Genomic DNA, 61,223 nt, shown 5'->3' on the forward strand with positions numbered 1-61,223 from the left:
TTCTGAATCGGCGTAACTACCTAATTTGCATATTCTACGCGGAAGTCTAGGGAAGCGCCCCTAGCGGTCAGCGTAAATATGCAGCCTAAGATATGACGGTGTAAGACACTTACACCAGTCGGATCTTAGGGAAATCTATGCGTAACTGATTCTATGAATCGGGCGCATAGACACGACGGCCCGCACTCAGAGATACGACGGCGTATCAGGAGATACGCCGTCGTATCTCGTTTCTGAATCCGGGCCTATGTAACTATTTTGGTTTTCTGTAGATGGCTTTGGTTTCTCCATTGATTTATCAGCCCTAATGCTAATAAAGTTGAGGTTACAGCTAGAACACCCAATTATGTTAACAAAGAATCGATCGGGGTAGATGCACAACTGAATTATCAATCTTCGTGAAGATGTCTTATTGAGGGGAAGGCTATATATATTGATTGTAAAAAAAATTCCCCAAGAGATTGTCCGTAACGTTATCTGCAGGAGACTTCTCAGCTCTTTAAAGACAGTGGGCCGGATTCAGAAAGAAGATACGACGGCGTATCTCCTGATACGCCGTCGTATCTCTGAGTCCGGCTGTCGTATCTATGCGCCTGATTCATAGAATCAGGTTACGCATAGATATGCCTAAGATCCGACAGGTGTAAGTGACTTACACCGTCGGATCTTAGGCTGCAATTCCAGGCCGGCCGCTAGGTGGCGATTCAGAAACGAACAACCGCCTGGCGCTTTTTTTTTACGTCGTCTGCGTTCGGCTTTTTCTGGCGGAAAGTTACCCCTGCTATAGGAGGGGTAAGTGCGGCGTATCCTATGTTAAGTATGGCCGTCGTTCCCGCGCCGAGTTTTGAATTTTTTACATCGTTTGCGTAAGTCGGTCGCGAATACGGTCGGACGTAATTTACGTTAACGTCGAAACCAATGACGTCCTTGCGACGTCATTTGGAGCAATGCACACTGGGAAAATTTGCGGGTGGCGCATGCGATGTTCGATCGGCGCGGGTGGTGAAGCGCCTGATTTAAATTTTAGACGCCCCCTAGCCACGGAATTTGAATTCCGCCGGGGGATTTACGATACGCTGACGCAACTTTAGAGGCAAGTGCTGGCACTCCGCGTGCGTTAGCATGCCAGCAACAATTCTAGCACTAGATCTCCTCTGTAAATCTAAACTGGTAACCTGTAAAAAATTTCAAAGCGTTGCCTATGGAGATTTTTAAGTACTGAAGTTTGGCGCCATTCCATGAGTGTGCGCAATTTTAAAGCGTGACATGTTAGGTATCTATTTACTCGGTGTAACATCATCTTTCATATTTTACAAAAAAATTGGGCTTACTTTACTGTTTTGTTATTTTTTTAATTCATGAAACAATTTTTTTCCAAAAAAAAGGCGTTTGAAAAATTATTGCGCAAATGGCGTGCAAGATAAAACGTTTCAATGACCGTCGTTTTATTCCCTAGGGTGTCTGCTAAAAAAACATATATAATGTTTGGGGGTTCTGTGTAATTTTCTAGCAAAAAAAATATGATTTGTACATATAGGAAAGAAGTGCCAGAATAGGCCCGGTATGGAAGTGGTTAAGCAAAACTTGGACATGAGGCCCCACTCATGCCTATAATGGGAAAAAGTATTACATTTCTAGTTACGTTTTCAAGGTAGGCGAAGTGTGTGCAGCAACAAAAAATAATTTATTTTAATTTTTTGCTTTCCCTGATTTGATGTACAAAATCAAACGAACGTGTTCTAGATGTCTTCAAAGGTCAGATGAGGCCTTGTTTAAAAAAGGGCTTAAAACTTCTTATACTGGTAGCTGGCATAAAAGAAACCAGGAAAATATATTATTTTTGGTATTATTTTTTATTATTGGAAAGATACACACAAATTATATAGAGGTGATCAAAGGTTATATTGGATCTGTAGTGGGTGGGGAATTTTTTTGAAGGTGGTGGTGGGTATAATGGCTGTAAACTCTTTATACAGAGTTTTACTTACCCCCCGTTTTACTTACCTGAGCCCGTTTACCTGCACGGCTTGTCCCCGGTGTCCTCTTCTCCACAGAGTCTCGGCGTTGATTGGATAGATTGATAGCAGCGCAGTCATTGGCTCCCGCTGCTGTCAATCAAATCCAATGATGCGGCCACTGGGGGCGGGACCGAGACAAACACTCTGGGGCAGATCCACATACATCTGCGCCGGGCGCAGCATATGTAAGATACGCTACGCCACTGTAACTTACTTTGCCTTTGTTTGAATCCTCAATGAATTTGCGCCGTAAGTTACGGCGGCGTAGTGTATCTCTCGCGGCGTAAGGGCGCGGAATTCAAATTCGGCAGGTAGGGGGCGTGTTTCATTTAAATGAAGCACGTCCCCACGCCGAACGAACTGCGCATGCGCCGTCCGTAAAAACTCCCAGGGTGCATTGCTCCAAATGACGTCGCAAGGACGTCATTGTTTTCACGGACGACTTACGCAAACTACGTAAAATTTTCAAAATTATACGCGGGAACGACGGCCATACTTAACATTGAGTACGCCACCATATAGCAGCTTTAACTATACACCGGAAAAAGCCGAACGGAAACGACGTAAAAAAATGCGACGGCCGCTCGTACGTTTGTGGATCGTCGGAAATAGCTAATTTGCATACTCGACGCGATTGCATCTAAGATCCGGCGGCGTACTAAGGCGTACGCCTGTCGGATCTAACCCAGATGCTGTCGTATCTTGTTTTGTGGATACCAAAACAAAGATACGACGCGCAAAATTTGAAATTACGCTGCGTATCAAGAGATACGCCGGCGTTATTTCTTTGAGGATCTGCCCCTCTGTGTCTATGGATGCAGAATGTATGAGACGGGTGCTCGCCTGCAAGGTAACCCCCTTGGGAGAGAGTTTCCTGAGTGGGTTAGATATTGTGGGGAGGAGCTGAGAGAGCCGCCGTGGGACCCCAGAAGAGGACGATCGGGGCCGCACTGCAAAACGAACTGCACAGTGAAGGTAAGTATGACATATTTTTTATATTTAAAAAAAATTAAGGTTTGTTGGCCCGAAACACGTTGATGTTTTACAGTTCTTATACAGGTTTTTGCAATAAACGATAACCAATGTTGGATGCCATTCCAAGTGCTGACTTCTCTTGTAACATGTGTTAACTGAGGCTTCGGCACCCTGTAAGTTTGAGCACTGGGTGAAGCTGGGCTGTCAGAAGGTGAAAGCATCTACACACCTGTATCCATCAGCATTATGGATGCCCTCAAAGGGCCAGTGGTATCTGTAAGATTATATAAATGGATATGTTCTTTATCATATTAAAACATTTTCTCCTGCATTCAATTATTACTAGCTATTGTAATAACTTGGCACCGACGGCATGCAAATATGCGGCCTCTAAGCGGGTGGCTCTTGGCGCAGAGCGGCCTCATATTTACGTAGCACATTGCAAACACAGCTGCCGGCACAGTTACCTGGCGGCTAACGGAAAGCTCCCGATCATCATCATACTTACCTGGCAGGGAAGACACCATGATCATTAAGGTGGTTCTCCCAGGGCAGGCTCGGCCATTGCACTCTGGCCGTGCTGATCGTGGTGTCTTCCCTGCCGCTTCACGGTCTTTTGGCTAGGATCAAGTGTAGTATCTGTTCTTATCAGTTGTCAGCGGAGAGCTGAAGCACCTACTACATGGGGAGGGTGGATGCAATCCAATGACGTCATTGCACCTGGAAGGATGGTTTCAGCAGTGACTACGCCGTGCTGCCCGACAGTTACTGGGGGGTCGGCCCATGGTCGAGTCTGATCCATCTGGAAGGGTGCTCCTGGTGAGGATGGGTGCTGCGCTTGGTCTTGGTCTTTTTGCCGAGTTCTAGTCTGGCCTTCTGGCTGGCTGGTGTAAGTGCTATCTCTGTCACCGATCCGGTAGGAGGAGCTGGTACTGCCCTGAGAGTAGACGGGGTAAGGCCATGCAAATCCGCCGGGTTGACGGAGGGTCTGGAGGGGCTAGTATTGGTGGAGGCTACTAACTGGAGCGGCAGTTCTCCCCAAGAAAGCCTTGAAGGGCTCTCTATCTGGCAGGGGTGGAGGGCTGCACTGGCCGGTCGGGGGGTTGGATATGGAATGAAAAGCCTATGGTGCATGTGCCCCTGGAGTGGCAGTCCAGGGGTATCTGAGAATCACTGTGTGTGAGTGACATTTTGATTTAAGGATACCATGGTCACTGCACCAGCTACACGCTTTTTTTAGCACCTGCCTTCTGGGCCGGGCCTTTTGGCTAGGACCGGAGGAATTTCATATTCCTGGCCGGAGGGCCTGTTCATTGTACACCACAATGACCACTTCTTTCACTCTCCTCTCCACTATCCCTTCCCCCACTTTATTTTATTTATTGCCTATGTTTGTCACCTTTTTGTCTTTTTTTGTTGTGCACGTTTTGTGTCACTGTGTGATTAGTAGGGTGCGGGTCCTCGGGCCAGCCCTGAACGTCTTGGGAGTGGGTGGACATGGCCTTCTGGCTTAGTCTGCCTGCTCTCATGGGGTCTCCCTTCGGGGGAGCCCCACCTAGTACTGGGAGGGTTCTGTTTCGGCAGTCCCTCCCAGGAAGTTGAGTCCGTGTTGGCTTCGGTTGCTCGGACCACAGTACCTCAGTCCCCGTCTGGAGCCTAACGCCCCGGGGGATCAGGGTTTGGGTCCCTCTTCACAGGAGGACCACTTGACGTTGCACCCGTCTGCACGTTTTTGTGAACACTCTATGTGTGTGCACATTTTTTCTGCACCGGGTGGAGTTTTTTGAGTGTGTTACACACGCCATAGGCTTTAAAAAAAAACTCCCGATCATGTGAGAGCCAATCACAGCGGTCATATGATCATAAACCCCTGCCCCACCTCCTGGGATCTGAAACTCCTTAATGGGCTGGGAGGCATCGGCGCCAAGGACTTAAGACAACTGTGAAGGGCAGGTACAGACCAGCATGGCGCCCACTGGAAATCCAATAATATAATATTCAAAACTGAAGAGTGTTTAGACTCCCAAATGTCCCACTGTACAGAAAAACAAGGGATTCTAACATGTATAGAATGAAACATATAAGAGTCAATACAGTTCAGGATTTGAGAGAAAGGGATGTTAGTCGATTTGCAATTGACCAAAAAGTTGCAATACAAAAAATATGTATCAACTTCTCCGTAAGACACACTAGAAAAGGGGACAAACAAAAGACAATTAGTAAATTCTTTATTTTTTAAAACAATTTATTTACATAAATCATTCCACAGGTGCATGCGGCAATCTGTATTATACTTGAAAGAAGATATTCCAGGACCACCTTTACATCAGCAACCCAGGGATGTAAGCAATGCAGAAGAAAAATTATTTATCAAAATCAATCATTTACTGAAACAAGATGCTCAAAAAGTCTGGCGGGGCTACCAAGGACTGAGGGGTTAGTTGGAAAATTAATGGTTAATGTTACTACCCTGCACTGATACCCCTCTTTTCTGACAACTTTTGTCCGCAGCGCTGGTTTCTAAGGCCCCATGCACACGAGACGCTGCTAAACTCGAGTTCAGAGGCATTTGGGCATTTTTTTCAACTGCTCCTGAACACATTTAATGTTATCCTATGTGTCCATGCACACAATCACGTTTTTTGGCGTTTCAAAGCAGTTGGGTTCAGGGCCGTTTTTCCAAACCCAAAATTTTGGGTTCAGAAGCATTCAGCTTTTGCGTTTTAGACGCAAATCGCGGCAAAACGCGGTACCGGCGTTTTGCCGCGATTTCGTCTATAGGCGTTTTTAAAGGTGACCTATTTTTTTATATTGGAAATCTCAAAAATGATGGCAAATGATGAAAAACCATAAAAAAAACCATAAAAAATGTAATTGCTTGTATTGCATTGTGGACAATCCACAACTTGTGGCAGGTGACGTGGCCAGTGGACAATCCACAACTTGTGGCAGGTGACATGGCCAGGTGACGTGGCAAGTGGACAACCCACAACTTGTGGTAGGTGACGTGGCCAGGTGATGTGGCAGGTGACGTGGCCAGGTCACGTGGCCAGTGGACAATCCACAACTTGTGGCAGGTAACATGGCCAGGTGACGTGGCAAGTGTACAATCCACAACTTGTGGTAGGTGATGTGGCCAGGTGACGTGGCAGGTGACGTAGCCAAGTGACATGGCAAGTGGACAATCCACAACTTGTGGCAGGTAACGTGGCCAGGTGACATGGCAGGTGACGTGGCTTGGTGACGTGGCTAGTGGACAATCCACAACTTGTGGCAGGTGACGTGGCCAGTGGACAATCCACAACTTGTGGCAGGTGACGTGGCCAGGTGATGTGGCAGGTGACGTGGCCAGGTGACATGGCAAGTGGACAATCCACAACTTGCGGCAGGTGACGTGGCCAGTGGACAATCCACAACTTGTGGCAGGTGGGGTGACGTGGCAGGTGATGTGGCCAGGTGACGTGGCAGGTGACGTAGCCAAGTGACATGGCAAGTGGACAATCCACAACTTGTGGCAGGTAACGTGGCCAGGTGACATGGCAGGTGACGTGGTTTGGTGACGTGGCCAGTGGACAATCCACAACTTGTGGCAGGTGACGTGGCCAGTGGACAATCCACAACTTGTGGCAGGTAGGGTGGCCAGGTGACATGGCAGATGACGTGGCAAGTGGACAATACACAACTTGAGGCAGGTGACGTGGCAAGTGGACAATCCACAACTTGTTGTAGGTGACGTGGCCAGGTGATGTGGCAGGTGACGTGGCCAGGTGACGTGGCCAGTGGAAAATCCACAACTTGTGGCAGGTGATGTGGCCAGTTGACGTGGCAGGTGGCGTGGCCAGTGGACAATCCACAACTTGTGGCAGGTGATGTGGCCAGGTGATGTGGCAGGTGACGTGGCCAGGTGACATGGCAAGTGGACAATCCACAACTTGCGGCAGGTGACGTGGCCAGTGGACAATCCACAACTTGTGGCAGGTGACGTGGCCAGGTGATGTGGCAGGTGACGTGGCCAGGTGACATGGCAAGTGGACAATCCACAACTTGCGGCAGGTGACGTGGCCAGTGGACAATCCACAACTTGTGGCAGGTGGGGTGACGTGGCCAGGTGACGTGGCAGGTGATGTGGCCAGGTGACGTGGCAGGTGACGTAGCCAAGTGACATGGCAAGTGGACAATCCACAACTTGTGGCAGGTAACGTGGCCAGGTGACATGGCAGGTGACGTGGTTTGGTGACGTGGCCAGTGGACAATCCACAACTTGTGGCAGGTGACGTGGCCAGTGGACAATCCACAACTTGTGGCAGGTAGGGTGGCCAGGTGACATGGCAGATGACGTGGCAAGTGGACAATACACAACTTGAGGCAGGTGACGTGGCCAGGTGATGTGGCAGGTGACGTGGCCAGGTGACGTGGCCAGTGGAAAATCCACAACTTGTGGCAGGTGACGTGGCCAGTTGACGTGGCAGGTGGCGTGGCCAGTGGACAATCCACAACTTGTGGCAGGTGATGTGGCCAGGTGACGTGGCAGGTGACATAGCCAGGTGACATGGCAAGTGGACAATCCACAACTTGTGGCCAGGTGACATGGCAGGTGACGTGGCTAGGTGACGTGGCCAGTGGACAATCCACAACTTGTGGCAGGTGATGTGGCCAGGTGATTTGGCAAGTGCATAATCCACTTGTGGCAGGTGACGTGGCAAGTGGACAATCCACAACTTGTGGCAGGTGTCGTGGTCAGGTGATGTGGCAAGTGGACAATCCACAACTTGTGGCAGGTGACGTGGCCAGTTGATGTGGCAGGTGATGTGGCCAGTGGACAATCCACAACTTGTGGCAGGTGACGTGGCCAGGTGACGTGGCCAGGTGACATGGCAAGTGGACAATCCACAACTTGTGGCAGGTGACGTGGCCAGGTGACATGGCAGGTGACGTGGCCAGGTGACGTGGCCAGTGGACAATCCACAACTTGTGGCAGGTGACGTGGCCAGTTGACGTGGCAGGTGACGTGGCCAGTGGACAATCCACAACTTGTGGCAGGTGACGTGGCCAGGTGATGTGGCAGGTGACGTGGCCAGGTGACATGGCAAGTGGACAATCCACAACTTGCGGCAGGTGACGTGGCCAGGTGACGTGGCAGGTGACGTGGCCAGTGGACAATCCACAACTTGTGGCAGGTGACGTGGCCAGGTGATGTGGCAGGTGACATGGCAAGTGGACAATCCACAACTTGCGGCAGGTGATGTGGCCAGTGGACAATCCACAACTTGTGGCAGGTGGGTGGCCAGGTGACATGGCAGATGACGTGGCAAGTGGACAATACACAACTTGAGGCAGGTGACGTGGCCAGGTGATGTGGCAGGTGATGTGGCCAGGTGACGTGGCCAGTGGACAATCCACAACTTGTGGCAGGTGACGTGGCCAGTTGACGTGGCAGGTGGCCAGTGGACAATCCACAACTTGTGGCAGGTGACGTGGCCAGGTGACATAGCCAGGTGACGTGGCCAGTGGACAATCCACAGCTTGTGGCAGGTGGTAGGGCCAGGTGACGTGGCAAGTGGACAATTCACAACTTGGCAGGTGACGTGGCCAGTTGATGTGGCAGGTGACGTGGCCAGTGGACAATCCACAACTTGTGGCAGGTGATGTGGCCAGGTGACGTGGCAGGTGACGCGGCCATGTGACATGGCAAGTGGACAATCCACAACTTGTGGCAGGTGACGTGGCCAGGTGACGTGGCAGGTGGCGTGGCCAGTGGACAATCCACAACTTGTGGCAGGTGACGTGGCCAGGTGACGTGGCAGGTGACATAGCCAGGTGACGTGGCCAGTGGACAATCCACAACTTGTGGCAAGCGGCGTGGCCAGGTGACGTGGCAAGTGGACAATTCACAACTTGGCAGGTGACGTGGCAGGTGACGTGGCCAGTGGACAATCCACAACTTGTGGCAGGTGACGTGGCCAGTTGACGTGGCAGGTGGCGTGGCCAGTGGACAATCCACCACTTGTGGCAGGTGACGTGGCCAGGTGACGTGGCCAGGTGACATGGCCAGGTGACGTGGCAGGTGACATAGCCAGGTGACGTGGCCAGTGGACAATCCACAACTTGTGGCAGGTGGCGTGGCCAGGTGATGTGGGAAGTGGACAATTCACAACTTGGCAGGTGACGTGGCCAGTTGATGTGGCAGGTGACGTGGCCAGTGGACAATCCACAACTTGTGGCAGGTGACGTGGCAGGTGATGTGGCCAGGTGACGTGGCCAGGTGACATGGCAAGTGACACGCTAAATACACGTACACTGCTGCTCTCTCAGCTGCTGTGGTCTCACAAAATAGCTGAAATGGTTAAATAATATTGTTTTTTGAGCTTAGGGAGGGTCTTATGATGTTTCTTAACCAAATGCTTATAAACGCAAACGCGGTAAAACGCAGCGAAATTCGCGGCAAAAACGCCGGTTTTTGCGTTTGAAAACTTGTGTTTAGATGAGTTTGCATTTGCTTCTCGTGTGCATGGGGCCTAAGGCTCCATGCACACGAGAAGCAAATGCAAACACATGTAAACTCAAGTTTTCAAAGGCAAAAAACGGCATTTAAAATGCCTGTTTTTGCCGCGAATTTTGCAGCGTTTTGTGGCGTTTTACCGTGTTTAGCAGCGTTTTACCGCGTTTGCGGCTATCAGCGTTTATAACAAAGACATTGTAGACCCTCCCAAAGCTTTGAAACGCAAAAACGTTTGCGGCACAACCCAAAATGTTGCTTCTGAATAAACGAGCCTAAACCCAACTGCTTTAAAACGCAAAAAAAAAACGTGAATGTGTGCATGGACACATAGGATAACATTAAATGTGTTCAGGGGCAGTTGAAAAAATGCCCAAATGCCTCTGAACTCGAGTTTACCAGCGTCTCGTGTGCATGGGGCCTAATAGTGTACTGACAGCTCTACTGCTACCTGTTCTTGATTTAGACATACTTTATGTTAAAGCGGGAGTTCACCCATTTCTAAATTTTTTTTTTTTCTTCCCCTAGATTCCTGCTCGTTCGGTCTAGGGGAATCGGCTATTTGTATTAAAATAGGTGCAGTACTTACCCGTTTTCGAGCTGCATCTTCTTCCGTCGCTTCCGGGTATGGTCTTCGGGAGCGGGCGTTCCTTCTTGATTGACATTCTTCCGAGAGGCTTCCGACGGTCGCATCCATCGCGTCACTCGTAGCCGAAAGAAGCCGAACGTCGGTGCGGCTCTATACTGCGCCTGCGCACCGACGTTCGGCTTCTTTCGGAAAATCGTGACGCGATGGATGCGACCGTCGGAAGCCTCTCGGAAACCTGTCAATCAAGAAGGAACGCCCATTCCCGAAGCCCATACCCGGAAGCGACGGAGAGGATGCATCTCGTAAACGGGTAAGTACTGCACATATTTTAAAATAAATAGCCGATTCCCCTAGTAATAACGAGCAGGAATCTAAGGGGGAAAAGTGCCCTCTAAGGGTGAACCCCCGCTTTAAGATCATAAACAGTAGGGAGGTCACCGGAAGCCCCACCAAAATGTTATACCTGCTAAATCATCTCATCCCCACACACTTAAGTGGTTATAAAGGCTTCTTTCTGCTGCTCCCCACAGCCCCCCAATACTCACCTAAGCTCCCTCTCGATTCAGCAATGTGCACTACAGCCTTGGTCTCGGGAATCACTCTCCTCATTGGAGAGTCAATTAGGAGAGAGCGGGCCCAAATCGCGGCTCTGTGCGTGTTATGTAGTACTCCATCTTTCCATCGCACACGTTCCTGGAGAAAGCTCTATAGAGTTTTGGGTTCTGCAGCAACCACCAGTTGGGGACAATCATAAAGCCACAATAAGGATATTTGCCAGCACACCATGGCTCATCAGGTTGAGTCCAAACAGTCCTTTACTGAAGCATGATCACATCACAAAAAGTTAGTGCAACATTTCAGAGTCATGCAGGACCCCTTCATTAAGCATGTGTGTTATGGACGCAAAGAGCAGGGCTCAAGAGCGAGCATGCACCAGTGCCCCTATAGAAAGCAGCTTGCTGATGGGGGCACTGGTCAAGGGGGAGGAGCCAGGAGCACTGGCGTGGGACCAGAGAAGAGAATCGCTTCACTGCCATTTTCTCTTGGTGAAGATGGCGGCACCCACATCTGAAGCTGATTGATGAATCGGCTCTGGGTGTCGACATCACTGAATCCCTGGACAGGTAAGTGTCCTTACGTTAAAAGTCAGCAGCTACAGTATTTGTAGTTGCTGACTTTTTATTTTTTTGCCCAGACTGGAGCTCCTCTTTAACATTCCTCTATAGCCACCTAACACCCAACCAGCATCTCCCCCCACCACCGCATCCCCATTTACTTACATCCCTACCTTTCTAAATTGCATTTCTCCACAGCCCAAATGTCCTAACCCTAATGCCGCGTACACACGGTCGTTTTTCGGCATGAAAAAAAATGACATTTTTAAAAACGTCATTTAAAATCATTGTGTGTGGGCTTCACATCGTTTTTCGGCTTCTGAAAAACTTCAAAAAAAATATTCGAACATGCTGCATTTTTTAATGTCGTTTTTCGGGTTGTAAAAAATGATCGTGTGTGTGGGCTAAAACGACGATTTAAACCCGCGCATGCCCAGAAGCGAGTTATGAGACGGGAGCGCTCGTTTTGGTAAAACTACCGTTCATAATGGAGTAAGCACATTCATCACGCTGTAACAGACAAAAAAGCGCGAATCGTCTTTTACTAACAAGGAATCCGCTAAAAGCAGCCCAAAGGCGAATAGAACTTCCCCTTCAGAGTGCCGTCGTACGTGTTGTACATCACCGCGCTTTGTTCATCATTTTTCAAAAACGATGGTGTGTGGGCAACATCGTTTTTAATGATGAAGTTGGAAAAACGTTGTTTTTTGGACATGCTGAAAAACGTTGTTTTTTTAATGCCGAAAAAACGACCGTGTGTACGCGGCATAAGTTCTTACACAAGCAATAACCCTTTCATGCCTATGCCTATGTATGACATTTGGTGTTTACAAGTTAAAATCCATATTTTTGGCTAGAAAATTACTTAGAACCCCCAAACATTATATATATATTTTTAGCAGAGAATCTAGAGAATAAAATGGCGATTGTTGCAATATTTTATGTCATACGGTATTTGTGCGGCGGTGTTTTAAACACAACTTTTTGGGAAAAATTTACTTTCATGAATTTTAAAAAAATGAAAAAGTAAAATTAGCCCAATTTTTTTGCATAATGTGAAAGATGATGTTATGCCGAGTAAATAGATACCAAGCATGACACGCTTTATAATTGCACGCACTCGTGGAATGGCGACAAACTACGGTAACTAAAAATCTCCATAGGAGACGCTTTAAACTTTTTTTACGGTTACCAGGTTAGAGTTACAGAGTAGGCCTAGTGCTATAATTATTGCTCTCGCTCTTACGATCGCGGCGATACCTCACATGTGTTATTTGAACACCGTTTTCATATGCGGGCGCGACTTCCGTATGCGCTTTCTTTGCTGCGCAAGCTCGCGGGGAGGGGGGCGCTTTAAAAAAAAATTTTTTTTGTTTTCTTATTTATTTATTTATTTTTTCTAATATTACATTTTTTTTTTTTTTTTTTTTTACATTTTGATCACTTTTATTGCTGTCACAAGGAATGTAAACATCCCTTGTGACAGCAATAGGTCGTGACAGGTACTCTTTATGGAGGGATCGGGGTCTAAAAGACCTCCGAGCCCTCCTTTGCACTTCAAAGTATTCAGATCGCCGAAAACGGCGATTCTGAATACTGTGTACTTTTTTAAATCCGGCGCCATTGGCAGCCGAGAAACCCGGAAGTGACGTCATGACGCCGCTTCCGTGGTTTCAATGCGCACACTGAATCAAAGCCGTTTACGGCTTTGTTTCAGAGCGCGCCGAGACGCTGGAGGCGCCGGATCGTGGATCGGGTCTCCCGGTGGGACGGGAGGCCCGGTCAGAGCGGCGAGAGGCGGCGGGAGGGGGGGGGTGTCCCCTCCCGCTCCTCCGGCATAACAACCGAGCGGCTTTTAGCCACATCGGTTGTTATGTTTGGAAAGCCGATCGCCCGCTCTAAACAACGGTACCGGGATGATGCCTGCGGCTGCAGGCATCATCCCGGTACAACCCCTGAAAGCCGAGGACGCATATATGCGTACGCTCGGCGTGAAAGGGATAATGTCCAAGCCAAGTATGGCTACACTTTTTCACAAAAACCATCAAGTGAGAGAGAATCAACCTTACGTGAAATACCTTATTTTTCATTTATTTTTTAACCACTTAAGCCCCGGACCATAATGCTGCCTAAAGACCCAAGGTGTTTTTACAGTTCGGGACTGCGTCGTTTTAACAGACAATTGCGCGGTCGTGCGACGTGGCTCCCAAACAAAATTGGCGTCCTTTTTTCCCCACAAATAGAACTTTATTTTGGTGGTATTTGATCACCTCTGCGGTTTTTATTTTTTGCGCTATAAAAAAAAATAGAGCGACAATTTTGAAAAAAATGCAATATTTTTTACTTTTTGCTATAATAAATATCCCCAAAAACATATATAAAAAATGTTTTTTCCCTCAGTTTAGGCCGATACGTATTCTTCTACCTATTTTTGGTAAAAAAAATTGCAATAAGCGTTTATCGATTGGTTTGCGCAAAATTTATAGCGTTTACAAAATAGGGGATAGTTTTATTGCATTTTTATAAATTTTTTTTTTTTTTACTACTAATGGCGGCGATCAGCGATTTTTTTCGTGACTGCGACATTATGGCGGACACTTCGGACAATTTTGACACATTTTTGGGCCCATTGTCATTTTCACAGCAAAAAATGCATTTAAATTGCATTGTTTATTGTGAAAATGACAGTTGCAGTTTGGGAGTTAACCACAGGGGGCGCTGTAGGAGTTAGTGTTCCCTTAGTGTGTGTTTACAACTGTAGGGGGGTGTGGCTGTAGGAATGACGTCATCGATCGAGTCTCCCCTATAAAGGGATCACTCGATCGATGCAGCGCCATAGTGAAGCACGGGGAAGCCGTGTTTACATACCGCTCTCCCCGTTCTTCAGCTCCGGGGAGCGATCGCGACGGAGCGGCTATAAACAAATAGCCGTGCCGTCGTCCCGGATCGCTCCCCGAGGGGACCTGACCGCCGCAAGTCGCGGGGGGGGTCCCGATCGGACCCCCCACCCACGTCATCGCCGCTCCAGCCAATGACAGCGCTGGAGCGACGATACCCGGAAGACACGCCGGAGCAAGATGACATCTCGCTCGGCGTGGACCAGGTAAGTGTTCTTCACCTCGAAGGGACAGAACACATGAAGTGGAGAGAGAGTTGCTGCTCACCCCGGTAAATGCAATAGATACATTTTCCCAATTGTTTTTTTTTTGGCAAGCTCAGGTAGAAAAAAATTATTTCAATGTAGTAAAAAATATAGTATTTATTCACATATATAAAAGTTCCTTTATCAAAAGGGTTGGACAAAAATGGGTTGCATGATAGAAAATGGGTTGCGGCATAACAAAGAGACATGATTTACATGTATTGTATTGAACAGTACACAACATTACATTTATACGGCTGATAAGATATGTTGCAGTATAAACTGTTCCTAACACGTTTCGACCCTACTGGTCTTCTTCAGAGGTTTTTAATGTTGTGACTGGAAGGGAACATATATAGATTAAACATCTCATAATCTTTCATTTAAATTTTTTTAAAAAGTGTAGTAAGTAACCCTTTAAAACCACCCACCATTACATTCATATAGAAAAACCTTTAAATAAAGGAGAGAGGGGTAGAAAAAGGGAAAGAAGGGGACATGATAATATACCTATACAGTATAAGGAAGTATTTAAATTTATTATTTACCATTGGAGGAAATGTAAAAAAGGTCTCGATGTGGTAGCTCAATATTGATAGGGGTGTCCGATGGTCCCTCCAGGGCTGGTCCAATCCCCGGATATCATACACATGCGTCCACACCGGGGAACCCCATTTTAAACAGGGGGTCACCCCTTAAAAATGGAACCAGTGTGGAATGGACCGACAAGGGGGGAGGGGGAGGGAAACACAATGGAGAAAGGGAAAGGGATGACCTGCAACAACGCTATTTGGCCGCTAGCGGGGCGGTTCTACCCGAGAAAGGGTTAAAAACCACCGCAAAGCCCCTTTGTAGAGGCGCTTTGCTGGCGGTATAGCCACAGTGCCCCATTGATTTCAATGGGCAGGAGCAGTGGATAAGCGTTATACACCGCTACATAGATGCTGCTAGCAGGATTTTTTTTACTGTTCTGCTAGCGCACCGCTCCAGGGGCTTTCACACTGGAGAAACAGCAGAAGCCCGTAATCTCCACTGCTCATTAACACTAAAAAACGTCCATGTGTGCATGGATACATAGGCTAACATAGAGTGCAGTATATGGGCTTTTAAAAAAAACACCAAATAAAATGCAGTTTAGTGTAAACTGAGTGTGACTTTTAAAGTGCAATACTGCAAATAAACACAAGATGGCAGTCAAAACTCATATTCTCATGCGTATAACTCCTTAAAGTTGTTGTAAACACTTTACAACCACTTTATGCTACAGGTAAGCCTATATTAAAGTGGAAGTAAACCCACCTATCATTTTCAGGCAAGGAAGCTGCCATCTTGGCCTATGTTTAATCTTCAACTGCCATGAAGCTGCACATGTGATCAGTTATGACACCAGCCATTGGATGGTTTGACAGTTTGGTTGAGAGCACAACCAATGTGACAGTTAGCAATCCCGGCATGCCGGAAATGCAACTGCTTTTTGAAATTGTTAAATCGATGGGTTTACTTCCGCTTTAAGGCTTACCTGTAGCTACCCAGGATATCTCCTAAACCTGCACAGTCCCCTGCATGTGCGATGTGATCTGGGGCAAACTGAAGCAATGGCACCTATGTGCCGCCATTGCTTCAGTCAGTGTGCCGTTACTGGCGGAGTGATGTCATCGTGGCTCCGGCCAATCACAGCACCAAAGCCTGCGATACCCTGAAGTCACTCCGGGAGAGATGTTTCCGGCAGGAGAGGGGTACGAGGACAGCTGCGGGGGCTTCGAAGTAAGGTAATTCATAATGAGCTAGTATGCTATCTCATTATGCCTTTGTCTTGCAGTTTTTTTATATATATATATTGGGGTAGATTCAGGTACCTTTGCGCAGTTTTTACGGAGGCGCAGGGCAACGTTTTTGCCCTGCGCCCCCGCAAATTTTCTGCGCTACCCGCGATCCACGGAGCAGTAGCTCTGTAAATTGCGTGGGCGCTCCGGCAAAATGCCCGGCGTAAGCGCGCACAACTTAAATGATCCCGTAGGGGGCGGGAATCATTTAAATTAGGCGCGTTCCCGCGCCGATCGTAGAGCGCATGCTCCGTCGGGAAACTTTCCCGACGTGCATTGCGGCAAATGACGTCGCAAGGACGTCATTTGCTTCAAAGTGAACGTGAATGGCGTCCAGCGCCATTCACGATTCACTTACGCAAACTACGTAAAGTTCAAATTTCGCAACGCGGGAACGACGGGTATACGTAACATTGGCTGCCCCTGCTAATAGCAGGGGCAGCCTTACGCAAAAACCGCCGTACGCAAACGACGTAAACTGCGTATGCAGGGCTCGCGTAACGTTGTGAATCGGCGTTAGTATGCAATTTGCATACTATACGCTGAGCACAACGGGAACGCCAACTAGCGGCCATCGCAAGAATGCAGCCTAAGATATGCGGGCATAAGAGCCTTATGCCACGCATATCTTAGGCTGCAGTCGGCGTAACGAGGTTCCTGAATCAGGAGCATTTGTTACGCCGGCGCAAGTAAGCAATTGCGCTGCGTAACTATGGTTACGCAGGCGCAATTGCTCTCTGAATCCGGGCCAGGGTTTATAACCACTTTAATTTACAGAACATGCCTACAACTTTGCTTCACAATAAAAAGAAAAAAATCTTCAGACAACAAAATAACAGAAAAAGTCAATGTGCATAATTATTTACCCCCCTAAAGTCAACACTTTGTAGAGCCACCTTTTGCGGCTATCACAGCTCCAAGTCGCTTTGGATAAGTCTCTATGAGCTTGCCACGTTTTACCACTGGGATTTTTTCCCATTCCTCCTTGCAAAACTGCTCTAGCTCCTTCAAGTTGGATGGTTTGCGCTTGTGAACAGCAATCTTTAAGTCTGACCACAGATTTTTCTATTGGATTGTGGTCTGGGTCTTGACTAGGCCATTCCAACATATTTATGTTTCCCCTTAAACCACTCAAGTGTTGCTTTAGCAGTGTGTTTGGGGTCATTGTCCTACTGGAAGGTGAACCTCCGTCCTAGCCTCAGATCACACACAGAGTGGTACAGGTTTTGCTCGAGAATATCCCTGTATTTAGCACCATCCATCTTTCCCTAAATTCTGACCAGTTTCCCAGTCCCGATTGCTAAAAAACATCCCCACAGCATGATGCTGCCACCACCATGTTTCACAGTGGTTCTTTGGGTGATGTGATGTGTTGGGTTTGCACCAGTCATAGCATTTTCTTTGATGGCCAAAAAGTAAAATTTTAGTCTCATCAGACCAGAGAACCTTCCTCCATACATTTTGGGAGTCTCCCACGTGCCTTTTCCCAAACTCAAAACGTGCCATTTTTTGCTGAAAGTAATGGATTTCTTCTGGCCACTATATGGAGCGTACAGCTTATCGTCGTCCTATGTACAGATACTCCAGTCTCTGCTGTAGAACTCTGCAGCTCCTCCAGGGTTACCTTTGGTCTCTGTGCTGCCTCTCTGATTAATGCCCTCCTTGCCCGGTCCATGAGTTTTGGTGTGCGGCTGTCTCTTGAAAGGTTGGCTGTTGTGCCATGTTCTTTCCATTTGGTTATGATAGATTTGATGGTGCCCCTAGGGATCATCAAAGATTTGGATATTTTTTTATAACCTATCCCTGACTTGTACTTCTCAACAACATTGTGCCTTACTTGTTTGGAGAGTTCCATGGTCTTCATGGCATTGTTTGGTTAGTGGTGCCTCTTGTTTAGGTGTTGCAGCCTTTGGGGCCTTCCAAAAAGGTGTGTATATGTAATGACAGATCATTTGACACTTAGATTGCACACAGGTGGACATAATTTCACTAATTCTGTGACTTTTGAAGGTAATTGGTTGCACCAGAGCTTTTTATGGGCTTCGCAACAAAGGGGGTGAATACATACTGTGACAGGAAGTCAGGTAAATCTGTGGGTGTTGTCACAGACGGGAGATACATTTCTGCCTTGTTTAGACAATACACCAATTGTCATTAGGCGTCGGCTGCAGAAGTAGCCAGAAAAGGTTTAAGGGCGTTGGAAAACTTCAGCTTTTCAGAATGAGGCAATTAAGGCCTCTATAAGTAATCCAGAGGATTACCACTGAATTGCTGCATCCTGAGGCTTTGTGAGTAAGGAGGGCAGTAGCTGAAAGTCTTCTGAGGAGGTGAGGTGGTGATTGATTTTTCTGTGTGATAAAAATCAAAAAGAGACTTTTGTTTTTCTGCTGTATGACCAGCAGTGTCTGCTTGGCAGTAGGCTGTGCCAGACTCCTAGATAGATTCCTGTGTGGAAGGTAGACGCCCCAAGTGGCCAGGGTTTATTTTATGTTTGATATTGTTTATGCTGTTTGGATGCTTGCACTTGTTTCCAGCAAGATGGAAGAATAAACCAAAATCTTTGTTTTTGACCGTCGTCGACAGCCTTTCTGTATAATGTGTGTAGTGAACCCATCCAGGGGGTCACATACCCGCTACCGAGCTAACCCCTTACAATACGCACATGCCAATTATCAGTTTTCTATTTCTGAAAATTAGTTTTATGTATACATTTTTCTAATTTTACTACACCAACTTAGACTATTGTGTTCTGATCCATCACATATAATTCAGATAAAAAAAAAAACATTGAACTAAAGGCTATAATGTAACAAAATAGGTAAAAAGCCAAGGGGGTGAATACTTTTGCAAGGCACTGTATGTGGTACCCCCATACTCCACATATGCTTATAGCATGTTTGAACAATATATAATTTTAACTTTGTGTATTTTCAACTTGTGGCAAAATATAAACTATTCTATGGCAGGGGTGGCCAGCGGAGCCATCTGATGTGGCCCACGGCCACCTGCTCTGGAAAGGCGGGTTAGCAAGCCCAGATCGCAGGTTTCCGACCCGCCATACCGCAGCATCAGTGTTCTAAATGAAGATGGTGGTAGAGAAAGAAAGCGGCTGTGAAGCAGAGCCCCATAAGCCGATGCTTCCTCTACAGCACCGGCTTTTGCCACAGATGGAGTCTATGGCAAAGTTCAGCTAACCCGCAGGATAGACACAGGTGCACCAAACTGCACCCGCGGTGTGGGTAAACCACAATACATCAGTGTGAAAGCAGACTTAGACCCTTTTCACACGATCAGCCCGACCAAATAGGGCCCTCAATTCACCTCTAGAGAGCGACAGATGTCCGTTTATGCCCGCCTACATCCAATTCGAAAGACGGAAGGGAATTCGTCACCTTCCATCTGGGCGGATTGGAGGGCCTATAGAGTAGCCGTGACCAGCTCCACTCATTTTGGGCTGCGACTGGTTACCAAGTTGCTTAAAGTGGAGGTTCACCCTCAAAAAAAAATCTGACATCACATGGAGTCGAGCCATCCTACCGACAGAATGCCGGTGTTTTTTTTCTCAGCACATACCTCGTTATCACGATTTTCACCCCCCCGGGACTGGGCGTTCCCAAGCACTGCCTATGATTGACAGGCTTCCGAACGGCGCATACTGCGCGTCACAGGTTGCCGACAGAACCCGAACGTCGGTGTGCAGGCGCCGTATAGAGCCGCACCGACGTTCGGGTTTTTCCGGCAACCTGTGACGCACAGTATGCGCCGTTCGGAAGCCTGTCAATCACAGGCAGTGCTTGGGAACACCCAGTCCTGCGGGATTGCCGGGGGGTGAAAATCATCATAACGAGGTATGTGCTGAGAAAAAAAAAACACCGGCATTCTGTCGGTAGGATGGCTCGACTCCATGTGAGGTCAGAATTTTTTTTGAGGGTGAACCTCCACTTTAAGTGGTCCTCTTTCTTCAAAAGATTGGGCACCCCTGTTCTACGGACTCAACATGCCTCTCAGCAAATAGCTTGGGGTGTCTACTTTCCAAAATGGGGTCATTGGGGTTTTACCATTTGTGCATTTCAGGGCCTCTGAAACTGTGATAGGTAGTGAGGAAGTTAAAGGGTTAGTAAAGGTTCTTTTTTTTTTTAAATAACAAACATGTCATACTTACCTCCAGTGTGCAGTTCGTTTTGCACAGAGTGGCCCCGATCCTCCTTCTGGGGACCCTCGGCAGCTGTCTCGGCTCCTCCCCACAAGAGCTAACCCCCTTCTGGGAAGAGCTCTCCCAAGGGGGTTAGCTTGCAGACGCGCTCCCGTGTGATACAGTGGCGGCCATAGCCGCCAAGTGTATCACTCTGCCCCGCCCCCCGGCGTCATTGATTTGATTGACAGCAGCAGGAGCCAATGGCTGCGCTGCTATCAATCATCCAATGAAGAGCCAAGAATACCGGGCCGAGAAGCCAGCGCATTCACGACGTGGAACTTTGGAGGGGTCAGGGGGGCTTGTAAGCATCGGATATTTTTATACCTTAATGCATAGGATGCACTAAGGTGAAAAAACGGGAAGCGTTACAACCCCTTTAAGTCAAAAATGTATGCCCTTAGAAAGCCTGAAGGTGATTGGTTTTCGGGGTCCTGTACGCAGTTAGACCAGTGTTTCTCAACTCCAGTCCTCAAGGCGCACCAACAGGTCATGTTTTCAGGATTTCCCTCAGATGAAATGGCTGTGGTAATTACTAAGGCAGTGAAACTGATTAAATCCCCTGTGCAAAATAATGGAAAGCCTGAAAACATGACTTGTTGGGGCGCCTTGAAGACTGGAGTTGAGAAACACTGGGTTAGACTACCAAAAAGGTCTCACACATGTGGTATGCCCATACTCAGGGGAAGCAGCAGAATGTATTTTGGGGTGTAATTTCACATAAACATATGGCATCTTTTAGCAATATAGCATTCAGAGACAAGCATCACAGGCGGTAAAGCCCCATGCCAGTCGTGGGCATGCAGCACAGCGAATGTTGATGTGGTGTGTCAGTCTGACATGCCACATCTCCGATCTGGGTAAAGAGTCTCTGACAGAGACTCTTTAACCACTTGAGACCCGTAGGACGTCCTGGACTCTGTGCGGTGATATCTGAATGATGGGTGCAGCTGCAGGCATCATTCAGATATCGCCGTCTTCAGCCGGCGATTCTGTGCACCAGAAGAACGATCAAAGCGGCGGTTCCGCCGCTCGATCGTTCTTCTAGGCAGCGGGAGGGGACGTCCCCCCCCCCTCCCGCCGCCATCCGGTGCTTCTCCGGGCTCTCCCGTGCCATCGGGGGCCCGGAGAGCGAATCGGCCGGCGCTTGTTGGTGAACCATAGAGATGACTGGTGACCAGACGGTCACAGTCATCTCTATGACCGTCGGAGGACAAGGCGTGACGTTATGACGTCACGCCCGGTACCCGGAAGTAAACAAAGATGCAATCGCGGCTGTCGGCATGTAATCTGTGATTTTTTTTTCATCGATTTCATGCTTGTAAGCCTGTAGGAGAGATGTGGGGTCTTATTGACCCCACATCTCTCCATAAAGAGGACCTGTCACAGTGATTCCTATTACAAGGGATGTATACATTCCTTGTAATAGGAATAAAAATGATCAAAAAAAAAAAAAATGACAAAAAAAAAAAAAATGAAGTAAAAAATAAATAAATAAATGAATCAAAAAAAAATTTTAAAACGCCCCTGTCCCGGTCACTCGCGTGCAGAAGCGAACGCGCATGCAAGTCCCGCCCACATATGTAAACAACGTTCAAACCACACATGTGAGGTATCATCGCGTGCGTTAGAGCGTGTGCAACAATTCTAGCACTAGACCTCCTCTGTAACTCAAAAATAGTAACCTGTAAAAAAAATTAAAGCGTCGCCTATGGAGATTTTTAAGTACCGAAGTTTGGCGCCATTCCATGAGTGTGCGCAATTTTAAAGCGTGACATGTTAGGTATCTATTTACTCGGCGTAACATCGTCTTTCACGTTATACAAAAAAATTGGGCTAACTTTACTGTTTTGTTATTTTTTAATTCATGAAACAGTTTTTTTCCCTAAAAAAAGGCGTTTGAAAAATGATTGCGCAAATACCGTGCGAGAAAAAAAGTTGCAATGACCGCCATTTTATTCCCTAGGGTGTCTGCTAAAAAAAAATATATAATGTTTGGGGGTTCTGATTAATTTTCTAGCAAAAAAATTGTGATTTTTACATGAAGGAGAGAAGTGCCAAAATAGGCCCGGTAACGAAGTGGTTAAACATGATCAGCTGTGTCCAATCACAGTTCATCAGAGTGTAACCCTTTCTTCGGCTGCTGGCAGGGGTTAAAAGCGCCCCAAGCAGCGTTTTAGGGCCCTTTCACACGGGGCGGATCAGTAATGATCCGCCTCTGTGTGTCCGTAAGCTCAGCGGGGATCGCTCCATATATATCCCCGCTGAGCCGGCGGCTGACAGGGCGGTCCCCGCACACTGTGCAGGGACCGCCCTGTCTTTTCTCCGCTCTCCCCTATGGGGGATCGGATGAACACGGACCGCGTGTCCGTGTTCATCCGATCCGCAGACGGAAGAAAAAATAGGACATTCTTCCGTCTGCAAAATCGGAGGCGGGTGATTACGGGTGTCAGCGGATGTTTATCCGCTGACACCCGCAATCACATAGGGACCAATGCATGTCCATTTTTCATCCGCAAACAGATGGATGAAAAAGCGGACATACGGATGAAAGGGCCCTTACAGACAACGCGACCGCAGTGTGAAAGCAGCCTAAGCCCCTTCTCTGGGGTTAAAAGAGCCCCGCTAACTGCCAAAAAGTGACGCTAAAATGAGCGCCACTTTAGTGCGAACACGGCAGCGGCCCCAGTCTGAAAGGGGTGCAAGTCCTCTGAATAGTGAGCTCATGTTAGCTGCCTGTGGAAGGGACTGCCTCGTGCTCCACAAATTTAACCCAGGTTGTGTGATAGTGACCTCCTATGCCCGCCTCACACCACTCTGTGCCCCCGTCCACTCTCTAGGCTCTCCTCACACCATTCTGTGCCCTCTCTTCCACCCTCTGGACTCTCCTCACACCCTCCACTCTCTGGGCTCTCCTCACACCATTCTGTGCCCTCTCCTTCACTTTGGACTCTCCTCACACCACTCTGTGCCCTCTCCTCCACTCTCCTCACACCATTCTGTGCCCTCTCCTCCACTCTCCTCACACCATTCTGTTCCCTCTCCTCCACCCTCTGGACTCTCCTCACACCCTCCACTCCCTGGGCTCTCCTCACACCATTCTGTGCCCCCTCTTCCTTTCTCTGGACTCTCCTCACACCACTCTGTGCCCTCTCTTCCACTCTCTGGACTCTCCTCACACCATTATGTGCCCTCTCCTTCACTCTGGTCTCTCCTCGCACCACTCTGTGCCCTCTCCTCACACCATTCTGTGCCCCCTCTTCCTTTCTCTGGACTCTCCTCACACTCTCCACTCTGTGGGCTCTCCTCGAACCATTCTGTGCCCCCTCTTCAACTCTCTGGACTCTCCTCACACCCTCCACTCTCTGGACTCTCCTCACACCATTCTGTGCCCTCTCCTTCACTCTGGGCTCTCCTCACACCACTCTGTGCCCTCTCCTCACACCATTCTGTGCCCTCTCCTCACACCACTCTGTGCCCTCTCCTCCACTCTCCTCACACCATTCTGTTCCCTCTCCTCACACCATTCTGTGCCCTCTCCTCCACCCTCTGGACTCTCCTCACATCATTCTGTGCCCTCTCCTCACACCACTCTGTGCCCTCTCTTCCACTCTCTGAGCTCTCCTCACATCATTCTGTGCCCTCTCCTCACACCACTCTGTGCCCTCTCTTCCACTCTCTGGGCTCTCCTCACACCATTCTGTGCCCTCTCCTTCACTCTGGTCTCTCCTCGCACCACTCTGTGCCCTCTCCTCACACCATTCTGTGCCCTCTCCTCACACCATTCTGTGCCCCCTCCTCACACCATTCTGTGCCCCCTCTTCCTTTCTCTGAACTCTCCTCACACTCTCCACTCTGTGGGCTCTCCTCGAACCATTCTGTGCCCCCTCTTCCACTCTCTGGACTCTCCTCACACCACTCTGTGCCCTCTCCTCCACTCTCTGGACTCTCCTCACACCATTCTGTGCCCCCTCTTCCACTCTCTGGACTCTCCTCACACCACTCTGTGCCCTCTCCTCACACCATTCTGTGCCCTCTCCTCACACCATTCTGTGCCCCCTCTTCCTTTCTCTGAACTCTCCTCACACTCTCCACTCTGTGGGCTCTCCTCGAACCATTCTGTGCCCCCTCTTCCACTCTCTGGACTCTCCTCACACCACTCTGTGCCCTCTCCTCACACCATTCTGTGCCCTCTCCTCACACCACTCTGTGCCCTCTCCTCCACTCTCCTCACACCATTCTGTTCCCTCTCCTCACACCATTCTGTGCCCTCTCCTCCACCCTCTGGACTCTCCTCACATCATTCTGTGCCCTCTCCTCACACCACTCTGTGCCCTCTCCTCCACTCTCTGGACTCTCCTCACACCATTCTGTGCCCCCTCTTCCACTCTCTGGACTCTCCTCACACCATTCTGTGCCCTCTCCTTCACTCTGGTCTCTCCTCGCACCACTCTGTGCCCTCTCCTCGCACCACTCTGTGCCCTCTCCTCACACCATTCTGTTCCCTCTCCTCACACTATTCTGTTCCCTCTCCTCACTCCCTCCACCCTCTGGACTCTCCTCACACCCTCCACTCCCTGGGCTCTCCTTACATCATTCTGTACCCTCTCCTCCACTCTCTGGACTCTCCTCACACCACTCTGTACCCTCTCCTCCACTCTGTGCCCTCTTCTCACACCACTCTGTGCCCTCTCCTCCACTCTCTGGACTCTCCTCACACCACTCTGTGCCCTCTTCTCCACTCTCTGGACTCTCCTCACACCACTCTGTGCCCTCTCCTCCACTCTCTGGACTCTCCTCACACCATTCTGTGCCCTCTCCTCCACCCTCTGTGCTCTCCTCACACCCTCCACCCTGAGCCGAAAAGAGATTCGGCTCTAGACTACAAGTCCCAGGATGCAGCAGGGCCGCCATTTCCGTCCGGCGACGTCACACAGCAGGCATTGTGACGTCGGGAGGACTAGACGTTCTACGGGCATCCCGAGCTTCATGTGAGTAATGTGCATCTCCCGCGGGAAGATGGTGGGGGAGCACCTAGCTCTGGGACGAGGGAATAGGAGGCGCTGGGGTGTTGTGCGCCCGGAATATAGCTCCCCGGGTGACATTGTGCGGTGCGTGGAGGTTGCCTTTGCATATTGGTTCCTCCTGGTGTTGTTCCACCCTTAATAAGGTTCCTACATGGCGGCTGCTGGTAGTTGAGGGTGGAGAATATCGTTTCTTAGCTGCTCCTCCAGATAGTGGGGCAACGTTTATTAAGTTCCCCTAGAACATCCCCCCCCCCCCCCCCGGACTGCAGTGTGTGTTTGTTAACCCCTCCACCACCACCATAGAGTGAGGGGGTGTGCGGAGAAATGGGTCCCCCACACACACTGGCTCTGCATTTATTGGTTCCTCCTGGCACTGATTTGCCCAATAATCCCCTCATTAGGGGAGGGGGGGAGGATACCCTTAACCCCTTCATAACCAAGGTCATAACAAACTGAAACGTGCAACTGTGACCCATGTTGTTGGCATAACTGTCCATATCGTATCTAGACGTGCACAACCCCAAATTAACTTCGGGTCATTCGTTACGTTCACTAACAGGCAAATTTGGAAGGAAATTCCAATACCTATAATTTAATAGTCGATTATAGTTTTCTTTAACCAATACGGCACTGCGTCACTTTAACTGGCAATTACGCGGTCGTGCGTCACTGTACCCGAAAAAAAATTACGTCCTTTTTTTCTCACAAATAGAGCTTTCTTTTGGTGGCATTTGATCACCTCTGTGTTTTTTATTTTTTGCTGTATAAGCAAAAAAAGAGCGACAATTCTTTACTTTTTGCTATGAAACATAGCCAATAAAAATAAATGTAAAAAAACTAATTGTCATGATCGTATCTTCGGATCATTCGTATCTTCGGATCATTCGTAACTTTGGATCATTCGTAACTTCAAATCTTTCTGTATATCGGATTATTCGTTACGTTCACTAAGTGCCGGTTCACACTACAGCGATTTGGGATCCGACTTGCGTCGCCCGACATGAGAAGTTCAATTGAAGTGAATGAGAGCCGTCTTGACACCCTCCGGTGTCACATTTGGCACCTTTCAGGGGGGGAGGGGGGTGCAGATGCTTCCGGGAACAACTCGTGCGGCAGACACGCCCCTACCCACACCCCCCGCTGTCTCCTGGGAAATACACTGTTCCCAGGAGAGAGTGGGGACCAGTGACGGAGCGGCACGCTACTCGCGCATACGCAGTAGGGAACCAGGCAGTGAAGCCGCATAGCTTCATTTCCCGATTCCCTAACCGAGGATGGCAGCGGGTGCAGCCGAGGGATGAGCGATTGCTCGTCCTCAGCTGAAGACATCGCGTTCGCGCTGGGCAGGTAAGTGTCCATTTTTTAAAAGTCAGCAGCTGCAGTATTTGTAGCTGCTGGCTTTTAAAAAAAAAAAAAAATTTGGCGGAACCTCCGCTTTAACCACTTAAGACCCGGACCAAAATGCAGCTAAAGGACCCGGCCAGGTTTTGCGATTCGGCACTGCGTCGCTTTAACAGACAATTGCGCGGTCGTGCGACGTGGCTCCCAAACAAAATTGGCGTCCTTTTTTTCCCATAAATAGAGATTTCTTTTGGTGGTATTTGATCACCTCTGCGGTTTTTATTTTTTGCGCTATAAACAAAAATAGAGCGACAATTTTGTAAAAAAATTCAATATTTTTTTCTTTTTGCTATAATAAATATCCCCCAAAAATATATATATATAAAAAAAAAAATGTTCCTCAGTTTAGGCCGATACGTATTCTTCTACATATTTTTGGTAAAAAAAATCGCAATAAGCGTTTATCGGTTGGTTTGCGCAAAATATATAGCGTTTACAAAATAGGGGATAGTTTTATTGCATTTTTATAAAAAAAAAGTTTTTTATTACTAATGGCGGCGATCAGCGATTTTTTTCGTGACTGCGACATTATGGCGGACACTTCGGACAATTTTGACACATTTTTGGGACCATTGTCATTTTCACAGCAAAAAATGCATTTAAAATGCATTCTTTATTGTGAAAATGACAGTTGCAGTTTGGGAGTTAACCACAGGGGGCGCTGATGGGGTTATGTGTGACCTCATGTGTGTTTACAACTGTAGGGGGGTGTGGCTGTAGGTGTGACGTCATCGATTATGTATCCCTATAAAAGGGATCACACGATCGATGACGCCGCCACAGTGAAGAACGGGGAAGCCGTGTTTACACGCGGCTCTCCCATTTCTTCAGCTCCGGGGACCGATCGCGGGACTCCAGCGGCGATCGGGTCCGCGGGTCCCGGAGCTTCGGAACCGGGTCGCGAGCGCGCGCCCGCGACCCACGGCTGGATAATAGCACAGCACGTACCTGTACATGCATGTGCCCAGCCGTGCCATTCTGCCGACGTAAATGTGCAGGAGGCGGTCCTTAAGTGGTTAAGTGGTCGCTCCGACTTCAGAAAAGGTTCCTGTACTACTATTCTGCCATCTGACACCGACATTGGAGCACCATTTCTCCCACTGACACCACTAATGGGGCACTATTCCCCCCTATGATACCAATGGGGCACTATTTCTCCCCCTAATTTTTAGCGATTTTTAGCGGGACTGCAACATTGCAGTGGACAGATCGGACACTTTTTTTGGGACCAGTGACTTTATTACAGCGATCAGAGCCAAAAATAGCCAATGATTACTGTTTTAATGGCACTGGCAGGGAAGGGGGCGATCAAGGGATTAAGTGTTCCCTGCGAGGGGGGACTGACTGGGAGTGGAGAGAGATCGCTGTTCCTGATCACTAGGAACAGACGATCACACTGTACTCCCCTGACAGAACAGGGATCTGCTTTGTTTCTGCCTCTCTGAGGAGCGATCGCGGGTGGGCGCTGGACCCACGCATCGCCCCCCGCACGCCCGCCGCACGCCCGCAGTGTCTTGTGCACGAAACGATGTACGTGTCATATATGAGGTCAAACCTTGAGGCCGCGTACACACGGTCGGACAAAACCGATGAGAATGGACTGAGGTTCAGTTTCATCGGTCCAAACCGACCGTGTGTATGGGGCTTTAGTGTACCCAGGTGGGCTATACCTCCTTTTCAGGATGGATTGGGCTTTCGTTTAGTAAAAAAAGTTAATAGATAACTGGCCTCGTGTATAGTAAAAAAATTATAAAAAATAAAATAAAAAAATTATAATTTGTATGCCATTACTTCGCCACACTATCAAAGAAACCTGTAAAATAAATTCTAGTCCTGACAATCACAGCGATACTATATATGTGTGAGTTGTTTGCACTTTAGAAAGGCTAAGAAACAATAGTGCGCCATTTTTTTCCCGCTTTTCCTACCTAAACACACTGGCCCAGATTCTCGTAGATGGGCGTAAAACTGCGGCGGCGTAACGTATGTCATTTACGTTACACCGCCGCAAGTTTTACAGGCAAGTGCTCTATTCACAAAGCACTTGCCTGTAAAGTTGCGGCGGCGTAGCGTAAATCACCCGGCGTAAGCCCGCCTAATTCAAATTAGGCGGGTAGGGGGGCGTATAGCATTTAAATTAAGCGCGTTCCCGCGCCTAACGTAATGCGCATGCGCCGTCCCTAAAATTTCCCGACGTGCATTGCGCTAAATGACGTCGCAAGGACGTCATTGGTTTCGACGTGAACATAAATGGCGTCCAGTCCCATTCACGGACGACTTACGCAAACGACGTAAATTTTACAATTTCGACGCGGGAACGACGGCCATACTTAACATTGGTTGCCCCTCATATAGCAGGGGCAACTTTACGCGATGCAAATCTAACGTAAACGTCGTAACTTCACTGCGTCGACCGCGCCTACGTTCGGAAATTGGCGTATTTTGCTAATTTGCATACTCGACGGGGAAAACGACGGAGGCGACACCTAGCGGCAAAAAAAAAATTGCATTTAAGATCCGACAGCGTAAGAGCCTTACGCCTGTCAGATCTAATGGATATCTATGCGTAACTGATTCTAAGAATCAGTCGCATAGATACGACGGCCCAGATTAGGACTTACGAGGGCGTACATTGCGTTGCGCCGTCGTAAGCCCTTTGAGAATCTGGGCTAGATTCAGATAGGTTAGCGGATCTAAAGATCCGCGTAACCTATCTGATTTACTTTACGCCGCCGCAATTTTTTGAGGCAAGTGCTTTATTCAGAAAGCACTTGCCTCTAAAGTTGCGGCGGCGTATCGTAAATCCCCCGGCGGAATTCAAATTCTGCGGCTAGGGGGCGTGTACAATTTAAATCAGGCGCGTCCCCGCGCCGATCGAATATCGCATGCGCCGTCCGCAAATTTTCCCCGCGTGCATTGCTCCAAATGACGTCGCAAGGACGTCATTGGTTTCGACGATAACGTAAATTACGTCCGGCAGTATTCGCGAACGACTTACGCAAACGACGTAAAAAATTCAAAGCTTAGCGCGGGAACGACGGCCATACTTAACATAGGATACGCCGCACTTACCCCTCCTATAGCAGGGGTAACTTTCCGCCGGAAAAAGCCGGACGCAAACGACATAAAAAAAAAGTTGTTCGTTTCTGAATCGGTGTAAATGCTCATTAGCATATTCAACGCGTAAAAGATATGGAAGCGCCACCTAGCGGCCGGCCTGGAATTGCAGCCTAAGATCCGACGGTGTAAGTCACTTACACCTGTCGGATCTTAGGCATATCTATGCGTAACCTGATTCTATGAATCAGGCGCATAGATACGACGGCGTATCTTCTTTCTGAATCCGGACCACTGTCAGTTTACAGCATGACTGACTGGTGAGGAATGTGAAGTGGGAGGAACTGGAGGAGACCCTATCTCCTGATTTCAGCATAGGGGTCACTGCTACGAGACACCACAATGTCAGACACACAGTGAGTAACACTACCTGTGATTAGAGTTGCCATTAAAGGTCCCCACTACAGTTCTCAGATCAGCAGATGGCCTTGATTAAGAGCACCCAAGTTGACTGATCAGAACCCCCCCCCAGCATTGCCACTTATGCCAACTCCCCGCCAGCGCTGCCACTCATTCCATTCCCCCCTCATCCCCTCACCAAGGAGTAAGAGAAGGAATAAAAATAGAGACCACATGGAAGAGAGAGGAGAAGAGGGAGAGGAACAAAGAGAAAGAATAAGAGAAAAAAGAAAGACCGTTACTGTAAGGTGGGGGCCATACACGGGTTGAATTTCGAAATAATTTCCTTTTGAAATTCAGAAAATGCGTGCGTTTTGTGATCCGATGGTGCCACCGTTGATTTCGAAATTCTACCAACCAAGCCTTCCATTTCACCTACAGAAAAGAATTTTCGTTGCTGGGAATTTTCTTTTCTTGCACATGTGCATTTCTTTATCAATTACATTTCTCGCACGATTCTCCCATCATTGGGGTAGATTCAGGTACCGCTGCGCACTTCTTACGGAGGCGCAGCGTACCGTTTTTAGCCTGCGCCTACGCAAATTATCTGCGCTACGCTTTATTCATGAAGCAGTAGCTACGTAATTTGCGCGGGTGATCCTTAAAACTGCCCGGTGTAAGGGTGCGTAATTTAAATGATCCCGCAGGGGGCGTGGATCATTTAAATTAGGCGCGTTCCCGCGCCGAACGTAGTGCGCATGCTCCGTCGGGAAACTTTCCCGACGTGCATTGCGGCAAATGACGTCGCAAGGACGTCATTTGCTTCAAAGTGAACGTAAATGGAGTCCAGCGCCATTCACGATTCACTTACGCAAACGACGTTAAATTTTTAATTCGCGACGCGGGAACGACGGGTATACGTAGCATTGGCTGCCCCTGCTGATAGCAGGGGCAGCCTTACGCAAAAACCGACGTACGCAAATGACGTAAACTGCGTACGCAGGGCTCGCGTAGGGTTGTGAATCGGCCTTGAAATTTGAAATTTGCATACTATACGCTGACCACTACGGGAACGCACCCTAGCGGCCTGCGTAAGAATGCAGCCTACGACATGACTGGCATAAGAGCCTTATGCTAGTCATATCTTAGGCTGCAGTCGGCATAACGAGGTTCCTGAATCAGGAGCATTCGAAACGCCGGCGCAAGTAAGCAATTGCGCTGCGTAACTATGGTTACGCAGACGCAATTGCTACCTGAATCTACCCCACTGATTAGAAAATATTTTTTTTCCCAAAAAACTTCCAACATGTCCAATTACTCAAATTTGATGGCAGCACGAAAATCGGCTGTTGCTGCCGCCCACTAATGGTGCGAAATACGAATGAAAATTCTTGGATAAGATTTTCGAAAAAGAAAATTCTTTCGAAATTGGACCCATCTATGGCCGGCCTTACACTGTAATTGGGGATGAATATATGACGCAACGATTTACTCTTTTAGAAAAGCAGCAATACTCCTGGCTACTATGAGATGCCAGTTTTGGGAAGTAGGTTTACAGTGACCATATATGACACTTTTTGTCCCCTGTAGCCTGGTGTAGTTTATCATATTTATATATGTTATCTTACAGGAGATCATGACTAACGGCTCAGCACTGAGGATGGACAAGGACCAGAGTCATGTGACTGAGAGGATATTGAAGCTCACCCTGGAGATCATCTACCTGCTGACCGGAGAGGTGAGGAGGATTCTGGGAGGTCACATGACATCACTTTTATCTCTATTAATAAGATACAGACCTGACCGGAGAGGTGAGGAGGATTCTGGGAGGTCACATGACATCACTCTTATCTCTATTAATACCCTGACCTGACCGGAGAGGTGAGGAGGATTCTAGGAGGTCATGTGACAACACTCCTATCTCTAATAATGGAACACAGACCTGACCAGAAAGGTGAGAAGGATTCTGGGAGGATTGCATGACATCACTCTTATGTTTAATAATAAAACACAGACCTTGCAGGAGATGTGAGACGATTCTAGGGGGCAGGTCATATGACATTGCTTTTATTTTTATTAAAACAGACCTGACAGAGAGGAGAGAAAGATTCTGGGAGGTCACGTGACATCACACTTATCTGTAATTATAAAACAGACTGACCAGAAAGGTGAGGAGGATTCTGGGAGGTCACGTGACATCACACTTATCTCTAATTATAAAACAGACTGACCAGAAAGGTGAGGAGGATTCTGGGAGGTCACGTGACATCACACTTATCTCTAATTATAAAACAGACTGACCAGAAAGGTGAGGAGGATTCTGGGAGGTCACGTGACATCACACTTATCTCTAATTATAATACAGACTGACCAGAGAGGTGAGGAGGATTCTGGGAGGTCACGTGACATCACACTTATCTCTAATTATAAAACAGACTGACCAAAGAGGTGAGGAGGATTCTGGAAGTTTCACAGGATATGAAAACACAGACCAGACCTGGCCAGGGAGGTGCGGACTATTCTGGGAGGTCACTTGACATCACACTTATCTCTAATTATAAAACAGACTGACCAGAAAGGTGAGGAGGATTCTGGGAGGTCACGTGACATCACACTTATCTCTAATTATAAAACAGACTGACCAGAGAGGTGAGGAGGATTCTGGGAGGTCACGTGACATCACACTTATCTCTAATTATAAAACAGACTGACCAGAGAGGTGAGGAGGATTCTGGGAGGTCACGTGACATCACACTTATCTGTAAATATAAAACAGACTGACCAGAGAGGTGAGGAGGATTCTGGGAGTTCACGTGACATCACACTTATCTGTAATTATAAAACAGACTGACCAGAGAGGTGAGGAGGATTCTGGGAGGTCACGTGACATCACTCTTATCTCTAATTATAAAACAGACTGACCAGAGAGGTGAGGAGGATTCTGGAAGTTTCACAGGATATCAAAACACAGACCAGACCTGGTCAGGGAGGTGCGGACTATTCTGGGAGGTCACATGACATCACTCATCTCTTTTAGGCCTCATGTACCCTTGCAAACAAGCCGCGCTTTTATCAGCCCCTATTTTCTCCCCCTTATGCTGCAAAGGCAGCAGAGGGGGGAAAACATATGCCGCGGTCACAGTGTGGCAAAAATGACCCCTGCTGTCACTTTGAGCAAGCAGTACCAAGGGCTGAACGCAACTTATTGAACGCCCTGCAACCACATGTGATGTGTGTTAGTGCAGGGTTCAAGGGGTTAAAGCAGGCAGTAAGTGGGCAACAATGCTTCCTCACCGCCTGTCAAATGCTCTTTCAAGAGCAGACTGAATAGGGATTGCCCTTCAAGCCCTGTACACACGGGTCAGACTCTCGTCAGGAAAACAGCATAGTTTTTCCTGGCAAGATTCTCTTGCCGGCCGAGTATACACACACACCGTTCAGAAGAACTGCCGTTCTTTTGAATGGCACGAACTCGGTGACGTCATCGAGTACGACGAGCATGCGCTTGTCACATTCAATGCCGTCGCCTCCATCTTGCTTCACTCAATCTATGCCTTAAAAGCTACCATGCATGCGTCAAAGTCATTTCGAGCATGCGCGGGTTTCCATGGAGAGGTAAGTATACAGACGCTCGGGTTTCCCAGCAGGAAAACACTGCCGAGAATCTCACAATGAGAAAATAGAGAGCAGGTTCTCTATTTTTCTTGTCGAGATTCTGGGCAGTTTTCTTGAGGAGAAACCTCAAAGCCTCGTACACACGTACAGTTTCTTGCCGAGAAAACCTTGCGTGTGTACGAGTCTTCAGACAGCAAAACTGGTGTAAAAAAAAAAAACACAGTCCTGACCAAAGAGGTGAGAAGGATTTTGAGTAGGGTTGTACCGATACTAGTATCGGTATCGGGACCGATTCCGAGTATTTGCGGGAGTACTCGTACTCCCGCAAATACCCCCGATACCGAAATAGAATACTCCCCCCCCCCCCCGACGCATCCCGCCGCTACGCCGCATCCCCGCTGCCGCCGCCACTTGGTTAATACGGGTGAGGAACATTACAGCATTCATTTGAATAGCTGTAAGGATTCGCGCTGCGCCGCGTATAGACACTCCCCCTTACTCGGGTGAACTGTCCAATCCCGAGCAAGGGGGAGTGTCTATACGCAGCGCGAATCATTACAGCTATTCAAATGAAAGCTGTGATGTTCCCCGCGCGTATTAACCAGTCGGCGGCAGCGGGGATGCGGCGGGATGCAGGTAAGGGGGACATGGCTGCATATGGGAGACATGGCTGGATATGGGGGGGGGGACATGGCTGGATATGGGGGGAGACATGGCTGCATATGGGGGGACATGGCTGCATGGGGGGGGCCATGGCTGGATATGGGGGGAGACATGGCTGCATATGGGGGACATGGCTGGATATGGGGGGGGACATGGCTGCAAATGGGGGACATGGCTGGATATGGGGGGAGACATGGCTGCATATGGGGGGACATGGCTGCATGGGGGGGGGGACATGGCTGGATATGGGGGGAGACACGGCTGGATATGGGGGTAAACATGGCTGCATATGGGGGACATGGCTGGATATGGGGGGGGGACATGGCTGGATATGGGGGGAGACATGGCTGCATATGGGGGACATGGCTGTATATGGGGGGGGACATGGCTGCATATGGGGGGACATGGCTGGATATGGGGGGGGACATGGCTGGATATGGGGGGGACATGGCTGGATATGGGGGGGACATGGCTGCATATATGGGGGGGGACATGGCTGCATTTGTGGGGGGACATGGCTGCATTTGTGGGGGGACATGGCTGCATTTGGGGACACATTTAAAAAAAAGTATCGGTATTCGGTATCGGCGAGTACTTGAAAAAAAGTATCGGTACTCGGTCCTAAAATAGTGGTATCGGGACAACCCTAATTTTGAGGATGACCGTATTATTGGCACTAAACTGAACAGATATGCTTTATGATGATTTATTTCCCCCCCCCCCCCCATTATATAGGACTATATGGTTGTCAAGAGATTTAGGGAAGAAGGCGCAGACAGCAAGAATCCCTCTGTGTCTGTAGGATTGAGTATCACAGAGTGTCCACCTCGATCCCTCATATCAAAGAGAAGCAATGGCAAGAAGATCCTGGAAGTTACCAACAAGATCATTGAGCTTCTCACAGAAGAGGTGAGTCCCCCTGGGAATTGTGGGATATTATCCAGCAGGTGATGTACCTGTGTCATTGTGTGTGTGTGTCAGCTTCCTGCAAGGCATCAATATATCATTGTCTTTTTTTACATTGAGCAGTGGGAGTATTTAGAAGAACACAAAGACCTCTACAGTGATGTCATAATGGATGAAGAGCAACCCTCCAAGGACCTAGAGGACCAAGAGTCTGAGGAATCCTCGGGTATGGGCTTAAGCACTGTGCGTGTTTCCTACAAGAATTATAATCAACTGCTAATGCAGCCTACAAAGTATTTCAGCTGTGCAAAAGTCTTCAGAAAAATGGCAAACGATCGCACACAGGACCCCCAACTCACTGCGACCAAAACAAAAACAGGTAGTGTAAGGCCCCGTACACACGACCGGATCTGTCCGCTGAAACTGGTCCGACGGACCAGTTTCAGCAGACATGTTTGGTCGTGTGTAGGCCCGACCGGATAATTGTCCGGCGGATCGGACAGTTTCCAGCGGACAAAAATTTTGTAGCATGCTAAGAAATCTGTCCGCTGGAAACCTGTCCGTCGGACGTTTTCGGTCGTCTGTACAGACTCACCGGACACGTCCGATCGGCCGCCATCCCTCGCATGCGTCGTACTGATTCGACGCATGCGTGGAAGCTTTGAACTTCCAGGGCCGCCCACGTCCCCGCGGATTGTTTACGCGCGGATTTCTGTCTGATGGTGTGTACAACCATCAGACAGAAATCTCCGGGCGGACATGTCCGCTGAAAACGGTCCGGCGGACCGTTTTCAACGGACTGTCTGTCCGTGTGTACGAGGCCTAAGATGGCTTCAGCTTTGCTCTCCACCCACTGGAGAGGTCCCTCAAATGCGCTTTGCCACATAGTGGGCATAAGCATTAAGGCCTTTAGTTTTAGTCATAGTAAATCGTCATCCTGTGTGCAATTGGTCGCCGATTTTCTGTAGCACATTGTAGCCTAACAAGCGTTTTATACAATTTGCACCAGTTCATTACATGTCATGTTGGCTGATATCAGTGATAGGAGTGTGCTAAAGTCTACTTGCATTTGTTTTCCAGTAACAGTGAAAAGCAGCCTAAAGCCCTGTACACACGATCGGTTTGTCCGATGAAAACAGACCGATGGACTGTTTTCATCGGACAAACCGATCGTGTGTGGGCCCCATGGGTTTGTTTTTTATCGGTGAAAAAAAATAGGACATGTTTTAAATTTTTCCTATGGATAAAAAACGATAAAAAAAAAAGGATCGTCTGTGTGGAAGTCGATCGGTCAAAAATCCCTGCATGCTCAGAATCAAGCCGACGCATGCTTGGAAGCATTGAACTTCATTTTTTTCAGCACGTCGTAGTGTTTTACGTCACCGCGTTTTGGCACGCTCAGATTTTTGACTGATGGTGTGCAGGCAAGACTGATGAAAGTCAGCTTCATTGGATATCTGACGAAAAAATCCACCGGACTAGATTCCATCATGTACAGGGCATAAAGTGGAGTTCCACCCATAAATATAACATTACATCAGTAGTTTTAAAAAAATGTCATTAGTCCTTTACGAAATTTTTTTTTTTTTTTAGATGCCTTCAAAGTGTTGTTGCTAGGCAGAATAGTTAATCTTCCCACTTCCTGCACCTAGGTGCTTAATGCTTCCTAACCTACACCGCACAGACTCCTGGGAATGTAGTGGGCGTAACTTTCCAGGAGTCTGTGCACTCCCCAGTCTCAAAGAATCATGTGACTTGGACAGCACAGGTGCTGAAACCTGATCTGACACTGCTTGTGCAGCACTGAGCATGTGCAAGGCTGAAATCCAGGAAGTCATACAGTCTGGCTTCATGATGCCCACACTTAAGATGGCCCCAGTCAATTTCTATTTTATAAAGTGTCTAAATGCTGTAACAACTTAACAAAACGGACCTTAGTTTACAGACTAACTTTACTAGAATACATTAAGCTTGTGTATTACAGGGGTATTTATATTTAAAAAGTGAAATTGTGGCCGGAACTCCGCTTTAAGTGTTCTGGTGTACGGTTAATATATGATGTTCACATATATACATATCTATATCTCACATTGGATCTCCAATGATTGATTCACACCTATGCAGTTTGCATATTGCAAGTGCATTTTGCGTTTTTCAATATGTTAAATGGACTGTAGTGTGTTTCTGCAAAACTAGATGTGTTTTAACTGCAGACTTTCAGCTTTAATTTGAGGGTATTTACACCCAAATCAGGTGAACGGTGTAGGAATTACAACAGTTTGTATATGTGCCTCCCACTTTTTAAAGGAGTTGTAAAGGAAAAAAATATTTTTGCTGAAATTACTGTTTACAGGGTATAGAGACATAATAGTTAACTGATTCCTTTAAAAATGATTAAAAATAGATAAAAATCAATCATATAATGTACCTGCAGTTTCTAGTTTCGTTTTTGCATGTTGTTTCCTGCTTCTGTGATGTACAGAGCCAAAGAGCCAATACAGGGCAGTGATGGTTTGGAAAACGAAACTGATTGGTGCTGTGGGGTTTTAGACACACAGTAATCACATCTCCTTGATTAGTGACCACAGAGAGAAAGCTCCCAGCACTGTGGTTTTAGGAAACAGACAATCAGGAAGTGTGGAGATCAGAGAAGAATTACAGCAACTTGAGAGCAACTTGAGAGCAAAAACGAACAATGAGGACATGAAAACAGCCCTGCATTAAGGTAAAGGAAGCTATTAAGATAAAAAAAAAAATCCTTTACAAACCCTTTAAGGGACCAAAAGTAATGGGACAATTGGCTGCTCAGATGTTCCATGGCCAGGTGTGTGTTATTCCCTCATTATCCCATTTACAAGGAGAAGATAAAAGGTCCAGAGTTCATTTCAAGTGTGCTATTTGCATTTGGAATCTGTTGCTGTCAACTCTCAATATGAAATCTGTCGCTATCAGTGAAGCAAGCCATCATTAGGCTGAAAAAACAAAACAAACCAATCAGAGAGATAGCAAAAACATTAGGTGTGGCCAAATCAACTGTTTGGAACATCCTTAAAAAGAAAGAACGCATCGGTGAGCTCAGCAACACCAAAAGAGCCAGAAGACCACGCAAAACAACTGTGGTGGATGACCGAAGAATTCTTTCCCTGGTGAAGAAAACACCCTTCACAACAGTTGGCCAGATCAAGAGCACTCTCCAGGAGGTAGGTGTATATGTGTCAGGCCTCGTACACACGACCGAGTTTCTCGGCAAAAAACAGCAAGAAACTTGCTGGGAGATATTTTTTTGCCGAGGAAACCGGTCATGTGTACATTTTCGTCAAGGAAACTGTTGAGAAACTCGACGAGCCAAAAAGAGAGCAAGTTCTCTATTTCCTTGACGGAAATGGAGAAAATTGGCTTGTCGAGTTCCTCGACAGCCTAACAAGGAACTCGACGAGCAAAACGATGTGTTTCGCCCGTCAACTTCCTCGGTCGCCTCAAAGTCAACAATCAAGAGAAGGCTTCACTAGAGTGAATACAGAGGGTTCACCACAAGATGTAAGCCTCAAAAACAGGAAGGCCAGATTAGAGTTTACCAAACAACAGCTAAAAAAGCCTTCACAGTTCTGGAACAACATCCTATGGACAGATGAGACCAAGATCAACTTGTACCAGAGTGATGGGAAGAGAAGATTATGGACAAGGAAAAGAAACTGCTCATGATTCAAAGCATACCACCTCATCAGTGAAGCATGGTGGTGGTAGTGTAATGGGGTGGGCATGTATGGCTGCCAATAGAACTGGTTCTCTTGTATTTATTGATGATGTGACTGCTGACAAAAGCAGCAGGATGAATTCTGAAGTGGTTCGGGCAATATTATTATCGGCTCATATTCAGCCAAATGCTTCAGAACTCATTAGACGGCGTTTCACAATGCAGGTGGACAATGACCCGAAGCATACTGCGAAAGCAACCAAAGAGTTTTTTAAGGGAAAGAAGTGGAATGTTCTGTAATGGCCAAGTCAATCACCTGAACTGAATTCGATTGGACATGCATTTCACTTGCTGAAGACAAAACTGAAGGGAAAATGCCCCAAGAACAAGCAGGAAGTGAAGACAGTTGCAGTAGAGGCCGGGCAGAGCATCACCAGGGATGAAACCCAGTGTCTGGTGATGTCCATGCGTTCCAGACTTCAGGCTGTAATTGACTGCAAAGGATTTGCAACCAAGTATTAAAAAGTGAAAGTTTAATTTATGATTGTTAATCTGTCCCATTACTTTTGGTCCCTTAAAATGTGGGAGGCACATATACAAACTGTTGTAGTTCCTACACCGTTCACCTGATTTGGATGTAAATACCCTCAAATTAAAACTGAAAGTCTGCAGTTAAATTTTGTTTCATTTCAAATCCACTGTGGTGGTGTATAGAGCCAAAAAGATTACAATTATGTCGATGTCCCAATATCTATGGACCTGACTGTAAAAACGCAAAAAAAAAAAAAAAATGCATAGGGGTAAACCAGGCCTAAATGCTTAACTTTTCCAGGGGCTCGTTTACATTTGCTTTTCACCTTAGAAATTCAGTCAACACACACAGGGCATTTGCAATTTGTTTTAAAGGGGCCAAGTAGAACTCCAGCTCAATAAAACCCCTATTCAGCAGACCCCCAGCTAATAAGTACCCTCATTAAAGCGGTGGTTCACCCTGAAAAACAAGTTTCTAGCATGCCATTCAGCATAGTAGCGCGAGCTACAGTATGCCTTTATAATTTTTTTTGGCGCCGTACTCACTGTTTAATCGCGTAGTAAAGTTTCAGACTCCCTGCGGGGAATGGGTGTTCCTATGCAGAGGGAACGTGATTGACGGCCGGCTATGGTGCGTCACGCTTCCCGAGAAGAGCCGGAGTAGGACTCGGCTTTTCGCAGGCGCTATACGACGCCTGCGCACAGACATTGGAGCTGACTGCGCAGGCGCCGTGAAGAGCAAAGTCCTATTTCGGCTCTTCTCGGGAAGCGTGACGCGCCATAGCCGGTCGTCAATCACGTTCCCTCTGCATAGGAAGGCCCATTCCCCGCAGGGAGTCTGGAACTTTACTACACGATTAAACAGTGAGTACGGCGCCCAAAAAAATATAAAGGCATACTGTAGCTCGCGCTAGTATGCTGAATGGCATGCTAGAAATTTTTTTTTTTTTTTTTTTAGGGTGAACCCCCGCTTTAAGCAGATCCCCGCTCAGTAGTAAGTCTTAGCTCTGCTGATGCTTCGGTCTCCGCTCACTTGCTGCTATATTTCTCCCATGCTGCGCATCTTGTGTGACATCTGTTAACATCGGCAAATCGCAGCCCATTCCCGGCAACGTCGACCGTACCGATTTTCAAAAGTAGTTCCTGCACTACTTTTGCCGACTTTAGAGACACGATTTCAATAGACATCTGTGCATGAACCCACACAGGTCTCTTTCAAATCGCCCCCGAACTCACTGAAATGTGGGTTTGAAATCGTGCAAGTTCAGCGGAACTCTCATGATTTCAAACCTCCCTTTAGTGTGAACGAGGGCTACAGACCAGTTCACACCGGTGTGACATATGATCCAGCTTTGGGGGCCACATGTTGCATGACGTGTATACATTTTTGATTCCCTATGAGAGCCGCCCTAACTGGTCCGACACAAGTCGGTCCGACTTTGAAAAAGGTTCCTGCACTACTTTGGTCTGTGTAAGGGGTTAGCTCGGTAGCGGGGTGTGTGACCCCCTGGATGGGTTCACTACACACTGAATTTTTACAGACAGGCAGTCGAAGACGGTTGAAAACAAAGATTTTGGTTTATTCTTGCTGGAAACAAGTGCAAGCATCAAAACAGCATAAACAAAATCAAACATAAAATAAACCCTGGCCACTTTGGGTGTCTACCTTTCACACAGGAACCTATCTATGGAGTCTAGCACAGCCTACTGCTGGGTAGACAGTGCTGGTCATACAGCAGAAAAACAATAGTCTTTTGTTTTTTGTCACACAGAAAAATCAATTACCACCTCACCTCCTCAGAAGACTTTCAGCTACTGCTCTCCTTCCTCACAAAGCCTCAGGAAGCAGCAAATCAGTGGTAATCCTCTGGACTACTTATAGAGGGTTTAATTGCCTCATTCTGAACAGCTGAAATCCTCCAACGCCCTTAAACCTTTTCTGGCTACTTCTGCAGCCGACGCCTAATAACAATTGGTGTATTGTCTAAACAACGCAGAAATGTATCTCCCGTCTGTGACAACACCCACAGATTTACCTGACTTCCTGTCACATCTGACTTGGACACAACTTCAGCCCATTAATTTGAATGCTAATCGCATCCAAGTTGGATCATCTACGTAACTGATCCAACTTGTGGCATGCGACTTGAAGGGAAACCCCACGCCAAGAAATAAAAATCGGCGTAGGGTCCCCCCCCTCGAGATTTATATTAGACTTAAAGGGTCGGGTATGAGTGGATCAAAGTTGGGTCCCATTCATTGAAGTTGGATAGAAGTAGGACCAATGTAGGACCAATTTCGCAGGGCAAAGTCGGATCCACAGTTGTACAACTATCGTGTCGCACCAGTGTGAACCCGGCCTAAAATCTGGAAGCTGATTGGTTTCTATGCAGAGCTGCACCAGATTTTGAAATCTCCAGTTTTAGTAAATCAGCCCCATAGTCTTTTCTTGAGGTGCATTCAGGGGCTTAGGCAAAAAGAATTTCAAAAGCTCTCAACAATTTCAGTTTAGGAACATCGGTGTGAATAAGGCCTTAAAAGAGAAGCTTGGTGTTTTTTCGCCAATCATACTTACCTAGGTGGATGCAGCATCTGTCCCCTGGCGCCTCTGCACTGAGAACCGAGCGATCGAATACCGCCAATCGTTCGGTTCTGACAGCTCCTTAAGCAGGGACCTGTAGACTGTCAGTCACAGCTCTTGGCTCTGCTCCCTCTCCTTGCTGGAGTGCTGGGCTGTGGAGGGGGCGGAGCGGCCGGCTCAGGCTCTCAGCGGCTCCCTGAGATGGGTGTTGGTCCATGGACCTGGCGGATCCCGACTTCCATTGACGTGATGACGCAGACCATGAACCGACTTCTGTGATATCACAGGAAAAGGGGTCACCGCAAAAAGAATTGCACTCCTGTGATCCACAGGAGAAGTACAGCCAAATGAGCTTTGGTTATACTTCTCCTTTAAGCTGCTTATTTTACAGCCTGGATTGGTTTTAACCTCACAGGACAGGGTTACTTTGACTTAGCTGGGAGAGAGAAGGAGAAGCAGAACTCAGCTGTTTGCACTTTATTATGAATGAGTCAATTATCGTTGATCCTTGTAAAATAAATAAATCCAATATGATTTATTATACCATTAAAAAATATGAAACTTTTAGGGGAGTGCATATTTTGTCTATGAACTCTATGCAGCCTACTATTAATGAGAGAAGCAAGTTAGTTAGATAACATACCACACAACTTCACCATCTGCAGCCTTGCCCATCGTTGCAGAATAATCAGTGTCCATCTTCAGCCTTGCCCATCATTCCAGAATAATCAGTGTCCATCTTCAGCCTTGCCCATCATTCCAGAATAATCAGTGTCCATCTTCAGCCTTACCCATCATTGCAGAATAATCAGTGTCCATCTTCAGCCTTGCCCATCATTCCAGAATAATCAGTGTCCATCTTCAGCCTTACCCATCATTGCAGAATAATCTGTGTCCATCTTCAGCCTTGCCCATCATTCCAGAATAATCAGTGTCCATCTTCAGCCTTGCCCATCATTCCAGAATAATCAGTGTCCATCTTCAGCCTTACCCATCATTGCAGAATAATCAGTGTCCATCTTCAGCCTTGCCCATCATTGCAGAATAATCCGTGTCCATCTTCAGCCTTGCCCATCATTGCAGAATAATCTGTGTCCATCTTCAGCCTTGCCCAGTGTCATTTGCAGCCTTGCCCAGTGTCATTGCAGCATGATCGTTTAAAAATTTCACCGCCGAGATAGACAGAGCCGGATGTCCTGTGTACTCGGCTCCTCTTGCAGTCCCGCCCCGTCCCGCCACTTGGCCGGGCTCCTATGATGGACATAACACAGGTCCAATGGCGGGATTGGGCGTGACTCCGAGGCGAGTACACAGTACACACGGCTATGTGTATATCGGCGGCGCTCGCTCCTCTTTCCCTCACAGACAACAGGGATCGGCGTATAACACACGCCCCTGATTTTAAGGGGGAAAAAGTGCTTGTTCTACGCCGATAAATACGGTACTTCTTGGAATCCATCTGCCCTTTAGCTCAAACATGCAGGCAGGAAGGTGTGCTTAGCTGAGAAAGCCAGATGAAAGAAACAAAATTGCACATGAAGACCCTTGGGATGTATGACATCATTTTGGCCTAGGCCAGAAACCAGTAAGCAAATTGAGATTTTCCTAGCTGGTGAAGGAAAATATTAGTTATATGAAGACAGGAGGCGAGTATCTTATGCAATTCTTTCTTTACTAAAGCTCATAGCAGAAATACATAAAAAACTTTATGGTAATTTAAAAAATAAAAACTCAAAAGGACTACCAATCCCAGCAGTCCCTGGGCCAACGTGGCCCCTCCCAGGTCTCAGCCTATATATGGGACTGTCTGAGGTAACCACATCCTCTTTCTTTGTGTAAAAACCGTGCAATCAGGAATGTAAGTCCGATCCTCTCTCCTTATGATGATCAGGGGCTTCCTCGCTGGAACACGATCTCCGCGTCTGAAGGGAGCGAAAAAGGGAAGGACCAACTGGACCGCTTCAACCGAACTGATTTCATCCCAACGGGGATCAAGGGGAACCGAAGCATTCTGGGCCGACCGGGCCGTCGCCTTCAGGAGAAAAACAGACCAACTGCAATCCAACAGGGATTGTGAGCCACTTAAATCATCCGCATTTCAGGATCAGGATTGTGATGTTCAATAACCTGTAAGGAGAAGAGAAATAATCGTAATAGGGATGGGAAGGGAGGGAAGATACTCGCCTCCTGTCTTCATATAACTAATATTTTCCTTCACCAGCTAGGAAAATCTCAATTTATATATCAGACAGGAGGCTTCGTATCTTATGCAAGTTTAAAGCAAACAATAGAATTAACAATGTATACAAGCATAAAAACAAACTCATAAAATTGACATGGATACATGGGCCTCCGGTCTGAAATAGAAGTTACGAAAGGTGGATTCTGATGACCAATCAGCCGCCCTAAGTAGGTCGTAAAGAGAGCCTCCAGAGGAGACGATTTTCGTAGCCATAGCACCCCTAGTAGAATGCGCTCCAAATAAGGAGACGTCTATGCCCGCCATTTCCATGGTGGAACGTACCCACCGTGCCAGTGTGGCGGAAGAGACTGGGTGATGGGGCTTGACGTACGAGACCAAAAGTTGGGACAAATTAGGTGGTCGAAGCATCGACGTGTGTGCTTCATAAGTTTGTAAACAGCGAACCACGCAAAGTCGCAGATGAGTGGAAAAGAAGGGGTAGAAGACAGATTGGATACTCGTTTTTGTCCTACGGACCACAGAAAAACTGACTCCTTGAGGTGAGAATTGACGCCTGGAGATGTCTAACGCTCTCACGTCTGAGACGCGCTTGATTGAGACCAAACAGAGTAGAACTGTGAGTTTGAAAGATAACAACCGTAGGGGCAATCCCTCATTGTCCTCCCATGAAGCAAACATGTCTAATAGCTTGGAGACATCCCAAGTCGACTGATATCTGGGCCTAGGGGGGCGTTGGAATCTAATACCCCGCAGTAGTCTACAGACCAATGGATGTTTTCCTACAGCTAAAGAATTAACTGGACAGTGGTATGCTGATATGGCCGAACGGTATATATTGATGGAGCTGTAAGATTTGCCAGAATCAAAAGACTCTGCCAAATAATTCACCACTACGGACACAGGGGCGTGTATGGGATCAACCTGTCGTTGATCACACCAACGAACCCAGAGTCGCCAGGCATATCGGTAGGTTGATCTGGTCCCGGGGGCCCAGGCCACAGCGAGGAGATCCCTAGCTGATCCTGAAAGGTTGAAATCCGATTCTGAGATCCTGAAATCAGCCACGCTAGGAGGTGGAGGTTGCCCTCCATGATTAGTGGATGGGGTTCCCCGGACGGGTTGGTCAACAGCATTGGGAACAGGGGAATCAGTCTGGGGTAGTCCACGACCATCCCCAAGAGGAGGGGGAACCAGGGTTGTGTCGGCCACCAGGGTGTTATCAGCACAATTGTTGCATGTTGGTTCGAGGCGTGAAGGAGAACTCTGGGTATCATCTGGAATGGGGGGAACGCATAGTGAGTTCCTTCTGGCCAAATGTGACGGAACGCGTCCACCGCGGATGCTTCTGGATCGGGCCTCCAGCTGAAGAAGTGGGGCAGCTGGTGGTTGAGGCGAGAAGCGAACAAGTCCATGTTCAACGGGCCCCAAAGACGTTCCAGAAGGCGGAATACCGGGCGATCCAGCTGCCAGTCGCTGGAGTCGGTAAGGTGGCGTGAGTACCAGTCGGCTACCGTGTTGGAGATTCCTGGAATATATTCCGCGATAGGGACAATGTTGCGGGCCAAGCAAAAATGCCAGAACTCCTTCGCCAGATCTGCAAGGATTCTGGATCTGGTGCCTCCCAAGCGGTTGACGTACTGAACCGCGGCCACATTGTCCATGCGGAACAGTACACAGCAATTGGAAGCTTGTGGGATGAAGCTCTTGACGGCAAAAAATGCCGCCAACAGTTCCAAGGCATTGATGTGCAATTCCGACTCGGAGGTAGACCAAGTCCCCCCTGTGGAATCTGTCCCGCAGCGAGCGCCCCAGCCGTGGCGACTCGCGTCCGACTCTATGATGATGTCGGGCCCGGAATTGAAAATGGTCTTGCCGTTCCACTCGACCGCGTGGCGGAGCCACCACTGCAATTCTTCTATTGCCTCCGGACAGAGGGGGATCTCGTCCGCATACCTGAGGCCCTGGCGAATATGTAAAATTTTGAGTCTCTGAAGGGCCCTGTAATGAAGTGGGGCCGGGAAGATGGCCTGGATGGATGCAGCTAAGAGCCCCATTAAGCGGGCCAGAACCCGTAAGGACAAGGAGCCTTTGCGGAGCACTGCCCTGATTTCCTTTCGAATTAGGGCCAATTTTGTTTTTGGGAGGCGGAGGACCGCTTGTTTGGTGTCCACTAGGAAACCCAAGAATTCCATCCCCTGGGCCGGATTTAGGACCGACTTTTCGCGGTTGATTAGGAAACCCAGTGTTTGTAGGAGAGAGACCGTCCAGGACATGTGAAGGGAAACTAGGGCCTTTGAGTGGGCCATGATAAGGATATCGTCCAGGTAGATAATTAGGCGTACCCCTCTGCTTCGTAGCGATGCTACCACTGGTTTCATCAACTTCGTGAAACACCATGGTGCTGACGATAGCCCGAACGGTAGGCAGGTAAACTGCCACATCTGAGCCTTCCAACGGAATCGGAGTAGGTGTTGTGACTCCGTGTGAATAGGGACAGTGAGATAGGCGTCCTTCAGGTCTATTTTCCCTAGCCAGTCTCCCGTTTGTAGGAGGTCTCGGAGGCAGTGAATGCCCTCCATCTTGAAGTGTCTGTAGCAGACATGTTGGTTCAGATTTCTTAGGTTTATTACGGGACGGAACCCGCCCCCTTTTTTCTTGACAAGGAAAAGATTGCTTATGAATCCCGGGGAACAATTTTCTACTTTTAAAATTGCTTGTTTGGACCAGAGGTCCTGAATTTCGCTCTCGATGAGAGCAACGCTGTGGCGCGTGAAATTGATAGGATGAGGGACCACATTTAACATTGGTGAAGATAGAAGTTCTACTTGGAAACCCTCGACCGTCTGCAATATCCACGGGTCTGCCGTAATCGCAGACCAGGCGTGGATAAAATACTTCAGGCGTCCCCCCACTGGTATGTGTGGTTGTGGAGTGTATGGAATACTCACCGAATGGAGGCCGGGATCGGGTGTAACCACGTCCGCCGCGTCCGCGCCATGGTCTGCCTCTGGGTGGAAAAAACTGTGCTGGCTGCGCCACTGGAACGGGGTAGGTGGGAGGAGCCTGCTGATACTGGTATTGGGGGTTTCTGTTTTGTGGCCTGTAGGTGGAACCGCGGCCGGCAGATCGGCCTCTACTTCTGCCGGCCCTGTTAAAAACTCTCACGGCTCCTGACTTCCTCAGTGATGTCTGGGCCTTATCAAGTCCCGAAAATAATCCCACGAATTTATTGATGTCTTTGAGGAGGTTATCCCCAAAGAGCATACCGCCCGCTGAAGGGCCGGGTTCGGTTTCTGCCAGGTGGGATAGCTGGGGGTCTAGCCGCATTAATATGGAACGGCGTCTCTCGACTGAGCAGGAGGTGTTAGCCGTACCTGCTAGGCAAATAGCCCTCTGGGCCCAGCCGCGGAGTTGCATTAGGTCTACTGGTTGGTCAGAAGCGGCTGCTTGTTCTGATAAGTTCAGAATTTTAGTCAGGGGCCCCATTAAATCAAGGATGCGTTCCTGGATAGATTTAAAGGACCGCTCAATCCCCTTTTTGGGGAGTTTCCCCGATTTTGCTAGATATTTTGCCAACATGGGGTCCACCTCTGGTGTGGCCACCACCTTGTTGGGGATGGCGGGTCTAGGGCATTCGGCCCGTAGTTTGTTGCGGGCAGGTCTGTCCAGGGATTTCCTGGCCCAATGTTCTACGTATTGAGATACGTGAGGCAGTGGGGACCAATCGCCAGATCGCGGGTGAGCGATGGCATCTGGGTGGAAAAATGGTTCCCCCAGTGCATCTAAAATAACTTCTCCCTGTGTATCAGGGGTGGCATTGGAGTGAAATGCCGTATCCTCAATATCCTGTCTGTCTTCATCAGACCCGTAGTCATCAGACTCGCTTTTCCCTGAAGCACCTGGTGAGTCCTCGTCCGAGGAAACGACGTAGGAGTCAGGTTTAGTCCTTCGCGAGGACCGTTGCCTCTTAGTGTCTAACTCCCTGAGGCCCAGGGGTCGGTCAGGGTCTGTTGGATGTTGAGGTTGGCAGGCCGGGGAGGATACTGCCTGGAACAAATTGTTTACTTCCCCTGTCGGGGAGTCAGGTGCTGCTAGAGTATGTTTCTGTTTGAAAGAAACCTTGCCTTTCTTATTTGGCGGTTCGCCATTTTGAGGCGGATTAATCATAGCAGGCTTAGAGGTGCGTGGTCCCTTGGACGGGATGGCCGAGGCCAGAGCCGTCTGGACAGAAATGTTAATCAGATCCTGGATCTGAGCAGCCGTCATAAACTGCGTAGTATCAAGGGTGAAAGCCTCCCCTGCAAGGGGGGCAGTATAATTGTCTTCAGACATGGGTAATATAGCCCGTATGTGTTTTAAACACTGATCACCTCTTAATATATGAGTAATCAATAAAGGAAAAAACACTCTTGTATATGTATATATCTGCACTTATATATATACCTTAATATATATACACTGAAGTGCAAAAGTACTTTCTCTTTAAGAACCTTTTCTATCCTTACAGGCTGCTGTAAGCATAGAGGTATGATAGGGTTAAGGGCTTGAGATAACAAGTATCTCCGGTGACAGAAGGGGAACGGATGGGAGCAGCACAGCAGGCTTCCTCACCTATACACCGACGATCTGCACTGGCAGCGGTGTGAGGGAGAAAGCCCGCGTTCTACCGCGCTCTGGGGCGAAGTCTCGCGAGACTACGCTTACCAGAGCGCTGATTGGATGCCGCCGAGTACCGCCCCTCCCTCCGCGCGCGAACGTGAGAGGAGAAGGGGGGAAGATGGCGCCGACTGACAAGAAGTATCGCTGACAGGCGAAAACAACGGAGGGGCGGGCGGGGAGAAAACAACTGAGCCGCGGACGTGTGAGGGGAGCGCGGCTGTACTGTACGCTCGGCGAGTGTGGGTGAAACCACAGGGGGAGCCCTGTCAAACAATATGCAGGAAAAACGCATGAAAGACATAAAAATGGAATAAATGAAATAATGATTAACGGAGTGAACAGCTGAGAGAAATGGCAGGCAGGGGGGGGGGTTCCCCACAGCCCAATACTTAAATACCAGCTGTATGTAAAATAAATAAATATATCATCTAATACTTATCTGATATGCTGCGATGAGCAGAAAGAAAGAGGATGTGGTTACCTCAGACAGTCCCATATATAGGCTGAGACCTGGGAGGGGCCACGTTGGCCCAGGGACTGCTGGGATTGGTAGTCCTTTTGAGTTTTTATTTTTTAAATTACCATAAAGTTTTTTATGTATTTCTGCTATGAGCTTTAGTAAAGAGAGAATTGCATAAGATACGAAGCCTCCTGTCTGATATATAACTGAAGAATTGTGTATATATAATATACTGCGATATTGCGGGTTGTTTGTGCAGTAAGTCCATGTCACTTAAGGGCCCGGTAGCCCACATTTATTAAAATAAAAAAAGTCCATCCAGGAAGCCCACACAGGGGTTTTAACTGGGGGCGACCGATTATCGGTTCAGCCGATATTCACTTTTTTGAAGAATCGGTATTGGTCAGAAACGTACTGATATTGCTTCAAGTGGTTGTTCCGAAAAAGATAATTTTTTAAAACAAAGTTAAAAAATGCAGCATGTTCGAAAAAAAAAATTGTCGTTTTTTAGAAACTGAAAAACGATGTGAAGCAGCCCACACACGATCATTTTAAATGACGTTTTTTAAAAACAACGTTTTTTTTTCATGCTAAAAAATGATCGACTGTTTGCATTACAGTCAGCAAACATGCAAACTTTGTCTTTTTTTTAAACCTTTTATTTCTGAGGCAGGGACTATCACAATACCTTCCTATCTACAGTGCATCCGGAAAGCATTCACAGCGCTTCACTTTTTCCACATTTTGTTCTGTTACAGCCTTATTCCAAAATGTATTAAAGTCATTATTTTCCTCAAAATTCTACAAACAATACCTCATATTGACGTGAAAGAAGTTTTTTGAAATATTTGCAAATTAAAAAAAATAAAATCACATCTACATAAGGCTCCATTCACACTAATGCTTTTTTTTATGCATTTTGCAGAAATGCAGGGAAATTTTTTAACATGTTTCCTATGGAACATGCTCACATCAATGCTTTTTTGTGCCTCTGCGTTTTTGGAAAGGGTCGGGGACTTTTTTTCCTGCAAAAAGCAGCATTTTGCATGCAATAGAATTCAACGGACCTGCATCAAAAACGCAAGTGCCGCGATTTTGCCGCGATTTGCGTTTTGCGTATTTTATTAACCTGTTTATAGCTGGTTGTTAAAGGAAATGTAAAAAAATAAAAATTACTGGCAAAAAAGACGCAAATTGCGGTAAAAACGCACGTCAAAAAACGCAGCAAGCACCGCAAAAAGCATTGAAAAAACACTCAAAAGCAACATGCATATGTGAATCGAGCCTTAGTATTCACAGCCTTTACCATGATACTGAAAGGTGCTTCCTGTTTCCACTGATCATCCTTCAGATGTTTCTACAACTTGATTGGAGTCCCCCTGTGGTAAATTCAGTTGATTGGACATGATTTGGAAAGGCACACACCTGTTTATATAAGGTCCCTCAGTTAGTGCATGTCGGAGCACAAACCAAGCCATGAAGTCCAAAGAATTGTCTATTGACCTCCGAGACAGGATTGTATCGAGGCACAGAACTGGAGAAGGGTACAAAATAAATTCTGCAGCATTGAAGGTCCTAATGAGCACAGTGGACTCCATCATCCCTAAATGGAACAAGTTTGGAACCTCTAGGACTCTTCCTATAGTGGGCCGTCCGGCCATAATGAGCGATCGGAGAGAAGGGCCTTAGGGAGGTGACCAAGAACCCGATGGTCACTCTGACAGAGCTCCAGCATTTCTCTGTGGAGAGAAGAGAACCATCCAGAAGAACAACCATCTCTGCAGCACTCTACTATACAGGCCTGATTGATGGAGAGAAGAGAACCTTCCAGAAGAACAACCATCTCTGCAGCACTCTACTATACAGGCCTGATTGATGGAGAGAAGAGAACCTTCCAGAAGAACAACCATCTCTGCAGCACTCTACTATACAGGCCTGATTGATGGAGAGAAGAGAACCTTCCAGAAGAACAACCATCTATGCAGCACTCTACTTTACAGGCCTGATTGATGCAGTGGCCAGGCGAAAGCCACTCCTCAGTAAAAGGCACATGACAGTCTTGTCTGATAAAACAAAGATCACCTGGCCAATACCATCTTTACAGTGAAGCATGGTGGTGGCAGCATCATGCTGTGGGGATGTTTTTCAGAGACAGGAACTGGGAGACTAGTCAGGATCGAGGCAAAGAAGAATGCAGCAATGTACAGAGACATCTTTAATGAAAACCTGCTTCAGAGTAGAGCTGCACGATTAATCGTCAAGAATCGTTATCGCAATCTTTTTCCCGTTGCGATTCTTGACACAGGGTTTCACGATCTTTGACATTAAAATAATTTTCTCTCTGCACTTTGGTATGCAAAGAATTTCCTCTCTGCTCTCAAGGCATCCAACAAGTAAACAAGCCGGCCAGCTCTAAAAACGAACGCCCGTTTCTTCCGGGTTCAAACGATATGCGCGGTGACGTCAGAACGTCGCCTCCCTACGTTTCGTCACAAGGGGAGGTGGTCACGGGATCCACCATCCCATGACCACGCATATCGTTTGAACCCGGAAGATACGGGCGTTCGTTTTTAGAGCTGGCCGGCTTGTTTACTTGTTGGATGCCTTGTCTGATCTATTGTGATGTAAGTGCATACCCTTTTTTACCTTATTAAATCGCGAGGATTTTACACTATTGTGAGTCCCTCTTCTATTTGCATATATCCTGTCTGACTGAGATGACTGATCGATTCTGACAGCTTTGAGTTGGATAAACCGGTGGGAATACCTGTTTGAATTACATCCTTACATGCTGTTTTTGCTCTCCTTAAACTGAGACCAAAAATATTCGGTAAGAGGCAGTGTTTGTCTTTGGTGGAAGTGTCTTCTCATCACCTTTCCTGGGATGTTTCATATATTCTGCACTGGGGACATCTTCATTTGAACCTTCTGCATGGTGGACTTTTGGCTCACTTACAAGACCCATCTACCAATACTTTTCATTTAATTTTAATTTTTTCTTCAAAGAGTTACATGTTTTTCACTAAGGACATTATATTCATATATTTATTTTTTCACAAAATGTAGTCTTATATGTCACAGCTCACTGTATATGGTGTCACTCAATTTGATATACTGTTATTGCAGACAGCTGGTCGTTTATATTAGCGCGATCTGCTTCCTGTTTTTGTATTTGTTTGGTGTGGTATAACACTTTTTGATCGCAGCTTTTCATTTAATTTTTATATTTAGAACGAGCGCAATTTTTTCCATTTACTTTTCAAAAAGACTTGAGGCTGTAATTTGGGGGCAAAGGAGCTTCAACAAAGTATTGAGCAAAGGCTGTAAATACTTATGTACATGGGATTTATTTTTTATTTTTATGCATTTGCAAAGATTTCAAACAAACATCTTTCACATTGTCATTATGGGGTATTAACCTCCTGGGCGGTGTTCCCGAGTCTGACTCGGGGTGAGATTTTTGGGCTAGGATCGGTAACCCCGAGTCAGACTCGGGCTTGCCTCGCTGGATGTACAGGGAGTGTTTACTTACCTTGTCCCTGGATCCAGCGATGCCACCGCGCTGTGTGAGCGAGCGGGACCTCCTCGCTCGATTCACACAGCGTCCTCCTGTGCCGCCGATCTCCGTTCCCTGCGACGTTATGACGCACGGGGACGGAGAACGGCGCCAAATTTAAAAAAGTAAACAAACACATTACATACAGTATACTGTAATCTTATAGATTACAGTACTGTATGTAAAAAATACACACCCCCCTTGACCCTAGTGGTCTGTCCTGTGTCCTGCATGTCATTTTATATAATAAAAACCTTTTTTTCTCCCTGCAAACTGTAGATTGTCCATAGCAACCAAAAGTGTCCCTTTATGTCAAAATTAGTTTTAGATCAGCTAGAAAACAGCGATAATAAATTATAATCACTTGCAGAATTGAGCGATAGCGATTTGTGGGGAAATTTGTCATACAAAAAAAAAAATAATGACAGCGACAATTCTGCAACTGAGCAAATTTCAGTGATTTTGATTTGATTACATTATTGAATAATTTTTATTATAATTATATTATTATTTGTTATAATTATTTATAGTTATTTATTATATTATAATTTATAATTTTGTTTTTAAAAAAATGTCATACCCGGGATGCCTATTAGATTCTTGTTTGGTCAGATTTAAGTGAGTTATTTCTAAAAATTACAGACCTACAATATAAAACGCCAAATTTCCTTGCAAATAATGGTACCGCTTTCAGCATGTTTTTTCTGAAAGAATCATACCGCCAGGGAGGTTAATTGAAGAATTTTGAGGAAAATAATGAATTTAATCAATTTTGGAATAAGACTGTAACATAAAATGTGGAAAAAGTCAAGCGCTGTGAATACTTTCCGGATGCATTGTATTTACTAATGCTAGCAGCATAAGGACTAAAAATAGTTCATCTCGATTGAGAGAGTTTAGTTCCACTGTTATTGTAGGTGCATCTGCAGTTCCTGGTTTCTCAAAAGCCACACATACAGGACATGAATCAAAATCCGGTCAGTTCAGTAAATCCTGCCAGCAAACCAAGAAAAAATTATATATCCTCTTGCCGACCGCATAGCGCCGTTATACGGCGGCAAAGTGGCTCTCCTGGGCTGAATCATGTATCTAGTACGTGATCATGTATCTAGTACGTGATCCGGCACTTCCAGTTAGGGGAGACGAGCACGAGCTGCCGGCACACAGCACAAGCCGATCAGCGAGTGCCAGTCAATGGATGATCGCTGGCACCTGCTGATCAACGAGAAGGAAGACAGGTTTATGTTTCCCTGCAGAGAAACCATTGCACTCCTTAGTAAAAATAGCACACATTACACATAGTTAACCCCTTTCCAGCCAGTGTCATTAAAGCGGAGGTCCGCCGTAAAAAAAAAAAAATATATTAAAAGCCAGCAGCTACAAATACTGCAACTGCTGACTTTTAATAAATGGACACTTACCTGTCCTGGAGTCCAGCGATGTCGACAGCAGAAGAAGAGCAATCGCTCGTCTCTCGACTGCCCCCACCGCCATCCTCGGTGAGGGAATCAGGAAGTGAACTGCCCGGTTTCCTACTGCGCATGCGCGAGTCTCGCTGCTCCGTCCTCACTGTTCCCCGATGTGTTCTAGGAATCGTGTGTTTCCCAGAACACAACGGGGGGGGGGGGGGGACTGACGTACTGCCCACAGAGTCTATGCCCGTAAGTGGGTGCAAATACCTGTCTTAAACAGGTATCTGCAACCCTGAAAGGTGCCAATTGTGGCACCAGAGGGGGGGGGGGGGGGATCCGATGAGCGGAAGTTCTACTTTAGGGTGGAGCTCCGCTTTAATACAGTGACAGTGCATATTTTTAGCACTGATCACTGTATTCGTGTCACCTTAGTGTCAGTTAGTGTCAGACTGCCTACCATACTATCACATAAGTCGCTGATCGCCGCCATTACTAGTATTAAAAAAAAAAAAAACAAGTTTCAGTATATTTCCTATAGTTTGTAGACGCTACAACGTTGTAAACCAATCAATACACGCCTATTGGTATTTTTTTTTTTAAACAATATGAAGCAGATAACATGTTGGCCTAAATTCATAAAGACATTTTTTTATTGGATATGTTTTATAGCAGAAAGTAAAAAATGTTTGTTTTTCAAAATGTACAAACAAAAAAACAAACAGCGGTGATCAAACAGCACTAAGGCCCCGTACACACAACCGAACATGTCTGCTGAAACTGGTCCGACGGACCAGTTTCAGCAGACATGTTCGGTCGTGTGTACGGCCGACCAGACAATTGTCCGGCGGATCGGACAGTTTCCAGCGGACAAATGTTTCTTAGCATGCTAAGAAACATGTCCGCTGGAAGCCTGTCCGTCGGACATGTTCGGTCGTCTGTACAGACTCACCGGACATGTCCGATCGGCCCAAAGCCCTCGCCATGCGTCGAAGTGATTTGACGCATGCGTGGAAGCATTGACCTTCCAGGGCCGCGCACGTCGCTGCGTCATCGTCACGGCGCGTCACGTCACCGCGTATCCTGTCCGAGGGGATTTCTGTTTGATGGTGTGTACAACCATCAGACAGAAATCTCCGAGCGGACATGGGGGGGGGGGGGGGGGACTCGAGCAGGACTAACAGCACTGCTTGGGATTTCAGTCCAGCATAGGCAGCTTTGTCAGGCAGTTAGCATGCTGGATTTCTTTCCATATCGGGTATTTTTGTGTATGCGCAGTGTTTTAAAGAGACAAAACATGGGCAAATGTGCATGTATTGGAGAGATATAATGAATATATTTTTTGAGTTACCCAAAGTGGAGCTGAGGGGTGCCTTAAAGCTTTTAGAAAATCAGCTTGGAGCTTTCTGAAGCTTCGCAAATGCTTTGTAATAGTTTGCTGTACACACAGCTCTACAGGATGGCGGTTGATTTACTAAACTGGAAACTGGTGCAACTCTGCATAGAAACCAATCAGCTTCTGTTTGTTTTGGCAAACAGCTAAAGTTAGAAGCTGATTGGTTACCATGCACAGCTGCACCAGATTTTGCACTCTCCAGTTTTGGTAAATCAACCCCAATATGGGCTAGATTCAGAAAGACTTACGACGGGCGTATCAGTAGATACGCCGTCGTAAGTCCGAATCCGCGCCGTCGTATCTTTAAGCGTATGCTCAAATTGAGCTACGCTTAAATGTTGCTAAGATACGACCAGCGTAAGTCTCCTACGCCGTCGTATCTTAGGGTGCATATTTACGCTGGCCGCTAGGCGGCGCTTCCGTTGATTTCCGCGTAGAATATGCAAATGAGCTAGATACGCCGATTCAGAAACGTACGTGCGCCAGGCGGATTTTTTTCACGTCGTTTACGTAAGGCTTTTTCCGGCGTAAAGTTACTCCTGCTATATGAGGCATAGCCAGTGGCCCGGATTCAGAGAGCAATTGCGCCTGCGTAACCATAGTTACGCAGCGCAATTGCTGACTTGCTCCGGCGTTACGAATGCTCCTGATTCAGGAACATCGTAACGCCGACTGCAGCCTAAAATCTGTGTGGCATAAGGCTCTTATGCCACGCATATCTTAGGCTGCATTCTTGCGATGACCGCTAGGGGGCCCTCCCATTGTGCTCAGTGTATAGTATGCAAATTGCATACTAACACCGATTCACAATGTTGCGCGAGCCCTGCGTATGCAAGGTACGGAGTTTCCGTACGGCGTCTTTAGCGTAAGGATAAAGGATACCCGCCGTTCCCGCGTCGTGAAATTTGAATTTCACGTCATTTGCTGGACGCCATTCACATTCACTTTGAAGCAAATGACGTCCTTGCAACAATTTGCCACACAATGCACGTCGGGAAAGTTTCCCGACGGCGCATGCGCTTTACGATCGGCGCGGGAACGCGCCTAATTTAAATGATTCCCGCCCCCTGCGGGATCATTTAAATTGCGCGCGCTTACGCCGGGCTCCGTGAATCGAGGGCATCGGCGCAAATTTGCGGGGCTCCGTGAATCGAGGGCATCGGCGCAAATTTGCGGGGGCGCAGGGCAAAATCGTTGCCCTGTGCCTCCGTAATTTCAGTGCAAATCTTACTGAATCTGGGCCAATGTTAAGTATGGACGTCGGGACAGCGTCGAATTTTACGTCGTTTGCGTAAGTCGTTCGCGAATAGGGCTTTGCGTAAATTACCTTCACGTCTAAAGCATTGACTATTTGCGACGTGATTAGGAGCATGCGCACTGGGATACGTTCACGGACGGCGCGTGCGCTGTGTCGTTAGAAACGTCATTTACGTGGGGTCATGTTTTATTTACATAAAACACGCCCACCTCTTCACAATTTGAATTAGGCGCGATTACGCCGGCACATTTGCGCTACGCCGCCGTAACTTAGGGTGCAGGTTCTTTGTGAATACAGAACCTGCCTCACTAAGTTACAGCAGCGTAGCGTATCTGAGATACGCTACGCCCGCACAAAGTTACGGCGGGCTATCTGAATCTAGCCCTATGTGTATAACCGAAGCAAAATATGGACATTCACAGTTAATTAGGGGCCCGTGGTGAGAAAAAAAACAAAACTCCTTCCTCGTTATGGTTACTGACTGTTTCTATCTGCCTAGATGATGGAAACGTCGTGCAGACTCGGGGAAAAAAGGTGAATATAGAAGGAAACTGTACAACTGTTATATACACAGCCAGCGTAACAAAGGTTAAGTTAGGATTTGTACAAATGGCATGGTCCGTTTTAACTCAATGTAATTTGCTATATTTTGAACAGATGAGGTTGAAAGTCAAGAAAGAGAAAATGAAGCTTCTGACGAAAGCACAAAACATCAAAGTGTCATTAAAGAAAGCTCTCGTGTGAAATCTGAAGATAAACTACAAGTAGTTCAACTTATCGATGCGTCTACCGAGCCACTTGAATGTGTATCCATTTCTATAAAGGATGACGAGGAGGAGGAGGAAGAGGAGGAGGAAGAAGAAGAAGAAGAGGAAGAAGAAGAAGAAGAGGAAGATGAAGATGAGGAAGAGGAAGATGAAGATGACCAAGCTTCTGACTTTGATGCAGAAGAGGATTCTGTTACATCTGAAAAATGGCCTACAGGAAGGAAATCCAAATCGGTTGACAGCAACAATGATGAACGTGATATTGATGACGAAGACAACTTTCAAACAGTTTTTATCTCCGACGATGGCACCACGGTCATTGGCGACAAACTGGCAGTGGTGACCTGCAGCGTATGCGGCGAATGTTTTGCAGCCAAACCTGAGAGTTCAAAGAAATCGAAGAAAATTAAATGCATCAAATGTTCTATACTTGCAACCGGTCCTCAGAAACCAAAGAAGTGGACAAAGGAGGCCCTGCGGGAAGGCTTTTTGTACCTGCCTAAAAATTCCAACCGGGACGCAACAGAAGCCTTCACCATTAACAGCAAAGTGGTCATCAAGAAAATCGCGAGCGGGGATGAATCAGCCGAGAAGCCTCCCAGAGTTCCACCAGGGGATAAAGTTCTGATGTGCGATGAGTGCGGCCGATACTTTTCCCAGCAGGCTGCCTTGGATATCCATCGTAGAATCCATACTGGGGAAAAACCCTTTGTTTGCTTGAAGTGTGGTAAAGGCTTTAGAAGCAAAGGAAACCTTGTATCTCACCAAACTGTCCACACAGAGGATAAGCAGTTCCAGTGTTCCATATGCGATAAATATTTTAAACGGAGCCTTGGCCTCATCGAGCACATGAGGCTTCATACTGGCGAGAAACCTTTCACTTGCCCTGACTGTGGCAAATGTTTTTCCCAGCGTTCGGCCTTTAGCACCCACCAGAAGATCCATGCAGATGGTAAAGTGTTTACATGCTTTGACTGTGGCCGTTGCTTCAAAACTAAAGCTGACCTTCGGACACATGAGCTGGTTCATCTGGGCGACAAGCCGTTTCAGTGTACGGAGTGCGGGGAGGGGTTTACAAGACGGGCCAACCTGCTTAGGCATCAACGTACGCATTCGGGGGTGAAGCCCTTCTCCTGCGCTGATTGCGGCAAGACTTTCACGCGAAAGCTCGGCCTTCTGAAACACGAAAGGCTCCATATTAGAGAAGTAGCACAAGCCAGGTTTCGAGCAAGTATGGCTTTTGCGGCGTCCCAAGCATCAGCGTGAACACTGAGGCATATCAGGCAAAGAACCCTTTTAAACAACTTCCATGTCCATACCCTAACTGAGTCAGTTCTGGGCAGATCCTGGGAGCCAGATATCCAGTTTGACATAAAATGAACAAATAGCACCCATCTTTTTTTTCTGATTTATTGTTTTTTTGCGGGGTTTTGGCACTAAAGGCTCATGTCTTATGCCTCCCTGATAGAAAAGGTTGGATCACCCAGCAGTATCTGCCCCTTGGGAACTTTATAATGGGAATCTCTGTAGCCGAGTTCCCAGCTCTGCTCATCAAATTCATGTTTTATTTACAAAGGGGTCCCACTCCTGCAACATGCAGGAAAATAATGAAACTCCTTTGCTGAAGAGAAGAGTTCCAGAGGTTTAGACTCCGGCTGATTTGGCCACAGAAGCCTGTAAAATATATTGGCCAGAACTAAGCGTTCAGTTCTCGTAACCACTTAAGTCCTGGAACCTTTTGCTGCCTAATCCCAATGAGTCTGTGTTGTTTCTGTTCCAGAGATGTCTCCGCTCCGCACCTTATACCTTCTATTTGTAGTCTAGCCCAACATATCATGTATTTTCTTTTGGGACAGATAGGGCTTTCATTTTGTAGCAGATTTGGATACTGATATTTTTGTTTACTCGGTTTTATAGAGAAGAAATTGTGAGAAATAAGAAAAGATGCATTCTTAACTGTATGGTACAGGACAGTAGGCTTCAGGTGATTGGACACTGGCAACAAACTTGCTAGGGCCGCCCCTTTTGCATGCTTATATAACCCCACTGATTCCATGAAACTCTATATTTTTGCTAGTGTCCCTAGGTGATGGACCTCTTCTCCTAAAAGTTCTTTCTTTCAATCATTACACTTTTATCAAGATCTCACTGCTTATTGTTCTAGGCCAGGGGTCTCCAAACTGCGGCCCGAGGGCCAGATGTGGCCCTTTGCTAGCCTTTATCAGGCCCTTGGGGCAAAATTCCTCCCACTGATATAAGGCTCTATTCCTCCCACTGATGCCAACAATGGGGCACTATACCATCCACCAATACCAATGATGGGATACTATTCCTCCTACTAATAGGGGGAATACTCCTATTGACCACCAACCCTGAGGCCATATTTGTTCTCACTGATGCCGGGCCCGTGACATTTTCTTCCCCTGCTGGCCACAATCCGGCCCTCGTAAAGTCTAAAAGGGAAATAAAGTGGCCCTTTGTTTGCAAAGTTTGGAGACCCCTGTTCTAGGCTATCCAGCAGTTTCCTGTTTGGTAACCCTAAGGCCTTGTACTCACGGCAGGACATGTCCGATGAAAACGGTCTGCAGACCGTTTCCATCGGACATGTCTGGCCGGGGACTGCCCGGGGACTTCTGTTCGATGGCTATACACACCATCGAACAGAAGCCCGCGCGTAAACATTACGCGGGGCGTGTCCGCGGTGTCGCCGCGTCGATGACGCGGTGTCGCCGCGACAATGACGCGGCGACGTGGGCGGGCCGCCTTAAAAATGCTTCCACGCATGCGTCGAAGTCATTCGACGCATGCGAGGGATGCGGGCGGCAGGACATGTACGGTAGGTCTGTACAGACGACCGTACATGTCCGGGCGGACAGGTTTCCAGCGGACTGTTTTAAAACAAGTCCGGGAAACAGTTGTCCGCTGGAAACCTGTCCGATCCGTCCCAAAATGGTCCGCTCGGGCCAACACACGGCCAAACATGTCTGCTGAAACTGGTCTGCGGACCAGTTTCAGCAGACATGTTTGGTCGTGAGTACGGGGCCTCAGTGTTATACCTTGAGGACTGTACCCAGACCTCACTGTGTGGGGCCAGCCTGTAATGTGTGCTTCGGACACTAGATCTTGCGTTACACACGCACCCTGGCAAAAAGTGCAATGTGTGTGGTTGGCTGCAGGGAGCTATATAGTTCCAGGTTAATCTCCATGGTTTCCAGACCCTGAAGACCCCTTTGGGTGTTTGCCCACCATGGTACTCGAAGCTTGGACCCCTAACAGGCCCACTGATGTGGA

The 61,223-nt window shown here is 47.4% G+C and overlaps 1 protein-coding gene and 1 non-coding gene across 2 annotated transcripts; both read left to right on the plus strand.

The window, feature by feature from the left end:
• Window positions 1-3,493: 3,493 nt before the first annotated feature.
• LOC120912468 lies at window positions 3,494-3,663 on the plus strand. The gene has a single exon (XR_005743069.1). It is a non-coding gene; the product is annotated as a U1 spliceosomal RNA (small nuclear RNA).
• A 21,523-nt stretch (window positions 3,664-25,186) lies between these two features.
• LOC120909323 (oocyte zinc finger protein XlCOF7.1-like) lies at window positions 25,187-60,167 on the plus strand. The gene is made up of 5 exons (XM_040321068.1): window positions 25,187-25,341; window positions 31,865-31,972; window positions 35,248-35,421; window positions 35,542-35,644; window positions 57,823-60,167. Exons 2-5 carry the CDS (start codon window positions 31,871-31,873, stop codon window positions 59,196-59,198), a joined length of 1,755 nt encoding a protein of 584 aa, XP_040177002.1. The 5' UTR covers window positions 25,187-25,341; window positions 31,865-31,870; the 3' UTR covers window positions 59,199-60,167.
• Window positions 60,168-61,223: the final 1,056 nt, after the last annotated feature.

This window comes from Rana temporaria, chromosome 8 (assembly GCF_905171775.1).
Source record: "Rana temporaria chromosome 8, aRanTem1.1, whole genome shotgun sequence".
Classification (NCBI taxonomy): domain Eukaryota; kingdom Metazoa; phylum Chordata; class Amphibia; order Anura; family Ranidae; genus Rana; species Rana temporaria.

Excerpts from the sequence above, each read along its gene's own strand:
- LOC120909323 (XM_040321068.1), top strand. The coding sequence starts at position 31,871 with ATGACTAACGGCTCAGCACTGAGGATGGACAAGGACCAGAGTCATGTG. Across the intron at positions 35,422-35,541 it reads TTGAGCTTCTCACAGAAGAG|TGGGAGTATTTAGAAGAACA; the intron begins GTGAGTCCCCCT and ends TACATTGAGCAG. Across the intron at positions 35,645-57,822 it reads AGAGTCTGAGGAATCCTCGG|ATGAGGTTGAAAGTCAAGAA; the intron begins GTATGGGCTTAA and ends TATTTTGAACAG.